This window comes from Macaca thibetana, chromosome 14 (assembly GCF_024542745.1).
Source record: "Macaca thibetana thibetana isolate TM-01 chromosome 14, ASM2454274v1, whole genome shotgun sequence".
Taxonomy (NCBI): Eukaryota; Metazoa; Chordata; class Mammalia; order Primates; family Cercopithecidae; genus Macaca; species Macaca thibetana.
Genome location: NC_065591.1, coordinates 61279476 through 61351564, shown reverse-complemented (window position 1 = coordinate 61351564; position 72089 = coordinate 61279476). Strand labels below are relative to the sequence as shown.

Here is a 72089-nt window from a genome sequence, read left to right as displayed (position 1 = left end):
TTTCTCAGACAGTGGGGACTCTCACATTCACCCAAGTGCCTAGGAAACTGTCAGATTTCTTATGAAGGGTGTGTTGCCCCATTTTTCCATTGAGGAATTTTGACTCTGTAGCTCTACTACCTCTATCCTTTATTGTTTCTTTACTTTTCACAGACCCTTAACTTTAGATTATATGGCTGCTTAGTATAAAGTTCCTCTGCTTACTCATCTCATCCTTTGGAATCCTTGCCCTGGTATATACCTAGTAGAGAAAAGTATATGAAACTGCGACTTCCCTTCTGGGAAAAGATTTGAGAAGCTGTGTGGATGTATGACTCCATGAAGACATGCCCAGAGCTTTGTTGGACAATCCTTGCTGAGAGGTCATATCCTTATCTTGCTTTACAGATTCTCACCCTCTCACTCCATGCTCAAGGCCAGAGATCCATTCTTCGTTAGCTTCTCTAGCCTGGCCTTGCTGTAGCCATAGGATCCAGAGGAGCACAGAGGTAAGGAAGATAAGAGAGGAATAGGTTGGGAAACCTAAGCTGCATGAAGCAGGAAACCTGTCTGGGATTAATATCCAGATGAGTGACAGTAGAACTAAGGCATCTTATGGAAGAAGGAATGTAGGGAAGGAAAAATGAAAGAGCATGAAGATAGAGCATGAAGCATGACAGCTGCTGCTGGAGTTGTCCCCATATTTTGCCATCTGCAAACAGCCATTAGCACAAGTTGAAAACACAAGAGTAGCCTTAGTATCTGAGTAAGGTAGGGAAAGAGCTTAGTGAGGAAGCTACAGTATTGTGCATGCTCTTCCCATCCAAAGCACCAAGTCTTCTAAGCTCTAGTTATTAATCACCCAGGTCAGAAACCATGTCCATTTCCAGAGCTGTGTTCTCTTTTATTCACATAATGCCATTTCCCCAGATCCTCCTGTCTTCATCCCCTTAGCAAACAGAGTTCCTGCTTAGTGTCAGACATTGTACAAGGGGCCCAACTCAGAGACATGTTTCATTAATCTGGTTTTGGCTGGATAAACTGATGGAGAAAAGATAAGATCCTAGTCCACAGGATGTGTCCTAGACCACCTAGTCTGTCACAGTCTGGGACCAACTATTTCTATATGTGTGTAATCCCTCTACGGAGATCAATACAGACTTAGAAATACCAGGAATAGACTGGGTACTGTAGAGCTGGACAGAGACAGGTCAGTTCAGTGTATTTCGCCTACATAATGGGTGATAAAATAGGGCTGGAGTGAGCATAGGGCCACCTGACAACAGACAATGGAGACGTTTTAGTCAGAGCTCTACCCGGATGGGTCCTGTAGCATCACTTGGTCATCTGGGTATGCACGCTGAAGAAAATAGGGATCACATTTATTCCTGTAGGGAGGCCCTCTCAGGGCCAACCTTCTTCACTGCTCCTGCCCAGAAAAGTTGAAGCAAGTGCCTGAGCCTCTGAGCGATCTGCTGAGTCTGCACTCCATAGACCACAGGATTGAGAGCCCGGGACACCATTGCGTAGAGGTTAGCCATTGGATGTGAATATGGCTGGGCACTGTGTGAGACCCAAAACAGTGAGCAAGGAAAGAGAAGAGGGCAGATGTGTAGAAGAGACCAATGACACTAGCATGGGGCCCGCGGTTACTCAGAGCCTTGTGGCAGGCACCGTGGGATGGCAGATGGCAGACAGCAGACCGCATGGAGAATGAGGGCATAGGAAGCACCTATGAGCCCTATGACCAGGGCTGGGGAGAGCAGTGTGGTGACCAGTCCATACCAGATGATGGGGCACATATCTCCACATGCCAGGCGAGACACACCCATGTGTTCACAGTAGGTGTGGGGCTGGGCCCACTGCCCACAGTAAGGCAGTTTCTCTAGCAGGATCACAGGGTGTACCATGACACAGACATCACGGGTCATAGTAGCCAGAGCTACTAGACCTACCACATGCTGGGCCAGCAACGCCCCATAGAGCAAAGGCTGGCAGTCTACGGTCACGGCCAGCAGCACTAAGCACTCAGCAATGTGGCAATGATTGCCACATGGGCAACAAAGAGTTGAGCCAAACAAGCTCCAGATGAGATCTCACTGGACAAGCCCCAAAGTACCGTCAGAGCTTTGGGCACTGTGGATGTGGCCAGAACCAAATCATCAGCTGCCAGAAGCCACAGCAGCTGGTACATGGGTGCCCAGAGTGCCTTGTCAGCAACCACCAGCCCCAGTAGAAGCCCCATTCCCTAGCAAAGCTGCCATGTAGAGCAGGCACACAGGCACAGAGCCAGGCATGCAGAGCCTCCAGTCCTGGCATCCCCAGCAGGACAAAGGACCCAGACCCAGAGATCAGCAAGTTCTGATTGAAAGCCAGCAGTGCAGGATCCAGTCCCATCTCCTACTTCCGTCTGGCTATGTCCCTGCAGGATATAAATGGGGCCTGTGAGAGGCAACCAGCAATTGTACAGAGATTTTAGATGAGTGGGGGTGAGGCTAGGGCTTAGGATGCTAAAGCATTTGCTGAACACCCTCTTTGTGTGAGGCACTTTTCTGAGGATTCAGCATATAGTGAACTATGAATTCTCTAACAGTCTATTGTGTTTGGTTACATTCCCATACAACAGATCAAAGAATTTTGTTCCTGAGAGGTTAATAAACTTACTCCGGGTCACACAGCTGGTGAACAGAAGAGCTAGGATTTGAATCTAAATTCATCTGACTAAAGGCCATATTCTTCTAGCAGCCCTCTCCTCTGGATATAATGTCCCCTCATCAGCCCAGGCAGAAGCAGACATTGGGGTATGTTTTTACTAATCACTTGTGCCAGAGGAAGGAATTCATGTTCTCTACACCGAATCTTTCCAACTACAGTGCAGTCTCTGTGTTTCCTCCACCCTAGGAAATATGTAAGCCAGAAAGAAGGAAACGTATTAATAGAATGGCTATTTTCTACTCCATTCACTGACAGATGCTCAACGTTCCTGTTTCATGATCCATTTCCAGAAGCCACTTTTTAAGCTCAGACCCCAAACTTTCCAAAACATTTCATTCCTCCCAGTCTGTCTAGTACATTTTTCCATCTGCTCATGGCTTCTGACACCTCTTTCTCCAACTCTGGTCCACAAGAGCTCTAGGCATCTGGTTGATGAAACTTAATTTGTTCTATAACCAGTATGATTATCCCTTGACTCAACTTTGTAGTTCTTCTTTCCTCTATCCTTTTTCCATGAGAAGCTATGCTGGGTTCCCCACACTGGGGCCTTTTAGAGGGTAGAGGGTGGGAGGAGGGAGGGATCAGGAAAAATAACTAATGGATACTAGGCTTAATACCTGGGTGATGAAATAATCTGTAAAACAAAAGCCTATGACACAAGTTTACCTATGTAACAAACTTACACTTGCACCCCTGAATTTTAAAAGTTAAAAAAGAAAAGAAAAAAATACATTGGGTTCTATGGAACTCAGTCTGAGAAAATCTGAGGTCCACTAAGGACATAGAAGAGAATCAGGGCTGGGCTGCAGTGGAAGGGACTGGGATTAGATACCACAGTGACAGTGCAACTGACGGTCCAGTGAAAGTGGTAACAGGGTGAGGCAAGGAAACACTTTGTTTACCTGGATTTAAGTGGATAAATAGCCTGAAAGAAAGCTCTAAGGTAGGGTGGGCTTTCCATGCTCCACTTGAGGACCAGAGTTGTCTCCTGGAACTTCGTGAGAGATAGAATCTGATATTCTAACCTGTCCTGGAGACTGAGGAACCTGGGGCAGGTGAGTAGAGACATTTAGTCTCTACTAAAATGTCTGGTCCTGTGTGAGATCTCAAGCTTCCCATGCAGCCCCCTTGGCAGCAATGCCTCCTGGAGCTTCTCTCACATCCCCACACCCTGTCTCCTTCAGAGTAGAGACAGGCAATAAAGCAGACCAGGCCAGGTGCATCAGCTCACGCCTGTAATCCCAGCACTTTGGGAGGCCAAGGCAGGCGGATCATGAGGTCGGGAGTTCGAGACCAGTCTGACCAACGTGGTGAAACCCTTCTCTACTAAAAATACACACACAAGAAATTAGTCGGGTGGGGTGGCATGCACCTGTAATCCCAGCAACTCAGGAGGCTGAGGCAGGAGAATCGCTTGAACCTAGGAGACGATGGTTGCAGTGAGCCAAGATCGCACCACTGCACCCCAGCCTGGGTGACAGAGCAAGACTCCATCTTGAAAAAAAAAAAAAAGCACACCACACTTTCTCACATGGGAGTCATATTGGCTTAGGAGCCAGAACTTCCTTCTGAAGAATGAGGCTTTGTCAAGTTGCAGAGCTTGACCCTGCCCCCCTCACAGTGGGGCCCTAACGGCTTCTCTGGACTCTGGGAACACCCTGCCAGGGCCCAACTTACCACAAGGCAGGCCCAGTCTTTACAATGCAAGAAGGGTGTCAACTCTCTCAGGATCTAGGAACGTCTCTCCCAAAACCACAGGGCACACACAACACGTACCTAAGAAGACACTTAAGAAACACAAGAAATTCTTGTACTCAAGTTATGGGCTTTTAAGGACACTTCCGCTTGGACAAGTTTCAAAGACATCTCCCCCAGATCATCCATGTCCACAACAAACATTTCTCTTTCCATTTCCTCCCATAAGCTACATAAAAGGTAGGAAGAGGAAGTTGAGGACCCCTTTGCACCCCTACCCCCCCACCTCAGCCTCTGCCCTGTATCTTGTTCTTGGAAGGAATAGCCACACCCTTCTCATCTGCCACCTGCATGTTCTGCTCTCTCGTATTCCCAGCCCCTAGCCTCATATCCTGGCCACACCAGCTCAGCTTCTTCTGCAAGCAGAGAGTTTAGCAAAGGACATGCAGAGGGAGAAGTAAAGTGGCATCTCTATTCTTCCTGAGTTTCCATGCACTGGCCTGGCTCTGAGCTGGGTGTGGCTAAGAGTTCTGGAGCATCTTTTTGGGGGTGATGCTACTGCAGAGATGTTATACTACCTTGTGCTTCTTTCTAGGATCAGGAAACCCATGTGTAAAAAGGAAAAGTTTACATAGATCTGGGGCTAGGAACCAGATTTTCTGAATGCTAGTCTGAGATTGTTTCTTCTCCCAGATTCTTAGCCTTGTTCCTCTCTTGATGCAGCTGGATAATTTAGGAATCAGAGAAACCAAGGGGTTGAGGAGGATACTTTTTATTATTTAGGTGCACCGGCCCAGTCAGATCAACATCCAAAAAGACGGAGTCCCAAACAAAGAGTCCAGTTACCTTTTAAGCATTTTGTGGGGCAGGGGGAGATCTGGGCAGGGGGAAGCATATTACAGAGGCAAAAAACAAAAACAGTTATTCACTCGAGACATGCATTACATCATTTCTTACTTTTCAAGAAAAACCATGTTTTACGACTTGAATTTATTTGCCTAGTGTCCTTGCAGCTGCACAGCTAGAGAAACAGTGTCTTGGAAGTTCTGGCTAGGGCAATCAGGCAAGAGAAAGAAATAAAGGGTATTCAGTTAGGAAAAGAAGAAGCCAAATTGTCCCTCTTTGCAGATGACATGATTATATATTTAGAAAACCCCATTGTCTCAGCCCAAAATCTCCTTAAGCTGATAAGCAACTTCAGCAAAGTCTCAGGATACAAAATCAATGTTCAAAAATCACAAGCATTCTTATACACCAGTAACAGACAAACAGAGAGCCAAATCATGAATGAACTCCCATTCACAGTAGCTTCAAAGAGAATAAAATACCTAGGAATCCAACTTACAAGGGATGTAAAGGACCTCTTCAAGGAGAACTACAAACCACTGCTCAGTGAAATAAAAGAGGACACAAACAAATGGAAGAACATACCATGCTCATGGATAGGAAGAATCAATATTGTGAAAATGGCCATACTGCCCAAGGTAATTTATAGATTCAATGCCATCCCCATTAAGCTACCAATGAGTTTCTTCACAGAATTGGAAAAAACTGCTTTAAAGTTCATATGGAACCAAAAAAGAGCCCGCATTGCCAAGACAATCCTAAGTCAAAAGAACAAAGCTGGAGGCATCATGCTACCTGACTTCAAACTATACTACAAGGCTACAGTAACCAAAACAGCATGGTACTGGTACCAAAACAGAGATCTAGACCAATGGAACAGAACAGAGTCCTCAGAAATAATACCACACATCTACAGCCATCTGATCTTTGACAAACCTGACAAAAACAAGAAATGGGGAAAGGATTCCCTATTTAATAAATGGTGCTGGGAAAATTGGCTAGCCATAAGTAGTAAGCTGAAACTGGATCCTTTCCTTACTCCTTATATGAAAATTAATTCAAGATGGATTAGAGACTTAAATGTTAGACCTAATACCATGAAAACCCTAGAAGAAAACCTAGGCAATACCATTCAGGACATAGGCATGGGCAAGGACTTCATGTCTAAAACACCAAAAGCAATGGCAACAAAAGCCAAAATTCACAAATGAGAACTAATTAAACTAAAGAGCTTCTGCACAGCAAAAGAAACTACCATCAGAGTGAACAGGCAACCTACAGAATGGGAGAAAATTTTTGCAATCTACTCATCTGACAAAGGGCTAATATCCAGAACCTACAAAGAACTCAAACAAATTTACGAGAAAAAATCAAACAACCACATCAAAAAGTGGGCAAAGGATATGAACAGACACTTCTCAAAAGAAGACATTCATACAGCCAACAGACACATGAAAAAATGCTCATCATCACTTGCCATCAGAGAAATGCAAATCAAAACCACAATGAGATACCATCTCATACCAGTTAGAATGGCAATCATTAAAAAATCAGGAAGCAACAGGTGCTGGAGAGGATATGGAGAAATAGGAACACTTTTACACTGTTGGTGGGACTGTAAACTAGTCCAACCATTGTGGAAAACAGTGTGGCGATTCCTCAAGGATCTAGAACTAGAAATACCATTTGACCCAGCCATCCCATTACTGGGTATATACCCAAAGGGTTATAAATCATGCTGCTATAAAGACACATGCACACGTATGTTTATTGCAGTACTATTCACAATAGCAAAGACTTGGAATCAACCCAAATGTCCATCAGTGACAGACTGGATTAAGAAAATGTGGCACATATACACCATGGAATACTATGCAGCCATAAAAAGGGATGAGTTTGTGTCTTTTGTAGAGACATGGATGCAGCTGGAAACCATCATTCTCAGCAAACTATCGCAAGAACAGAAAACCAAACACGGCATGTTCTCACTCATAGGTGGGAATTGAACAATGAGATCACTTGGACACAGGAATGGGAACATCACACATTGGGGCTTATTGTGGGGAGGGGACGGGGGGAGGGATAGGATTAGGAGATATACCTAACGTAAATGACAAGTTAATGGGTACAGCACACCAACATGGCACGTGTATACATATGTAACAAACATGCAAGTTATGCACATGTACCCTAGAACTTAAGGTATAATAATAAAAAATTTTTTTTTTTAAAAAGAGAAACAAGGTCTTCACAATGCCTGGGAAAGGGAAAGATAAGTCTCACTAGCCACAGAAAAACAGGCAGTTAATTTTTAATTGACTTCAGCTCTTTCTCTTCCTCAATGGGAATTGGGTTTTCTTACACACAACTGAGTTTTTGCTTACACATTTTTTAATTTCTTTTAATTTCTGTTTCATTGACAGTAGTTTTCTTCTTGCTGCAAGGAGCGGCCTGTGCCACTCACACAGACTCTAAAGCTATGTTTCATTCTGGGTTTCCATTCCTACTCTAAGGGTGTGCTTATCCTGACTTTATTCGTACACACATGCTCCTAGAGGCTTCAGTGGTGCAGAGACCTGCACAAACCAGCTTCAGACTGAGACTGTTACCATCTGCTACTTCCTCCCCCATACGGTTCCAGGCTAGAGCTCACACTGAGGTCACCACCTCCCTCATCTTTGTTCTGTTGATCCTTCTCAGGGTGACCCTGGCTCCTAGGGCCCATTCTGCTAAGAGGGGTTCACATACGCTTGAGGGACAAGGTATCCCCTCCAGGTTAGAGAAGAACATCAAGATACATATTAAGTGCAGGTGGATGCTCTGGAGAAAAAAAAAGGCATAGTATGAGTTCAAGAAATGAATTTGAACACCCTGGGTTCGGTGCACATATGCTGTGTGATATGGGGTGGATCAATTAACATTAGAACCATCGTTTAATCAGAATATGTGGTCCTTACCCTGATTTTGGAAGATAGAGGTGAAAGAGAAACATAGCAAAATACTACATTTTTTCCCATTCCTATTTATTCCCACTTCAGCACAACAGTAAAATCCAGGGCAGACTCTAAAGTCAGATTATCTAGGTTCAAGCCCTAGATCTGCCACATGTAAACTGTGTGACTTTGGACAAAATTCTCAACTTCTCTGTGCCTCAATTTCTTTATCTCTAAATTGGGTATAAAAGCAAATGCATCTGCTTTACATGGAACATCATAAGGATTAAATAAAATGACACATGTAAAACAATTACATAGGACACAACAGTGCCTGTAACACAGTAAATGTCTTACACGTTAAGTGTTATTATTATCATTAGCAGTGTTCTATTACTCCTTGAATTCACCCCTTCAAAGCCTCTTTCCACTGCATTCTTAATTCTCAGTTTCATAATCTGATAGTCTCTCTTTTATTTTCTGAGACAGTCTTGCTCTGTTGCCCAGGCTAAAGTGCAGTGGCGTGATCTTGGCTCACTGAGACCTCCGCTTCCCAGGTTCAAGCAATTCTCCTGCCTCATCCTCCCAAGTAGCTGGGATTACAGGTGCCCATCACAGGCCCAGCTAATTTTTGTATTTTTAGTAGAGGTGGGGTTTCATCACTTTGGCCAGGCTGGTCTCAAACTCCTGACCTCAAGTGATCCCCCCACCTCGGCCTCCCAAAGTGCTAGGATTATAGGCGTGAGCCACTGCTCTCGGCCTTAGTCTTTTAATATATCTTAAATTTTTTTAAGATGATTTGGGAACTGAACTAGAATATTTGGAAGCAGAATAGTCCCAACTTAAAAAAAAATGGCTGAAAGGCAAGATGAAAGATTCATATTTGATTAAAAAAAGAACTTTATTTGCCAATAGAGCCACAGGAATTAGTCTGGTTAAGACTGCTTCTAAATGAAATGAGAAATGTGATGTCATTGTCCCCAAGCCCCAGCTCTCTACATCACTGTGACCTGGGATGAGGGAGAGGTGACACCTCAGCCCCAGTTCTCAAGCTTAATTTCTACACTGGCCCTCAACTACATGCTCTCTTTTGCACTCCAAAGTTGCTCTCTGAAAAAAAGTCTGAGAAACTCATTTTCATCAGTTCAAAGAGGTTTCCTGGGGTTTTGGTACGTTTAACCTTCAGTGTTTGGCTCATTGTGGAATGAATCCAGGGGGTTAGCTGAAGAGACCTTTGCAGAAGTCCCAAACTATGTTTAGGGTGTAACTGGTCTTGGCTGAGGAATTCCTATTGCTGATGGGACAGGGGCTTCTCACTTCTCTGCTGTTGGAGGTGAGATTAAAAATGAGGAATGAGCTTCCTATCTCCATCCAATCCTGCTTCAGTCCCTACTGACTCAGCATTGCCATTCAGCTAATGGAGCACCTGGGAACTAAGGGATTCCAAGATGCTCCTTTGGAAAGGCTGAGAGAGGGTAAATATGGGTGAGAAGAATTTATGGGTCTCTTCTGTGAGCACTTCAGAGGGGATGGACTCAGTTCCAGGCGGATTGATGATCTGCTAGTCTCAGCCGTGAACTCTTAATAAGGAATTAGCAGACAGTTGAAGTTACATCTCTATGGATTTTTCTGGACCCCAGATTTACATGCCTGGCATTCTCAGGACCTGGGGAAAAGTGGAGACTGAGCAGGGAGGTCTTTGCAGAACCACTGGATGGGGCAGCAGCAAACTCAAATATACAAGTGCTTTGCTGTAAACAAACGACAAACTCAGTCACTGGAAATTGACAACTGTCATTCTTTAGTATTGTTTCTGCCTCTTAGCTGTATAAAGAGGCAAAGCAGCTTGGTGGAAGGAGTGTAGACTTTTGAATAATGCTTCACTACTGTGTTTTTTACAGGGACAAAACTCAATGTGGAAGAGCACTCTTGAGCACACTCCTTAAGTCTTCTACACTGAGTTTTTTTCCCTGTATAGTGAAGATTAGGCTATCTTCCCCCAAAAGTGATTGTAAAGATTAGTGTAACATTCATAAAGCACATACTGGGGTCCCTTGAGCTCAATAGAATTGACACAACATTATACAAGGTATGTGACTTAGAGTCAGTTGGAAGACACACTGCCTATCTGAGATGCCTGCTGGAGCCACACAGAGAAACTGTCTTTCTCTTATAGACATTATTGTTTTCACAATACCTTCCCTTCCTCAAAAGAATGCACACCCTCCCATTTAGGGCAACATAGTAGAATGTGGTAATGGCAACTCTTTCACAATCACCCATGGTTTATTTTGTTTTTAGTCCTTAGTTTGAATGGACTTTTTTGTATACAATCACAGAACACATTCACAATTTATGAAAAGCAACAACAAACATTATTATAAAGTCGTGGTCATGTGTTTTGATATTCCAGAATAGTACATTAACCCCCTCTCATATTGAGCCTTTTCCACGTGGTAATTATGGTGTGGCCCAATAAACAACAACCAGCCCACTGTTCAAATGTCATGACTTAGTTCTGGTCTTCCTCAGTAAGGAATCCAGCATTCACTCCCTCTTGTTACCAGTAGCCTCTACCCAAAACAGGTTGCCCATTTTCCAACCACATAACTTTACATATTTAGAAACTAGTTAACGATGAGGAAGTCCAACTCACAATACAAATAAAGCTCACAAAGTGTTTTCTATTGCAACTTGATGAATACACAGGCATTGCTAACGTGATAATTATTTATTAATTGTGTGATTAGAACATGACAGTGATGTGAATGAAGAGTTATTTTTTCGACTTTCATGAGGACAAACCTAACTCTCAACCTTACATAAAATTGTGAAAAATGCAATATCAACAAATGAAGTTTGTGGTTTAAGTTTGGTGTAAAAGCATGTTCTGGTGGAATACTAACAGGTACAGGTAAATACTACTTAGCAAAAGTAAAAGTGCTAGTTTGCAAAATTAAAGAACTTACACAGAATGTAAATCAAAAGGTTTTCTAGGAAAAAAAAGTCAATTAAACTGAATAATGTATTTAGTGCTTTAATAAGAATGGGATTATAACTGACTTAATGTGCTAAATACTAGATTATTCTCTTTATTGTGTGGTAACATGGAAATTGATCAGAAACAAGGAGTTGCCGTCTGATGAGGAACAATACCTATTAAGGTGAACATTTCTGTTGAGATGTTTGCACTGTGGGATGAACTTTGAGTGTTTCTGCAGAATCAGAAACCTGTTTGGTTCTTCCAGATTTTCTTACCTGGCTGTCTTTGTTATTTTTAATATTCTTAATATGTCATGTAACATGTTCTTTCATAGTAGATACGTTTTAGAGGCACATATTGAAGTTAGAAGTTTGGAAGAACAGAATTTGTATAGAACAATTAACATACTTTTATAATAATAATTTTCAATAAAATAATTGATGAACTTATATTGCATATCTGTAAAAAGTTATTACTATACACCTTGCTAATTTAATAGAATGTTTTGAATTTTATTTCCTATCCAAAAAAGTCCACACATAGGAAGTTCATGAATTCAGAATCTAATTTGTCATTAAAGAAAAAAAAAAAATGAGTTAGGCCAGGTGCAGTGGCTCATGCCTGTAATCCCAGCACTTTGGGAGGTTGAGGTGGGTGGATCACTTAAGGTCAGGAGTTTGAGACCAGCCTGGCCAACATGGTGAAACCCTGTCTGTACTAAAAATACAAAAGTTAGCCAGGTGTGGTGGTGTGCATCTGGAATCCCAGGTACTCAGGGGAATGAGACAGCCAATCTCTTGAACCTGGGAGGGGGATGTTGCAGTGAGCTGAGATTATGCCACTGCACAGCAGCCTGGGTGACAGAGCAAGACTCTGTCTCAAAATAAATAAATAAATAAATAAATAAATAAATAAGAGAAAAGAAAATAAAAAATGAATTAAATTTAACTATAAATGTATAGAATAAATTGTTGAAACTGGTCACTAATTAAGTATTGAAGATAAATTTTTAAAATATAGCCTGCTTGGCTAATTTTTTTAAAAATATAAAAATAATTGTCTTGAAAATGACAAAATTTCTCTAAAATTATTTCTTTTATTCCTATTAACAGACCTTTGGGAGACAAGTTAACCTACTACAAACATTAGAAAAGCAAAAGCTAATACAAACACACATAAAAGTAGTTTAAATATAAATTATAAATTATTGCCAGGAAGTACCACTGTCATCAGTCCAACCTGAATTAGATAAATTAACAAGCAAGATGCAAGTTCACTTGACATAATTTTAAAGGTTGACATAAATTATATTCTTTCACCTGTGTGTCTAGACTTTTAAGATGGGGCTTTCACTATTTTACTTAAAATTTTTCATTTAACTATAATTGCATAATGACAAAATTTCATAAGTCTAATATAAAATCTAAGTCCTCTATGTTAATCGCCCATATGCACACTTTCAAAGAACAATGTGTGCAATTTTGGGGAGTATTTTAATTATTTTCTATGTTTTCTTACACTGGTTATACTTATTGAAAGCTTTTTATGTCTTTTAAATATAACAGTAAAAGCGAGGCTCAAATTTTTTTGCAACTCTGTAGTGATTAATTATGATAAGCATTTTTTCATATGTTTGCTGGACACTCATATATCTTCTTTTGGGAAATGCCTGTTCATATCTTTTGCCCATTTTTAACAGAGATTTTTGGGTTTATGCTTGTTCAATTGTCAAGTTTCTTATACATTCTGGATGTTAGACTTTTGTCAGATGCATTGTTTGCAAATATTTTCTCACAGGATCTTTGTTTGCACTATTGACAGTTTATTTTACTGTGAATAATCTATTTAACATAATTAGGCCCTACTTGTCAATTTTGGATTTTGTTGCAATTGTTTTTGAGGACTTAGTCATAAATTCTTTCCCAAGGCCCATGTCCAGATGTTGTTTTCCATGTACTCTGTTAGGATTCTTGTAGTTTGAGGTCTTACATTTAAATTTTTAATTCATTTTGACTTAATTTTTGTATATAGTAAAATGTAGGGTTCCAGTTTCATTATTCTGCATATGGCTGGCCAGTTTATCCCAGCACCACTTATTAAATAGGGAGTCCTTTCCTCGTTGCTTATTTTTGTCAACTTTGTTGAAGATCAGATGACTGTAGACATGTGGCATGGTTTCTGATTTCTCTATTCTTTTCCATTCGTCTATGTGTCTGTTTTTGTACCAGTACTATACTGGTTTTGTTACTGTAGCCTTATGGTATAGTTTGAAGTAAAACAATGTGATGTCTCCAGGTTTGTTCTTTCTCCTTAGGATTGATTTGACTATTCAGACTTTTTTAGTGCCACATGAATTTCAGAAGAGTTTTTTCTAATTCTGTGAAAAATTAAATTAGTAATTTGATAGAAATGTCATCAAATCTGTACATTGCTTTGGTCAGTATGACCATTTTAACAATATTGATTCTTTCAATCCATGAGCATGGAATGTTTTTCAATTTGTTTGTATCATCTGTGCTTTCTTTCAGCAGTGTTTGTAGTTCTTTTTTTTTTTTTTTTTTTTTTTTTTGAGACAGAGTCTCACTCTGTCACCCAGGTTGGAGTGCAGTGGCGTGATCTCTGCTCACAGCAAGCTCAGCCTCCTGGGTTCACGCCATTCTCCTGCCTCAGTCTCCCAAGTAGCTGGGACTACGGGCACCTGCCACCACACCCGGCTAATTTTGTTTTTGTATTTTTAGTAGAGATGGGGTTTCACCATGTTAGCCAGGATGGTCTTGATCTCCTGACCTCATGATCTGCCCACCTCAGCATCACAAAGTGCTGGGATTATAGGTGTGAGTCACCGTGCCCAGATTTGTAGTTCTTCTTTTAGAGATCTTTCAACTCCTTCATTGGTTGTATTTCTAGGGGTGTGTGTGTGTACGTGTGTGGCTAATATAAATGGGATTGTGTTCTTGCTTTGGCTCTCAGCTTGGACATTATCGGTATATAAAAATGCTACTGATTTTTGCACATTAATTTTGTATTCTGAAACTTTAAGATGTTATTTATCAGTTCCAGGATCCTTTTGGTGTAGTCTTTGGGGTTTTCTAGATTAAAAACAAAACAAAACAAAACAAAATAAAACAAAAAACAAACATGTCATCATCAAGGAGAGATAGTTTGACTGTTTTTTTTTCTCTTTGGGTGCCTTTTTTTCTCTTGCCGAATTGTTCTGGCTAAGACTTCCAGTACTATGTTGAATAGAAGCGGTCAGAGTAGCATTCTTCTTCTTGCTCTAGATCCCCAGGAAAATGCTTCCAGCTTTTTTTCTGTTCTGCATGATATCGGCTGTGGGTTTGTCTTAGATAGCTCTGTCACTTTGAGGCATATTCCTTCAGTGCCTAGTTTCTCGACGGCTTTTGTCATGGAGGAATGTTGGATTTTGTCAAAAGCTATTTCTGCATCTATTGAGATGATTATACAATTTTTGCTTTTGATTCCATTTATGTGGTGAATCACATATGACTGATTTACATATGCTGAAGCAAACTTGCATCCCAAGAATTAAGTGTACTTGATCATGGTGAATGAAATTCTTAATGTAGTACTGGTTTTCATTTGCTAGTATTTTGTTGAGGATTTTTGCATCTATGTTAATCAGGGATATAGGCCCACATTTTTTGTTGTTGTTGTATCTTTGCCAGGTTTTGGTATCAGGGAAATGTGGCTTCATAGAGTTAGTTAGAAAGGAGTATCTTCTCCTTGAGTTTTTGGAATAGTTCCAGTTGAATAAATATCAGCTCTTCATTGTACGTCTGGTAGAATTTGGCTATAAATCCATCTGGCCTGGGCTTTTCTTGGTTGGTAGGGTTTTTTTTAAATCACTGATTCAATTTTGCAACTTGACATTTGTTGGTTCAGTGTTTCAACTACTTCCCGATTCAATCTTGAGAGATTGTGTGTTTCCCGGAAACTTATCCATTTCCTCCAGATTTTCTAGTTTGTGTGTGTGTGGAGGTGTTCATAAGAGTCTCTGAGGATCTTTTGTATTTCTATGGGATTGGTTATAATGTCACTTTTGTTTCTGGTTATGTTTATTTGACTCTCTCTTTTTTTCTTTTTAAATATAGCTAGCAGTCTATTATCCTTCCAAATAACCAAATTTTGATTTTGTTGATTCTTTGTAAGCCTCACATTATTCTTCTGAACACAGAAGCTACCTCTATTGTCATTGATATATGACATAAAGTGTACATTCAATATTTGGCCTAGATACAAGTTGCAGGTATCTGGATTAACATACGGGCAAATGAGACAGAGGGGTGAGTAGGACTAAAATCCCAGGGGCTACTGAAATAGAATAATAAATATCCAAAGAATGGTTAGATGTGGAAAGTCTAGAAAAGATGTTAGGAACTTGTTCATTGATTCTTACAATTTGTAGAATACCATATTAGATTCTGAGGATGAGAAGATAAAGTAAGGCACAGTTCCCCTATGGATAGAGTCTCTAGTATAAGAAATTGGGAATTTGCACAAAGGGAAGATACATAGGATAAGATCATTTGTGTGTTGTAAAGTCACCTACTGATTTTTAGATAATTACTATCTTTTAGTCCAAACCAGAACTTGTAATTTCATTCATGATCTAAGAATGGGACTGAAAACTTGCAACCTTCCTGACCAGAAGGAGTAATTGGCACCTACGGCAGTAAATGTGAACTTGTGGGAAGCAAAACTGAGCCTAACCTGTTTTCTACTCCTATAAACCACAAAAATGTGGGAGGGTTTTAAATGACAAACTGATGAGCTCAGGTTTAAACATAATGGGTCTGAGGTGAGAGTGACAGCAGTAATTGGTAAAGATACTAACATATTATTGTGAAGTATGTTCTTATACCTAGCTGGTTGAGGGATTTTTTTTTTTATTGTGAAGGGATGCTAAATTTTATCAAATGCTTTCTCTGCATCTGTTGAGATGATCATGTCATTTGTGTCCTTAATTCTGTTTATGTGGTGAATCACCTTTATCATTTTGTGTATGTTGAAACATCATTGCATCCCAGGAATAGAACCTACTTGGTCATTATGTTTTATCTTTTTGATGTGCTGTTGGATTCATTTTGCTATTATTTGGGTGAGGATTTTTGTGTCTATGTTCATCAGAGATATTTACCTCAAAATAATAAAGGCTATAATATGAGAAACCCATAGCCAACATCATACTGGACAGAGAAAATTTGAAAGCATTCCCTCTAAGACCTGGAACAAGACAATGATGCCAATTTTTACTACTCCTATTCAATATAGTACTGGAAGTCATAGTCAGAAAAATCAGTCAGGAGAAAGAATTTATTTCTTTCAGAAAGGAAGAAGTCAAATTATCTCGGTATGCTAACAACACGATTTTATATATAGGAAACCCCAAAATCCTGTCAAAACTCTAGATTTAATAAATGAATTCAGTAAAGTTTCAAGATACAAACCAACATACAATAATCAGTAGCATTTCTATATACCAATAACAATAAAGCAGAGAACCAAATCAAGAAGGCAATCTCACAATAACTACCAAAAATTGTGCCTAGGAATACATTTAACCAAGGAGGTTAAATATCTCTACAAGAAGAACTACAAAGTACTGATGAAAGAAATTGTAGATGACACAAGCAAATGAAAAAATAACTCATGGTCATGGATCAGAAGAATTAATGTTATTAGAATTGATGGATACACTAAAAGCCCATACTTCACCACTATGCAATATGTTGTAATAAAACTGCACTTGTACCCTTTAAATTTATACAAATAAAAAAGACACTAACATAACAGCTAATATTAGAATAGCATTTTACAATCTGCAAAGCACATTTATCCACATTTCTTAAGCCCAGTCCTGATCCTATGAGCTGAGGAAGATAACACATAAAAACTAAAGTATAGCATAACCAGCAAAAAGTTTATATAGCCATAGAAATAAATAAACATTTCTGGGGAGGAGGGTAGAAAAATAATAGCAGATGATTGAGCCAGAGATAGAGGGTGGAAGGAGGAATGATGACTGTACAGACATCAGATTCTTTTTCATTGGGGTTTCTTGGGATATTTGTCTTTCATGAGAGCCATTCATGTGTATTAGTGAAAATCATGGGTTTCAACACCTACCAGGATGAAAGGAGTGTGTACTTCTAAATTACCTCAACTCTGGCTGGGCGCGGTGGCTCACTCCTGTAATCCCAGCACTTTGGGAGGCCAAGGCGGGCGGATCACAAGGTCAGGAGATCAAGACCATCCTGGCTAACACGGTGAAACCCTATCTCTACTAAAGATACAAAAAATTAGCCTGGCGCAGTGGTGGGCGCCTGTAGTCCCAGCTACTCGGGAGGCTGAGGCAGGAGAATGGCATGAACCCTGGAGGCGGAGCTTGTAGCGGGCCGAGATCACGCCACTGATCTCCAGCCTGGGCAACAGAGCAAGACTCCATTTCAAAAAAAAAAAAATTATCTCAACTCTGTATCGATTTATTTATTATTCCTTTCATAAACTTAAAAAATATTATCTCTTGGTCAATCCATGTTCTCAGCAACATGGAAATAACCAGAAGAGAATAACAGAATACTAGAAAATCTTCTGGTATCTGTGGCCAGTTTTGCAAGTTGACACGGAAAGCAGAACTCTCATACAGTCAAATGTGTCTTAATTTTAAGTAACTAGATTTCACATTGAAGTAGACAGTATAATAGTGGTTACCAGACTGAGGAGTGGACAGGAAAAGCAAAGATATTAGTCAGTGTTTAAAGTTTCAGTTAGACTAGAGGAATATGTTCTAGTGTTCTATTGCATATCATGGTGATTACAGTTAATAATAATGCATTGAATACTTCAAAATTTCTAAAAGAATAGATGTTAAATGTTCTTACCATAAAGAAATCATAAGTATATTAGGTGATTAATAAGTTAATTAGCCTGATTTAGTCATACAATTTATTTTTGTCAATTAAAAATTTAAAAATAACTGAAATGTAAATTAATTAAAACTTTAAAACACAACTAGAGTTTATAGCAACCGTAAAAGTAGGCTCTGATCTTCCCAGATTTTTTTTCCTTCATTTGGAGTCTATTTTCATAAGCATGAGGCTGTGTTTAATGAGAATATCACTGAACGGGGGGTTAGCAGATTGTATTCTAGCTCCACATTAATAACTTCCTTGCTGTGTGTCTTGGAAAAGTTATTTGTACTTTTTGATCTTCAGTTTCCTCTTCTGAGAATGAGATTTGGATAGCTTCAGTTGCATAGGACCTGGCCCTAGCCCTGCCTATTCCTCATGTCCTATCCCTTCCCTGGATCAGTCTGCTGCAGCCACTAGGGCCTTATTTCTATCCTCAATTCATGTCAAGCTCTTTTCAGCCCTAGAGTATTTTCATTTGCTGTCCTCTCTGCCATTGTCCTTCAGGCCAATTTTAATCCATCATCGTATTCAACTTTATTTTTTTCATTTGTTATATTAATCTTTTTAAGTAGTGAACTAATGTCTTTGTTTTATTGCTTATCACTCTCCCAAGAATACAAAATCCATGGAAGAAGGCAGAGATTCCTCATAATCCCAAATGCTTAGGACAATATCTAAAATATAGAATGTCCTCAATAAATAGTTTCCAAATGAATGGATGATTTTCTTTTTTATAATTTAACTTTTGTTTTTAAGTTCTGGGGTGCACTTGCAGGTTTGTTACTTTGGTAAACTTGTGTCATGGGGGTTTGTTGCACAGATTATTTCATCACCTAGATATTAAGCCTAGTATCCATTAGTTATTTTTCCTAATCCTCTCCTTTCTCTTATCCTCTACCCTCTGATAGGCCCCAGTGTGTGTTGTTCCCTCTGTGTATCCATGTGTTCTCATCATTTAGTTCCCACTTTTAAGAACACATAGTATTTGGTTTTCTGTTCCCGTGTTAGTTTGCTAAGGATAATGCCCTCCAGCGCCACCCATGTTCCTGCAAAGGACATGATCTCATCGTTTTTTATGGCTGCATAGTATTCCGTGGTGTATATGCACCACATTTTTTTATCCAGTGTAACACTGATGGGCATTTGGGTTGATTCCATGTCTTTGCTATTGTAAATATTGATGCAATGACCATATGCATGCATATGTCTTTATAAGAGAACCATTTATATTCCTTTGTATATACCCAGTAATGGAATTGCTGGGTCAAACAGTATTTCTGTCTTTAGGTCTTTGAGGAATTGCCACACTGTCTTCTGCAACGGTTGAACTAGTTTACACTCCCACTCTCAGTGTATAAGTGTTCCTTTTTCTCCATAACCTCACCAGCATCTGGGTTTTTTTTTTTTTTCATGTTTTAGTAATAGCCAAAGAATGGATGATTTTCAAAACAGGATTTATTGGAGAAACTTTATTGTTCAAGTAGAATCTTACCTAAGTGCTTGATACACAAGCAAAAGTAGATAATATCAGGTCTGCTGTGATTGTGGAAAAATAAGACAAGAAACTTCCTTCATATAAGCCTTGAGATGCACCTTAAAGCAACCTCTCAGAATCCAGCTCTTTAGGATTGCCTTGGAAACCACTGGGATAGATCAACTCTACATTTCATAACAGTTTATGATTATGCTTCTAAGTTCCTTCTTTGATCTCAACATATAGTATTTTCTCAGTACCAATGCTTACAAAATTTGGATGCATTTTTCCATGGATGTGTTACTATATTGTAGTGTTCCCATCCTCATTCCCTCTCCTTGCTGTAAAATTGTGGCTTGCAATCAAGGAACTGCAGTATATAGAACAGAGTTCCAGAGGTCCTCTAACTAGTGTGGTTACATTTGTACTTTAGTTTCTAAATGAGCTGGATTGAAGTCTAATCTGTGTACTGTGGGAAGTCCAGTTCTTTACTCAAATCTCCAACTGTTTTCAGGGGTTATGTTCTCCCAGTACTACCTCTGCAGCTCACTTTCTCAATGTGTCTTGGGGCCTAGAGGCTACTCTCCTCTCCCAGCACTAAAGCCAGCAACCCTGCCATTCATTGATCAATATGCTAATTCACTCATTCCCTTTATAGCACTGCTGATATAACATTATTTTAGCAGGCTTGTACTGAAGGCTCTTCAATTTTTCATATTGTGTGTGTATAGGGAGGAAACATTTAAAGGGAATTACAGTGGAACATAAAAGGAAGATAATTTGAATCAAATGTTATCATTAACGTCCTAAATATCCATCTGATAATCCTCTCAGTGAGAAATTTCTCACTGATCTTTTCACTTTTATTCTCTCTTCCTCAGTGTTTCTGTTTTACTTAACACACTCACTTATAATAGCTACGAATCTCAATTTCCAAATTTTTATTTTTTTTCAATTTAGAGTAATTTCGCTCTCTGTTTTCACCTCCTTCTTCCTGATCATATTCTGTACAGCACCCTATTTCACAAGCAAAGAGGTCATCAAGGATTTTTTTTATACATAGGACCATCATTTTCATACAGATCATGCCACATTCTTGGCACATGAAAGTAACTTCAGGTAGTTCTTGCTTTAAATAGCATTTGTCATTTCACTCTTTCTACATTTCTGTACACTGTAAGCTTATCCTAGTTATTCCATTGCCCAGTAAAACATCATCCTGTACCCTTAGTAGAAAACAAAACTATAACCTTATCTCTGATCTGCTTGGTCTTCACTCCGTAAACCATGGGGTTAAGTGCAGGTGGGATAACAATGTAGAGATTGGCAAACATGATGTGGAAGGTGCGAGAGACATTGTGTCCAAAACGATGGGCAAGGATGGAGAAAAAGGCAGGCATATAAAACATGAGGATGACACAGACATGAGAACCACAAGTGCTGACGGCTTTCTGGCGGGCATCTTGGGAGGGAAGGCGAAAGACAGCACAGAGGATAAGGGCATAGGAAACAGCAATGAGAATCACATCTGAGATGACCATCATGATGGGAACACAAAAGCCATACCAGATGTTGATGGAGATATCAGCACAGGCGAGCCGGACAATGCCTATATGCTCACAGTATACGTGGGGTATGATACGTGTCCTGCAGAAAGGCAGGCGCGTCAGCAAGAATACGTCTGGCAGGATGATGCAGAACCTTCGAAAGGAGATGCCCATAGCAATCTTGATGATGGTCTTGGGAGTCAAGATGGTGGTATATCTCAAGGGAGAACAGATAGCTACATAGTGATCAAATGCCATGGCCATCAGAATGGCTGAATCCAGGACAAAGCTGTAGTGAAGGAAGAACATTTGTGTAAGGCATCCTGGGAATGTGATTTCTCGAGCCCCCAGCCAAAGATACTGAGTGTTTTAGGCACACCAGCGGTGGACAAGGTGAGGTCAGTCATGGCAGCAAGGAGAGAAAGAAGAACATGGGTTCATGAAGACTATGCTCCACCACAATGAGGTAGAGAAGGATGCAGTTTCCCACAACAGGTACAATGTAGATGACACAGAAGGGAATTCCAATCCACATGTGGAATTGCTCCAGGCCTGGGATCCCTACCAGAATGAAGGGCCCTGGATTGTAACTGCTTAGGTTGAAAATGATCATGGCAGATGCAGATGGCGTAAATCTCAGCTCCTAAAGACAGAGCGTGATTAAGGATAGTTAGAGAAACTTGAGTAACTCTCAGACTTTCAACTAATTATCATTATGGCCTCCTGAAGATAAAGTGACCATATAATTTGTCATCCAAAATAGAACCTTTTGAAATCAACAAAGGTTAAAATTAGCAATAATGGTAGCAACATGCATAAACCAAGATTATTCCAGATACAAATAGATACATTATTGGTCTACCTGAAGAGAATCTTTTCTTTCTTCTGGCCTCCCCCAGTAGTGTACACAGCTACTCCAGGAAGCCTTCCAGACTGGTTACACTCTTCATTGTACACTGTTCTCCCATACAAGTTAACAAAGTACAGAATACACTTTTTCATGGTGGATTATAGCTTATATGACCTTATGGACATCATTATTTAGGATCTGCTTGCTCTGTCATTGCCCCCAAGACAACTGTTTGCTTCTCTTAAAGCTACCTGATGACTGTGGCTCTTAGATTTGTAAGATCAACACACCTTTATTGCCATCTAAAAACCTAATTCAGTTCAGCAAACACCAGATGAGTTCCTACACTATGCTGGATAACATGTGTAAGCCAAATTTAAATTAGAAAAGTCCCTTCTAGCTGAGGCTCACTAGCCTTTCTCCTCAAAAAAAAAAAAAAAAAAAAAAAAAAAAAATTCAGTAGTTTTCCAACACTTTGTATACTACACAAGGTATTCTAATAGTGTGGACTTAGTGACACTATCAGTCAAAGTTTCTGTCCAAAAGAAGGACTGCGTTTTTGTGAACATACATCTATTAGAGAGACACATCGATCCAAGCAAGACACATACTCTCTCAAACACAGACCCTTAATATTTACATTCTCAGGCATATCCGGACCTACACTTATATTTTGTCATATATTTTGCCGCCATATATTTACCCATACATAATCTTACACAATTATAAGCCCCTTCTCCTCCCGTCTTCCCCCCACACATGTGCTGAGAATATAAACAAAACATATCATAATTAGATTTTGTCATTGTCATAGGCTTTGTAAATTCCTAAAACCTCTCCACTGGTCCTATACCTTCTTCCTTCCCTAGTAATGCCTCTACCCACCCCTCATCAAACATCCCATTTCATTTACATAGAAAGATATTTTTTATGTGTATAGATACTCCTTATGCTTATAGATACTCCTTTTGTGAGTAGAAAGACACTACATGTGTAAGTGCTACAGGTAATGAACCATATAGCAAGGCCAGGGGCTTCCAGAATCAGGACTAAAATGAGACTTGTGGTAGCCATATACGTCATACTCCTCACCTGAGAAGGCCAAGAATCATGTTTAAACTTATTCCTACCCCTGTATTTTATGTCCTTCTTGGGCCCAGCTCATAATGCTTTCCATTCCTCAGATCAGAACTTATTTTCTTCATTCTTCTTTAGGTAAAAAGGGACACATGATGCTTTCTCTTTATTTCTTAGCCTTCCTTATCTATAGGTAAAAACACCTTTCTTACAACAACTCAAACTCTCCTCTACAGTGTCTTCACATTCTAGATTCTGAGAACATAGTCCAGACTTCAGAGGGTGGGTCACAGCTCAGCCCCCCATCTACTGAGGATTCAAAGTTTTCCTGCTTAGTCCACCTTCATCTTGATTCTCTTATCCACTGGGGCCATAGAATTCACCTGTTGCTAACACTAGAAACCTGACTAGGTTGTTCAGCCTTCATGTTGAAAAATCCTCTTTTATGCCGTTCACATACTGAAACATCATGTGAAAACTCCTCTTCTATGCTACTCACATACTCAAACAACATGTGGCATCAACATACTGAAACTATATGTTAATACTTTGAATCACAGCTCTCCCATCTTGTCTGAGGTCATCCTTTACTCATACATATGTGAGGAAAGGTTTTCTTGAGTTTTTGTATTTCCATGATCTCAAATACAACAGATGTTCATGAAGTCATCCAAAAGCATTCACAAACACACATGGGTGCACAGACAGTTAACTCTCAGGGATCTCATTTAACGATCAGACAAATCCACAACATGGAAGAATCTACAACAGTCTGTTTTCCTTTTTCAAGTCAATGCCATTAAAGGGGAAAGGGGAATATCAGATAAGGAAAATCCATTTCCAGATTAAAGTACATTTAAGAGAAAAACAAATAAATGCAGTACAGTTATATATTTATTTATTTATTTATTTACTTCAGACAGAGTCTCACTCTGTCACCCAGGCTGGAGTGCTGTGGCATGATCTCAGCTCACTGCAACCTCTATCTCCCCGATTCAAGCAATTCTCCTGCCTCAGCTTCCCGAGTTGCTGGGATTACAGGCGCTCGCCACCACCCCCAGCTAATTTTTGCATTTTTAGTAGAGACGGGCTTTCAACATGTTGGCCAGGCTGATCTCGAACTCCTGACCTCAGATGATCCGCTCACCTCAGCCTCCCAAAGTGCTGGGATTATAGGCGTGAGCCACCACGCTTGGCCTGCAGTATAGTTCTTGATCGAATTCTGTTTAAACAAACCAGGTATTGAATTCAATTAATGAATAATTAGGGAAACTTAAATATGGACTAGGTATAGAGTGATATAAAGGAATTAGTGTTAATTTTATCAGTAATAATTATTGTATTATGGTAGACACACACACATACACTCAGGCATCCACAGTATGTTAGCAAAATATTGGCACAGAGCATGTGCTCTGGAGCCTCAGAAAGCTAGCTTTCACAACTTAATCATGGTTCCACAATTTACTAGCTATGTGAATCTGGGCAAGCTATTTAAACTATATGATATTTGGGTTCCTATGTTTTTAAAAGAAATTAATATTTCTAATTTTTACAATTATTATTAGGACAAAATGATACACACTAAAAAAAAATTTTTTTTTTTGAGACAGAGTCTTGCACTGTTGCCCAGGCTGGGGTGCAGTGGCACAATCTTGGCTCACTGCAACCTCCATCTCCACGGTTCAAGTGATTCTCCTGTCTCAGCCTCCCGAGTAGCTGGGAGTACAGGCGCCCACCACTATGCCGGCTAATTTTTTTGTATTTTTAGTAGAGACAGGGTTTCACTATGTTGGCCAGGCTGGTCTCAAACTCCTGACCTCGTGAACTGCCCACCTCGTCCTCCCAAAGTGCTGGGAATACAGGCGTGAGCCACCACACCCGGCCGAAAAATATTCAATATAGTACCTGAAACATAGTAAGCATATAACAAGTTTTACTTCTTTATATTAGGTTATATTTATATCATTAGTATTATCATTAACAGTCAGACCACACAGTGGAGAAGAGAACAGAAATAGCAAGATGGATAAAAATTAACAAGAGCACCCCTGGGCATACACACATACCAGCACACTTAATTCTACATTTTAGGTTAGAGTTACGGAGTCTTGTCATATGTCTTGAAACAGAAATTTCCTAACACTGCTAACTGTGGTCATATTTAATCCAACTGTATAATTATCCATCTGTTCTGATCTATTGATGCTTATTCAGTGGAGCATATACACAAGTATTGGAGATCAGGACCTCAGTTTATAAACAGGAGTTGCTCAGGGAAGAAAATTATAGTGCCCAGCCCATGGCCCCTAAGAAATAGAGCCCTGGCTTTTCACTCACTTTCTCTAAGTCTTGTCCCAATCAAAGCCCTTCAAATAGCCAATACTCACCAAATCTTGGGGATCAGGCCAAAGGGAAAGAAGAAAGAATGTGTTGACAAAACCTGCAAGAGAGCAGACACACCAACCAAAAAAAATAAATAAAAATAAGTAAGTGGCAGGAAAAGGAAGGACGTTAGAGAGGTTGATTCCCTGTCCATTTATTTTCTCTGATCACTCACTGCTCTCTGTGGGGAAAAGGCAGGTAGTCAGGGGATTAGGGACTCTGACATGCCTTCTTCTCATCCTCAAGGGAAGAAAATGAAAAAGATTCTATTAACTTTGTTAATGTCTTTGAGTAAACACTGCTTTAGGGTACTTTATTTATTTGTTTGTTTATTTGTGAGCTGATGTGTATGTGAGTGGAAAGCCGTGTGGATGTGCCTGTCATATCACCCAGGTTTCAAGTTCATGCCCTCACTTACCAGATAAAGGACTTTGGACGAGTTACTTAATTTCCATTAAAAGATGGTCATATTAGCACCTATCTCTCAAGATTTTATGAGGATTGACAAATTAAGTAGGGTACTGCTTGTGAAAATGCTTAACATATTGGCAAACTCATAGTGTAGAATAATAACCTAGGGCACCTGTTAAAATAAAAATTATATTGCCCACATGAAATAATCCTAACATTATCTTTTAAAAATTCCAGTGACTTTAGGGGTACAAGTGTTTTTTGATTACATGGCTGAATTGTATAATGGTGAAGTCTGGATTTCTAGCGTACCTGTCAACCGTATTGTGTAGTGTGTACTCAGCAGGTAATTCTTCATCCCTCACCCCTCTCCCAACCTCTCCTCTCCTGGGTCTCCAGTGTCCATTATACTACAATGTATGCCCTTGCATACCCATAACTTAGCTCCCACTTATAATTTTTAAAAAATTAAACTTCATTAAAAATTATAAAAACAATTTGAGCAAATAAAATATATTCTTATGGAAAAACTGTTAGGTCTACCTGCTGGTACTGTCAGGAATTTCTGGAAGTCCAGATATCAATTTTTACCTGAGAGGCTTTTATCCCACAATTCTGAAAGCCAAGTCAGTTTCTGTCAATGTTTGTCAAAGGTTTGCTAAATATTGTTGGATGTGTTAATTAATAAAGATCGCCAGGAGTCCACTCAGTACTCTGAATGTTCTATTATATCTGGAATAAACCAGAACTAAAGAGATTAGCATTGTATTGGCTCCCGACAGAATTTTTACCTTCTGCTGAATAAAAATTGAGGTTACTTCACTTCTCTATACTAGGATAAGGGACTGAAAAGTCACATGAACTTGTGTATTCTGTAAGAATGTCATTAATTGCATCACTTACTGCCTTTTCTAAGAGCTTTCTGAAGATATTTCTCTGTTCTTCATATCAAGAGTAGTTTGGCTTCTCTAACAATTAACTGTCTGAACTTATAGCTATCATGAATGATTTAGCTAATCATGTTTAACTCTCACACAGACTGCTAGAAAGCTTACAGCTGAATTTCTGACCCACATATAATAAGAGAACAAAAATTCATAGCAGGTGGAAAGTGTATTTTCAGCCTATTTTTTGTCTTAATTTTTAAAAATCTGTCTATTTTTCTTTTTGCCTTTTCTATTTATACTTTGTAATATGCCACATAACAATGTTTCTGAACAATGGTCCCATAAGATTACAATATCTATTATAGAGTACCTTGTCTATGTTTAGACATGTTTAGATGCACAAATACCATTGTATTACACTTCCCTGCAATATTCGGTATAGTAACATGATGTACAGTTTCGTAGCCTAGGAGCTATAGAATATATTATAGAGCCAAGGCTATATCACACAGATTTATGTAAGTATGCTCTATGAGATTTGCACAATAATAAAATCACCTAACAATACATTTATGAGACTGTAGCCTCATTGTTAAGTGGCACCTGACTATATTTTTATTTATGGTATGCAAAATACATCAAATAATTTTGGAAACAATGTATGTAGCTATTGTCACACGTTAAGAGATAGAATATAAATTCAAATACAATTCTCTGGGTCCAAAGGACATCCTTTTCTATTAAAACTATATGTTGAGAGCCATTGTAGAAATAAAAATTTAATGATACATGAAAAGGGTAGTAGCACAGGGATGGCAAAGTGGTCTTAAGGTAAAAACACCATGAATGACTCTGACATTTTGAGTCAAGTGAAAGCAGTGAGGGTTTGAACTACTGGGGTAGAGCCTGCAATCAGCTGGGGAACCCAAGAGGTTATTTAGAAAAAAAACACAGGTTTTGAGGACATATCAGATTTGAAGGGGAAAGAAGACATTGACTATCATTACTACCTGGCAAACACCTAAAAATAATTATTATTGACCGAGTGACTGAATGACTCACTATGACCAAGTTATGCATATTGGATTTGAAGAGATAATGAATCATACAGAGGTACATTTTTGGCTTGTGACTACATCTCTATGAAGATACAAACATGAAAAAAAAAATTGAGACCACTAGTGCTTCCAATTGGTCAAGTCTCAAACTCACTTCTTAGTCTGTATATGCTTTACCATTTTACTAGCCATAGGAATTTGCCTCCCTCCTTTTATTCCTTGTGGAAAACTCCACCCACCTACATCTCATTTGGCTTTCTCAAGGTTGAGTTAAACATTGAGTTTTATCATTGCCTTATCCCTTTGCTTAATATAAACACCTGCACTCTTAAGTTAATAATTTTATGATTATTTGCCATTTATTTATTTGATAAGCATTGTATGTCCCTAGTGTATGCTACATATTATACTTGATATTGTCTAGAAATTAATAGGTGTGAACAAAGTAAAAACTCAGAACCCTGCAGAATCATCAAAGAGGTAATTTACTGCCTTGCTATGGTGTATAAATAAACCACTATGATATATACATCTGAAAAACCATTGAGATTTGCCAATCATTACATTGTCTTCATTAAAAGTTTTATAATCACTTTAGAGCAATCATAAGGAATTACAAAAGTTCTTGTTTCTAGAAGTCAAAAAATATTTATTATTTCCTAGACTCAGAACTTACTTTGCTATAACTGGAATGATTGAGTAGACTTCTGCCTCAAATCACAAAGAAAGCAAAACTCAAGTTCTCGTTAATAAATTTTAGTCTGTCCTTTTTCTTGGGCATCTGAACACAGGTTCAGTCTTTGACCCAACATACACTAGGAACTTGTCCCTACCTCCAAGAGCTCAGGCACCTATCACTGGGACCCCTTGGGAAACAGCAGAAGAAGGATTCTGTTCCAGATCTGCTTGGTCTTTACTCTGTAGACAATAAGGTTGAAAGCAGGTGGGATGATTACGTAAAGGTTGGCAAACATCATATGAAAGGTATGAGGGACATTATGCCCAAAGCGATGAGCAAGGATGGAGAAGAATGCTGGTATATAGAATACGAGGATAACACAGACATGGGAACCACAGGTGCCAAGGGCCTTCTGCCGGGCATCTCGGGAGGGGAGACAAAAGACAGCATAGAGGATGAGGGTGTAGGAGACAGCAATGAGGATCACATCCGTCATCACTGTCATGATAGGAATACAAAATCCATACCAGATATTGATGGAGATATCAACACAGGCAAGCTGGGCAACACCTATGTGCTCACACTATGTGTGAGAAATGATATGTGTCCTGCAGAAGGGTAAATGATTCACAAGGAAAACACACGGGACAAAAACACAGAGACTTCGGAAACATATTCTCACAGCAATTTTGATAATGGTTTTGGGAGTCAGAATAGTAGTGTATCTCAAGGGTGAGCAGATGGCCATATAGCAGTCAAATGCCATGGCCAGCAGTATAACTGAGTCCAACACAAAGCTATAGTGCAGAAAGAATAATTGGGTGAGACAGCCAGGAAAACTGATTTTTGGGAACCAAACCAGAAGATGCTAAATGTTTTGGGGACACATACGGTGGACAATATGAGGTCAGTAATGGCCAGCATGGAAAGGAAAAAGAACATGGGTGCATGAAGACTGTGCTCCACCACAATGAGGTAGAGAAGGATACTGCTGGCCACGACAGTCACGAGATAGATAAAGCAGAACGGGATGCTGGTCCAGAAGTGGTACTGCTCAAGTCCGGGGATGCCCAAAAGGGTGAAGGGGCTTGTACCATGGTCACTCACATTGTACATGGTCATTAAGATCAATAACTTCTGTGTCCTAAAAACAAATTGTTTATAATGAACATGAGGAAATTGTATGGTAATTCTTCCTCCACCACTTCCTCGGGGCTGGTCCGTCTCTTTCCTATATTCCAGGAAAAAACCTCTCATTGATATTAAGAGCAATGTTCATCACTTGAAGAAAGACTCTCAGACCCAAAACTTCTGATACTAATCATCCAATTACTCTAGAATCTTCTTCAAACTGCATAAACTGCTATTCCCATTTTAATGACTGAGTTCTCCCTGGGTCAATGGAAGTTGCTGCTCTATAGATATGAGTATAGAGAAAAGTAGTCTAACTACTTGCAGGGATAGAAAGAAACTGAAAAATACTGGATCACAGTTGGGAAAATGAGGTAATTAATAATTACAGACTCCCACTATGTGCCAGGTTCTTGAAAAATATTATCTTATTTAGAGCTACCTTCTGAGATATGTATTTTTATCCCCCTCATTTTTTTTTTTTTTTTTTTTTTTTTTTGCAGAAGCTGAAACTGAAACGTAACCTTACCTAACAACTCACCTTTAGTAACTAGCAGAGCCAAGGTCATTAGATTCCACAGCCACTACTCTTTCACGTTGCTGTTACACCAGGTGACTGCCTCAACTCACTGTGAGATGCCAAGAATTCAGAAGAGGCATGGAAGTGTAGCAAAGGATGTAAGGAAACGGATCACTGGAACTGTAATTTGTCCCGCACACTGACCCCACCCCAATTTCAATGACTGTTCTGATATCCCAGACGCTACACAGAGAGACTTAAGGCGTGTAGACCAAAATGTTCTCTGAGATTGTGATGTTTGATGCCTCCCATATGAATGACATGAGAAAGGGTATGAGGCTCAATCTCAGTCCATCCTTAGGAATTAATGAGGGAATCTTGCTTAAGTATCAGAGAAAATTGGTTTGTGTGCTTTTTACAAACACAGAGGGGACCTCTAGTGGAAGAAAAATAGAATTTATATATTCTAAATCCTAGGTCAAGCTAAAAGCAAATAAACTTTATAACAAAAGCTAATATTTTTTGAAAAGTTTAATATACTACATGAGACCACTTTTGTAATTTTCTTAACAATTCTATGAGACAGGTAATAATATTATCCACATTTTAAGAATGCAGAGAAAAGTAATTTGTCAAAAGCCACACAAGGAGGAAACGGTAGCACTGGGAATCAGACCCATGAGTCTTTTCCTAGACTCCTCTGTATATAACCAAAATTATCTACAGACTCTGTGTGGCAAATAACACGTATAATATCTGTATAGCAAAAGATACAAAATTAACCAATATATAGAAAACAAAAATATAAAACAAGTTAACAACATAAAACCAAATACATCATTTATGCTTATAGATTGCTTGAATTCTTCTGTCAAAAAGCACAAAGGTAAAGTTTAAAAATTCAATTATATGTCACATGAGAAAGATCTAAAACAAAATGATGCAGAAAGGATAAACAAGTGTGAATAAACAGGATAAAAAGGATAGACAAGTGTGTTTCAGACAAATTTAAATGTGATGGAAGCAAGTCTAGCAAAATGGAAAGCAGAAACAGTAAAACTTAACTTAGAAAGCATTAAACAGAACAAAAGGTACTTTGCGCAGTTAAAAGGAACACTTCTTAATGAAGGTGTAAGTCATGCTATTTGTACACATCTCTTCTTAGCACTCTAGATACTGTTCCTTAGTGATAGTCAATTCATTTACCCACTTTTTAAATTTTTTATTATTTTTCATAGTTCTCTTGTAATTCCTCTTGATTGTTTAAAGACATATGTCTAGACATTAACTGCAGTTTAAAATTCTTGTGACTCATCTACTCAAAACTTTGTCTCCAATGGATGGATTTATGTGTTACTGAGGCACAATCACCTAATTCCAGGGTCATATATTTGAAGCACTGTAGTCCAAAATTGATCAACTTCATAAATCACAAATGTAGACACTGCACTTTGTATCTATTCAATCATGTGATTCAGTTATTACCAATTTGTCCTTGAAAAACCTGAAGCCCTCTAGAATGACTTTCTTACTACCATTCATTCAATGCCCAGGAGTCTTTACATTCTGCTCTGTTCAGGTTAAAATCCATGATTCATCGTTTCAGCCACTCTCTTACCAACATTTTGCTTGCCCTTGTTCCACTGACCTTCCATCACGTATGTGTGATAAAACCCCCTGCATTATTCCACCAAATAAGTACCCTAGGTCCAAAAAAATAAGGAAACAAGCAAACTTCTTAACTAGACGTATTTGTGTTTCCATAATTTCATGATAATCAATGTTAAACTTAACTGGTGAACTATCCAGTGATCCAACAGCATAAACGTGCTCAGCTCAATCTCTATGACTCATTGTTTCCTACAGTCCTCAAAGCATTCTCATCTCACTCCAACTCCCTTTCTCAACAGATAACCTTTCATTTTACTTCACAGAGAAATTAGGAACCATTAGGTATGAAATTATATAAGACCGAAACATCAGTCTTATATGGGAAAATTATTATTTTACGATTACCAAATATATGACAGTAATTTGATGAAATTCATTTTGTTATTAAAGGGAATGCTGAAAATTTTAGACTTTCATTAGAACCATTTTAATTAATATCCCCAACTTCTAGAGGAGTTTACTCAGTATCTTTAATGAATAACTAAGAATCTCATGTTTTCTGTTGGACCAGCTCTAGGCTCATGAATCACCTGGAGTTGTCCTTTGATTTTTGAAAATAAGTTGGGCAATCTGCTATTGATTACTATCACTTGAAATATTGGTTGGTGACATAAATTGGCATAGCAGCGATTATTGAGTTACATTTACCAAAGAATAGAAATATGTGCACAACAATATATGATTGTCCTTTATTCCATGTTAAAACATTTTTCTAATTTTTTTAAAGAGCCAAGGCATTTTTCCTATTCACAAAGATCAACTTGACAAATAATATCTTTGATGTGATGTCTGAAGCTTTTAAAATGGAAGAAGTTACGTGTGTGAGCTCAGACTTCAAAGACAAGCAACCGAGAAGTCTAGATCAAGATCTAGCTACCCACAGAGGATAAGATTTGAGAAGTACCCGTAGAATCCCTGTCTTCTCTATCAAGAGCACTGATTCCCCAGACCACTTACTTAGGAGCATCTCTGATCTGGAGTCCTACTTCGAGTTAAAAGACTAGAGCACCCTCTTGAATAGACTCTATTAAAAGCCTGTGTCATTCAGGAGCCCCTGGATGCTGGCATTTTCATCATGCATGGTTCTGTGAATTAGATAATTACAGCTGCAAAATGTCACTGGGGAAGACTCAGAGAGCAAGGTACAGAGGTGGGCATTATTCCTGGGAAAGGGCACAAGAAGGCTGAAAGTTGGAGAAATCTTACAGGGGACCTGTGGGGAAATTCAGATTCAGAGACTTGAAATCCTAGGTAAAGGTTACACTCTAAAATAAAGTTACTTACTTTACCTCCTGCCAACTTGGCTAGCCCACAATCTAGGTGGTCACAGTAACTTCTATGTGTCTGTATGTCCAAGTTCACCAGAATTGTTCTGCTTACTACCTGTGCAATCTAGCTCACACACTTCCATCCCTTCCTTCAACCACAGATGGGAGACTCCCACGGTGCTACAGGCAGGATGAGCCTGAGAGCGTTTATGGCTCCTAAGAAAGTCCCAACGGAGTGACCTCTGGGACTTGTTGCCTGCCCCTGTCTTCAGCTAAACAGCACACAGGGACAAGTGAGCAAAGAAGACAACAGTAAACTTCTTTTCTGTTTAACTGGCAGTAACATCTTGAGTGTCTGTGTACTGAGCAGTGAGCCCCATAGAGGTGCCTAGCATGCAATATTAAAGGAAGCACTTGAAACCCTGAGAGTGAGTCCTTTGTTCCTTAAATGTTGCACTCTAGGCATTTCCCCTAATTCCAGCCCTGGAGGAAGCATTATTTAATTCTTCCCTCTTAGCATGTATCATCATCTCTGCCTGGACTACAGGGAAATTCTCAAATTCATTCTACTGTTTCTAAAACTTCATTTCAATTGCATCTTACTGCATTCCAATAGCAAGTCTACACAGAAGCCGGAATGCACTTTTCAATATGTCAATTTCATTCTGTCACACTCTCAAGTAAAATCCTCCATCAGCCCCCTCCCTCCCTTAGTCTTCAGGATAAGATTCAAGTTCTGAATCAGGAAGTACAAGCCTTGTTTACTTCTCCAAACAAATCTGACCTTCCGCTTCTTTTCTCTCAGTTTCAGCATATCTAGGGTGCTGTCCATACCAGGGTACATACAATTCCCCAAATCTCACAATATTCTCACTTAATCCTTCACATTTGAAATAATGTCTTCTCTGCCTACCATATTCCTATTCCTGTCATTTGCCTTGAGAATTTCTCTTTTTCCTTCAAAACACAGCTCCAGTACAAGGTTCTTGACCATCTTGCCCTCTTTCCTAATTACATATTAACTTCTCTGTGCCCACACAGATCTTTGTGCTTTTTGAGGTTACGTATTATTTGTCACTCTGCAGTGGAATTGCCTCCTTCTGTGTGTATTTCCCTAGTAATCCGTGATCTCCTTGAGGACAGTTAAAAAAAAAAAAAAAAGCCTTAGTCATATCTGCATCCACAGTGCTTGTTACACAGTAGAATAAAATATAAAATTAAATTAAAACTTAAAAAAAGGTCACTATGTAATGTACTAAACAATGTGCAAATTGCATTGCATATAACATTGCAATCAATCATCCAACCTGTGAGGTAGCATAGATCTTCATACACGCATGAGGAAACTGAATCTTGGAGTGGTTAAATAATTTTTCCAATTTCATCCACAGAGAACTGATGGAGTTGGTGTATGGCAGCCAGGAGTCTCTGGCCTTCAAGTCTTTTCTCGTAACCATCTATACTGTCCTGTAGACTGCCTCAACAAATGGTGGGTGGACAAATGCATACATACAAGAATAGCAAACTGGGACAGAGCAAGACTCTGTCTCAAAAATAATTTTTTTTTTAAGTTAAATGTGAAACAGCAAAAACCTCATCCTTTGTCTACAGCCAAGTCTTCCTATCACCAGCCTTCTTTCTTTTCCCACCGGGGACCACTTAGCTATAGTGAGGTGTCCTCCTGTAGCTTTTCCCTATCAGTTGTGTGTCACCTGCACTGGATGGAGAATGACAAGACACTATTCAGCTGCTCTATCTGCACTGCTCCTATACCAAGTGGTGTGACTGACTGATGCCTCTTTGCACTTCCCATCCTTCAGAAATCCCTGTGAGGATTTTCAAAGAAATTTTACCTTGCTCCAGAACCATGGAAACTCTTTCTTCTCAGTTGTCTGTACAGACTTTTGGCATCTTTTAGGGTATAGAGAAATTACTTTTGTGTTTGTCCTGTGTTGGGGATGTTTACATTAATTTTGCCAAAAACTTGGGATGCTTGGCTAACAGCAAGCCTTGGAAATTGAATTTACAACTACATAGATATTGAGAGAACTCCAGAGAGATTTACCTAACTTCAGAAGTGTGGAGACATTTCTGGGTTGTGAAGCTTGTGAGAATGGTCTTATTTTTTTCTGGAATATTTATACCCTGTTAATGTCTAAGGAAACATTCTGAGAAGGAGGGAGGTGTGTGTGTAGGGGTGGGTCTAGGGAATAGTCTTTCTGGCTTTTGTAAGCAAAGAAAATACATATTTCTTCATTCTTTGCTTATAATGCAAATATAGCAAGCTATCGTACATTTGACCTGGCCTGCATTGCATTGTCTCAGGAGTAAGAATCAGCTGTGGGGGACCATACAGTTATTATTTTCTTTTTAAGTGAATAATAACAATGTCTCTGGTCCAGAATAATTTGTGTGTTCCTTCAAGATGAAATTGATAAAATGAATCTTTAAAACACAATATAATTCAGTGCAAACTTCTAATGTAAATGATCTTCAACTTTCACATAATGCAACCCTGTATATTTTGAGTGACCATTGTCTCTATGCTAATTCCTATCTCTTCTTCCCACTCTCCTTTCTTCTTTACTCCCTATAGTAATACAAAGCTATATACTTAAAAAGTTATATCTAAATCACAATAAAATAATGTGTTATCATACTACTCTCAAAAATACGATCAAGTTTAGGAATATGAAAGGTCATTGGGGTAAAACTAACCAAGGGGACATAAAAATCAGAGTTCAAAAGAAAAGAGCCAGTGAAGTGGTTGAAGCTCAAGTGCAGCCTTACAAGGCCTGCAGTCATGGCCTGAGCCACACTCAGACTTGTGAATTGGGCTTCAAGAGGACTATGGCCAGTGGTAAGCTGATGAATGCTTAACAGCCAATTTTTAGGGCTTGCTTGTAGAGTGGCTGATTGAGAAAATGTAGATATTTCCACTATAGCTGACTTCAAACTACCAATTTGATGTTGACCTGCTTGCAAAATTCCTGAAAGTTAACATGACTCTCATGAGCCAGTGGGAGCAGCCTCTAGCACATGACTCTTGTGATTTTAGTTAGACCTGACACACTGGGATTAGAATGATGTAACTCAAAAAGGATGTGACAGTGAAGTCTCTGGGCTACAGAAATCCTGACTCATTCTGAGGTAGAATAGTGAGTAGGTAAGAACAAAAATTTTGGAATGAAGTTGACTTATTGTCTATATATCATCATATATTTCTTGCATAATAATGAGCATCTTGTTTAACTTTTATTAAGGTAAGATTCACATGACATACAATTCTCCACTTTAAAGTATGTAATTTAGTAGCTTTTAGTACATTTCTAATGTTGTGTAAACATCACCAAAGTCTAATTTCAGACCTTTTTATCACCCCAAAAAGAAACCCCATATTCACTAACTAGTCACTGTCCACTTCCTTTTCCTCCATTAACATAGTTCCTGTCTCTACAAATTTATCTCTTCTAGACATTTAATGTAAATGAAATTACACAATATGTCAGCCATTTGTGTCTGGTGTCTTTCACTTAAAATATTTTCAAAATTCATTCATATTTCAACATGTATTGAAACTTTATTCGTTTTTGTGGCTGAATATATTTTATTGTATAGTTATACCACATTTATCAGTTGATATACATTTTATTTATTTTTACTTCTATTTTTGCTACTATGAATAATGGTTTTATAAGCAACCATTTACAAGTTTTTATTTGAACACCTGTCTCAGTTCTCTTGGGTATATACCTAGGAGTAGAATTTCTAGGTCAAATGGTAATTCTACATTTAACTTTTTGAGGAACACCCAAACTGTTTTCCACAGAGGCTGCACCATTTTACATTCCCACTACCAATCTATCAGGGTTCTAATTTCTCCATGTCCTCACTTGTTATTTTCCTTTTCAAATATATATGTGTATATATACATATATATATGAAAAATATATATAATCACTGTCCTAGTGGATGTGAAGTAGGACAAAGTATTTTATGCAAAAGGGTTTTATGCAAAAGGGTTACAAAATCGTTTCCCCTTCTCCTCCTTGTTACCCAAGTTCAAGCTAAGCTTCATTTTCCAGAGGGAATAGCATGTATAAAGGTCCAAGTGGAAAGAAAACACACTTTGTTTGAAAAACTAAAAGAAATATGGTATGATTGTAACATAAGGGCATGTAAAAGTAAGAGAAAAGAAGGAGGTTGGGGCTAGTGGACACCAAAAAATGACTGGTTGGCATCGTCATACCATAAAAGGCTTTGAAAACATACATGTTAGGAAATTTGGATTTTATTCAAAGGAAATAGATCTACTGTTGAATTATTTAAAGTAGAAGAGTGAGTTGATCTAGGTTTGAGTTTAGTAAGACCATGATATTTTCTGAGTAGCAAATGGCTGGGAGAGAAAAAAAGATTGGAGGTAACAAATTCCTAAATTACCGTATTGAAAAGCTTGGGAGGGAGGGACAATGGTGATCACATTTTAATGTGAAGTGTGTGGAAAAATTCAAAGCATATTTAGAAGACATCATAAATAATAAACATATGTTTAAATAATTAAAGAATTAAAGAAATTAAATGATATAAGAAAAACAGATGTTGACATGGAAAACTAGTTAAATTTTGTACTGTTTAATAAGAGAGAATTCAAGATGATTTGTGGATCATGAAGCAAGTAAGGAGAGAAGATGGTAATTTTTATTTGAACATGTTGATTTTGAAGTTTCAGTGGGAAACCTGAGTAGACATCAAATAGGAAGTTGGCTTTATGGGGCAGATAAGGAATTTGATGTAGAGCTTTAGACCTGGGAATTTTCAGCATAAAGATGGTTACTGAATTTATGAGCTTGCTATATCTTAAACAGACTGAGCCTTACAAGCCTATAAATTAGTTTTTTTCTTTATTTGAAAAAGAGAAAATTGAAACAAGATGAAAGGACTAAAAGAAGGGTAAAAGTTTCTGCATTTATTTATAATTTGAAATAAGCAATGCTTCATTTTAGGCCATAGAATGAGTGCTTCCCATATTTATGTTTTTGATGGTAGAAAATTAGAATGTTTCCATTTGATGCCTATTATTTTCTTGCAACTTGAATAATCCTTATCTCTCTTATCTCCTAATTCCTTTAATTGCACTAATGAGTTTCTCCAACAGCGCTGAAATCTTAAAATTCATAAAAATTGGATCTCTTATTGGAAGACTTTCTGCTAGTAATTTACATAAGAATTCTTTTAAATTTTTCATAGCCCATTTCTCCATATTCTCATCCTCATATCACTGCATCCCTTTAAGAAAGAATAAAAGTATGACCTTGTTTCCAATCTGCTTTGTTTTTATTCCATAATTATGGAATTGAGTACAAGAGGGATTGCTCTATAGAGGCCCAAAAACATGATGTAAAAAGTGCAAGAGATATTTTGGCAAAAGTAATGAGTAAGGGCAGAAAGCACGGTTGGTGTGTAAAATATGAGAATGACACTGACATGAGAACCACAGGTACTTAGGGCCTTCAGAAGGGCATCATTGGATGGAAGGTGGAAAACAGCATGAAGGGTGAGGGTGTAGGAAATATCAGTGAGGGTCAGATCTGAGATAATAGTCATTACCAATATAGTAAAGTCATACCAGATATTGATGGAGATATCAGCACAGGAAAGCAGGGCCACACCTATGTGCTCACATTACGTGTTAGAACTAATGTGTGTTCTGCAGAAGGGCAAACACTTCCCCAGGAAATCAATGGGCAAAGTGTTATTAAACCTCCAGTCAATGCTCACCACAATCTTGCCAAGTGTCTGAGGTGTCAAGTCACTGGTATATCTCAAAGGGAAACCAATGGTCATGTAATGATCAAATGCCACACCCAACAAGATGGCCAAGTCCAGAAAAAAAGTTGAAGTGAAGTAGACCAAAATAAAACCTGGTGAAGCATCCAGGAAATATTATTTCCTGAGCCTTCTACTAGAGTATCCCTAATGTTTTGGGGAAATGCGTGATGTATAATATGAGGTTTACAGAGACCAGTATAGAGAGGAAGAAAAACACGGGTTCATGGAGGTTGTGTTCCATGGTGGTAAGGTACAGAAGGATGCCATTCCCTGCAAGGGAGACAAGGTAACTGGTAAAGGAGAGAATTTCCATCCAGATGCAGAACTGCTCCAGCCCTGGGATCCCCAACAGAATGAAGAGTCCTGGATTAAAGGTACTTAAATTCAATGTGGCCATCATGGTGATTGCCATTCGCTGAGGACAGAATGTCACATTTGATTCTGAGACTGACTGGCCTTGAATCCATTTAAGTCTCTTTTATAACTTGAATCCCTTTGCCTTCATCATGTAACAAACACTAAGAAAAACACAATCTATCTCTTGTAATAATTTATCTTTTATCAAAGGCTTTACATCATTTATCAAAGGCTGACAAAAGGTATTAATTAAACCCACAATTTCCTGCCTATAGCCATTACCATAACCACCTTGTTAGTATATCAGGACCATGTCCCACCAGACCCATAACCTGAGATAATACTGGCCCTTTGTTGTCAACTAAAATTCCAGGACTGTTTTTCTCTCATCAACGAATTCAGTCTGAGATTTCTCAAGGATGTAATCGGAGGGTTGACTATGACTCTTCCTCCTCCTTCAAACCCGATGTTTTATTTTCCTACTTCTGTGATTTTTCTTTTGGAACCCTTCTTTTATCTGCCTACTCCATTTCTTCACCACTGCCTCACCTGAACCTATCCTGATTATTAATTGGAGCTGTAGAATGAGAATGCTGATTCTTATTCTGGTTGTGTCAATATTTTGCAAACCTTTACCTAATTGTGCTACCTTATTTGTCCCTGAAAACAGGAAACTATCAAGTCACTCATAATCTTGTGTAAAAGCACATAACTATTCCCTTTATGCCTACAGAATACATTTTACTTCCTTGCTCAGCAGGCATATATCTTTCCTGTATTATATGGGTTCTACCGATATGAATGTGTCTAAAATTCTCCCCTAAAGCGTACTTATATAGGACTTCATATATTCTCCATCATTCTTACATCTCACTGCTTATATTTTACTCCAAAAGTGCAATCTTACCTTCTCTCAATGTCTACATTCTACCCATTATTTATGATTCTTGAAAGTGCTAACGTCCTCTGAAAACCTTCTCCAGGATTACTTAATCACATTTTGAAAAGGACTGACATATCTGTGGGAATCCAGAAGTTCACGTGCTTGTGAAGAGCTGTGAGGAGGCCCTATTCTCTCACTTCTTGCTGACCTTAATACACTGCAAAAGCAGGAAGTGGAGGCAAAGAAAGGGTCGTCAACTGCACTGCTAAGTGTTTAATGTGTGCCTCAAAATGCCAATGAAGCCCTTCAGCAACCTGGGAGATTTATTGTTCACAAATATTTAAGAAAATCTCTGTCCGCTCATTAGCTGACCACTAAGATAACTGAGTAGAAAATTCGGTGGCTGTACATGACAAACAATAAAACCTTTACAGAAATAGTACCAAAAGTATCACTTAAAAAAGAAAAACTTACAATAATTAACAACAACAGCAAATCTTGGGAATGGAGGAGAATCTACTTTCCAGGGTTATCACTTTATATTATTTAAATTTTCCAGTTTTAACAAAAAAAAAATTATGAGACATTCAAAGATATAAGACATATGACCTATACACAGGAAAAAAAAAAGTCAACAAAATCTGTCCTTGAGAAAACCCAGATGTTTTTATACAAAGACTAAATGAGCTGGTTTAAATATATTCAAAAAGCTAAAGGAAATCATGACTATACAACTAAAGGAAAATATGAGAAAAACATCACACTAAATATTAAATGTCAACAAACAGAATTTATAAAAAGAAACCAAACAGACATTCTGGTGTTAAAAATTGTAAAAACTGAAGGGTGGATGGCAAGATGGCCGAATAGTAACAGCTCTGGTTTGCAGCTCCCAGCGAGATCAATGTAGAAGGCAGGTGATTTCTGCATTTCTAACTGAGGCACCCGGCTCATCTCATTGGAACTGGTTAGACAGTGGGTGCATCCCACAGAGGGAAAACCGAAGCAGGGTAGGGCGTCACCTCATCCAGGAAGCACAAGGAGTTGATGAACTCCCTCCCCTAGCCAAGGGAAGCTGTGAGGGACTGTGCCGTGAGGAACAATGCATTTCACCCCAGATACTATGCTTTTCCCACAGTTTTCACAACCCGCAGACCAGGAGATTCCCTTGGGTACCTACACCACCAGGGCCCCGGGTTTCTAGCACAAAACTGGGTGGCCAGTTGGGCAGACACTGAGCTAGCTGCAGGAAGATATGAAATGATATGAACAGACACTTCTCAAAAGAAGACATGCAGCCAACACACATATGAAAAAAAGCTCATCAACCCTGGTCATTAGAGAAATGCAAATCAAAACCACAATGAGATACCATCCCACGCCAGTTAGAATGGTGATCATTAAAAAGGAAACAACAGATGCTGGAGAGGATGTGGAGAAATAGGAATGCTTTTACACTGTTGGTGGGAGTGTAAATTTGTTCAACCACTGTGCAAGACAATGTGGCACTTCCTCAAGGATCTAGAACCAGAAATACCATTTGACCCAGCAATCCCATTACTGAGTATAACCCCAAAGGATTATGAATCATGCTGCTATAAAGACACATGCACACGTATGTTTGTTGCAGCACCGTTCACAATAGCAAAGACTTGGAACTGACCCAAATGCCCATCAATGAGAGACTGGATAAAGAAATTGTGACACATATACACCATGGAATACTATGCAGCCATATAAAAGGATGAGTTCAAGTCCTTTGCAGGAACATGGATGAAGCTGGAAACCATCATTCTGAGCAAACTAACACAGGAACAGAAAGTGAGACACCACATGTTTTCACTCATAAGTGGGAGTTGAACAGTGAGAACACATGGACACAGGGAGGGAAACATCACAAACCAGGGCCTGTTGCGGGGTTGGGGGCTACGGGAAAGACAACATTAGGAGAAATACTTAATGTAGATGATGGGTTGACGGGTGCAGCAAACCACCATGGCACGTCTATACCTATGTAACACACCTGTACGTTCTGCACATGTATCCTAGAACTTCAAGTATAATGACAAAAAAAAAAAAAAAAAGGAAATGCTTAAACAAAACAAAATTACATGACAAGAAAAAATATGTATGTTTCAAGGTGACTATAATTTTTTGTTTTTAATTATAGGTCGAGCACTGTGGCTCATGCCTGTAATCCCAGCACTTTGAGAGGCTGAGGGGGGCAGATTGCCTGAGTTCAGGAGTTCGTAACCAGCCTTGGCAACACGGTGAGACCCCGTCTTTACTTAAATACAAAAAATTAGCGTGGTGTGGCTTTGTGTGCCTGTAGTCCCAGCTACTCAGGAGGCTGAGGCAGAAGAATTGCTTGAACCCAGGAGGTGGAGGTTGCAGTGAGTCAAGATCATGCCACTGCACTTCAGCCTAGGTGACAGAGTGAGACTCCGTATGCAAAAAAAAAAAAAAAAAAATTACAAAAACTAAAATTAAAAATTCACTAAAGGAATTCAAAGGCAGATTTAAGCAATCAAGAGAAAGAATCTGCAAACAAAGATAAGCTTATTTAGGTTATCCAGTATGAAGAATTGAAAGAAAAAGACTAAATATAAACAGAGACTCAGAAACATTTGGGACATACCCAAGTATACCACCATATTCATAGTGAGAGTCCTAGAAAGGGGGGACAAGAGACAAAGATGTAGAAAGAATATTGGAAAACTAATGGCAAAAAACTTCCTAAATTTGATTTTTTTTAATATGACTCTACACATTCAAGAAGCTCAAAGAACTCCACGTAGGATAAACTAAGATATCCATATCATAATAATGAAAATATTGAAAGCCAAAATCAAAAAGAAAATCATGAAAGCATCAAGAGAAAAGTGAGTTTGTTCCAAAACTTCTGAGCACATTTTCTTTAGAATAATTTTTATATGAAAATGCTCTCAAATAGTTCCTATTCTTCCTAAAATATTTATCTTAATTGCCTTAGTACCAGAGCTGGCACATAGTAAGTACTCAGGCATGGCAGTATTCACTTTCCATCTCAAAGAAGTAAAGCATTTACATAAAATGTGTCACTTCTTTGGTAAAAAATAAAAAACATAGACTAAAAAAAGTTGATAGCCTCATAATTCTTTGACTTTTGCTAGTTTGGTGGGAATATATATTCTATTTCTAGTGAGGTTGAAAATTTTTCCAAACATAGCTGTTTTATTATCATTTTTATTATATTTTATAATTTCTACTTATTTCCAGTCTTTTTAAAGACATTTATTCAGCATCACAATCAGACTATTACATTGAGAATTCAACAGCATGGGTGCAAAAAAAAATTAAAAATCTACATTATAACCCTGTGTTGGAATGCTTTACACTTTCCACAGAACAGAAACTACAACAACCTGTTATACAATTAGTCATAAATACAGTCCTTGAGTTTTTTTGCCCGTAAACATGAGTACTTGTCTAAAACATGTCTTCTTTGTAGCAGGTAGGCCCTGCCACCACTGTGCTTGGCTGAGTTCACAAATCTGTTGTAACCTGTAGCTTCCCTGTCGCTTCTCTCGCTCTCCTCTTCTGCTAAGCTTTGTTTCCTAATCAAAATCTTCTGCCACTGCCATAGCTACTGCTGCTGCTGGAACCACCATAGCCACTTTGGTTTCGTGGTTTGGCAAAGTATTGGCCTCCACCACCATAGGGGCCAGAGCTTCTGCCTCCAAAATTTCCTCCCTTCATGGGTCTGAAATTTGAAGACTGATTGTTGTAATTCCCGAAATCATTGTAACTTCCACCACCTCCCAAATTGCTTTCATCATTACCAAATCCATTATAGCCATCCCCACTGCCACCATATCCACCACCACCATGGCTGCCAACAAAGCCACCATAACCACTGAAGTTTTCTCCATGACCAAAGTTGTCATTCCCACCAAAACCACCTCCATGACCACCAACAAAGCTTCCAGAACCACTTCAACCTCTTTGGCTGGCTGAAGCACTAGCTACCTCTTGCTTTCACAGGGCTTTCCTAACTTCACCGTTGTGGCCATTCACAGGATGGTATTTTTGAATGACAATCATATCCACAGAGTCATGGTCATCAAAGGTTACAAAGGCAAAGCCCCTTTTCTTGCCACTGCCTCAGTCAGTCGTGATTTCAATCACTTCAATTTTTCCATACTGTTCAAAATAATCTCTTAGGTGATGTTCTTCAGTGTCTTCTTTAATGCCACCAACAAATATCTTTTTCACAGTTAAGTGGGTCTTTGAGAATCTTCTCTTGAGACAGCTCTCTTTGGTTCCACAGTTCTTACATCCACCTTGTGTAGCCTTGCATTCATGACTGCATCCACCTCCTCCACAGCGGCACATGTAACAAACCCAAAGCCCCCAGAGCGCTTGGTGTTTGGGTCTTTCGTTACCACACAATCCATGAGTGTTCCCCATTGCTCAAAACGGCTCCTTCCTCAGTCTCTCATTGGTTGTTTCAAAGTTCAACTCTCCAATGAAGAGCTTCCTCAGCTGTTCGGGCTCTTTAGGAGACTCTGACTTAGACATCAGGGCAGGGAGAAGAGAGACTTTAACGATGCTTCTTCGGTGGCATCCACGGGCAGAAAGGCATTTCCATTTTTTTTTTTTATTTTTTTTTTTTAGACAGAGTTTCACTCTTGTTGCCCAGGCTGGATTGCGATGGCATGATCTCCGCTCACCGCAACCTCTGCCTCCCGGGTTCAAGCCATTCTCCTGCCTCAGCCTCCCAAGTAGCTGGGATTACAGGCACCCATAACCACGCCTGGCTAATTTTGTATTTTTAGTAGAGAGGGAGTTTCTCCATGTTGGTCAGGCTGGTCTCGAACTCCCGACCTCAGGTGATCCACCTGCCTTGGCCTCCCAAAGTGCTGGGATTACAGGAGGCATTTCCATTATTCTTATACCTATTAGTAAATCAGCAACACCTTATTTAAAAGAGAGAGAGGAAAGAGAGAAGTGACTCATTATGTGCAAGGTATCCTGAATAAGATTAATGCTTATTCAGGTAGGGGGATGACATATTTAAAATGCTGAAAGAAAATAAATTGCCAGCAAGAACTCCATATCTGGCAAAATTATCGTTCAAATAGAAGATAATCTTCAAAGAAGACACTCAACAAACTAGTATAGAATGAAACTCTCAGAACCTGGTAAAGGTCATCTATGAAAAATTCACAGCTCAAATAGAAGAAAATAAAAGGCACCAAGAATTAAAAGTTGTAAGTAAGATTATCTCTAATCACAGATGGCATGATCTTATACATAGAAAGTGCTGGCCAGGCGCGGTGGCTCACGCCTGTAATCCCAGCACTTTGGGAGGCTGAGGCAGGCAGATCACGAGGTCAGGAGATCGAGACCATCCTGGCTAACACGGTGAAATCCCGTCTTTACTAAAAATACAAAAAATTAGCTGGGCGTGGTGGCGGGCACCTGTAGTTCCAGCTACTCAGGAGTCTGAGGCAGGAGAATGGTGTGAACCTGGGAGGTGGGAGGTGGTGTTTGCAGTGAACCGAGATTGTGCCACTGCACTCCAGCCTGGGCAACAGAGCGAGACTCCATCTCAAAAAAAAAAAAAAAAAAAAAAAACAGAAAGTGCTAAATGAGACACTTAAAAAACACTATTAGAACTAATAAATGAGTCCAAAATGTTGCAGATCAATATATAATAATCAAAGTCAATATACAAAACAAAGAGCAAAAATTATAAAACTACAAGAAAACATAAGGGGAGAACATTGTGACCTTGGATTTGGCAAAGTATCCTTAGATATGACACCAAAAACATGAGCAACAAAAGAAAATATAGATAAATTGTACTTCATCAAAATTAAAAAATAAATTGTTCTTCAAGGGACACCACTAAGAAAGTGAAAAAAATGACACTCAGAATGAAAAAAAAATTGCCAATCATATATTTGAGAAGGGTCATATATCTAGAATTAATAAGCAACCTTTGCCATCTTTGCAATTCTATAATAAAAAGTCAAATATCGCAAATAAGCAAAAAATGTTCATAGATATTTCTCAAAGCAGGTATGAAAATGGCAATGAACCCATAAGCAAATAATCAAAGAAATGCAAATCAAAACCACAATGAGAGATCACCTCACACTTACTAAGATATCTAGATTTAAAGTTTCAGGTAACAGCAAGTGTTGGCGAGGATGTGGAGAAATTATAATCCTCATACACCATTGGTGGAAAAGCAAAATGGTACAACCACTTTGAAAAACAGTCTAGCATTTCTCAAACAATTAAACTCAATTAGAGTTAACATATAATCCAGCAATTCCACTTCTAGATATAAATCCAGGAGAAATAAAGACTTATCCACACAGAAACTGGCACACAAATGTTTTATGGCATCACAATTTATAATAGCACCCCCCAAATGAAAATAAACCAAATGTTCATCAATCCAAGGGTGGATAAATAAAATGCATTATATCCATGCAATCAGATATTTGGCCATACAAAAGAATGAAGTATTGACACATGCTACAAAATAGGTGAACATTGAAAACAGTTGCTGAGAAAGAAACTACATTGAAAGATCACAATTTTGTGATTTGATTTATATGAAATGTCCAGAATAGGAAAATCTGTAAAGACAGACAATGGATTAGTGGTTTCCGAAGGCCAATGCGGAGGGAAATATGTGGTGTGACTGCTAATGAGCAGGGAGATTCTCCTTGGGGTATAAAAAATGTTCTGGAATTAGTAGTAATAGTTGAAAAACCTAGTGAATAAGCCAGAAGCCACTGAATTTTACACTTTAAAAAAGTAAATTTTATGGTGAGTGAATTATATCTCAATTAAAAAAAAAAAGAAAGAAAGAAAAACTAAGTTAAGCCTGGCCCAGAAAAAGAAGTCATCTTAATTTTGAAAGGTTCTGAGACAGATTGATACAATTTATTGTACCCTGAATATTAGTCTTTACTATTTCTGTCATGGTACTAGTGTTATTATTTTCTTCTTACCCCTTAATCTATATTCTTGAAAGCATTGCTATTGTCATTTATTTCATCCTTAAAGTCCTTTTACATTCATTGTTTCAATTAAGCAGTCACAATAACCTTACATACTCTCTCTCGTACTAACTACAATTTGATACTCTGTAAAGCCTCCCCTAGCTATACCAGATGAATTATTTATCTGGATTCTGGACTCACAGCAAGTTGTACTCACTGCTGTATTGCAATTAATGATAACTGTTCATGGTAAGGAGACATGATTTCTTCATCTATTGACCTCAAATGCTGACCGAAGGAAGGGATCAATCAGGCATTGTCAAATGTTTGAGTGAGCAAGGCAGGGGTATAATCCCTGTACATCCCTCCCTTTAGAATAATATATGAATGTAATAGATGTTTAGGGGCAGTAGAGGGGTAAAGGAAAAGCTCTAAGGTAAAAAAGAAACCTGGGTTTTCAGACAGACACAAAGAAGGTGATAAATTTAAAAACCCTAAGAGAAAAAGACTTTACGAAGGACACTAGGAAGAGAGAAAAAAAGGTGGAATTGAAGACATGGAAAACAACTAGTATTGGAACAGTAAATGCAAAAACAAGTTTAATGAACACTCTCAGGCCAAGAGCCTCTGAGTTGTTGCTGAGCCCTTCCCTTCTTCAGATATGAAGAGTGTCTATCAATAATCTCTTCCATCTGGCTCTATACCAAAGCGTATACCATGTGGCTTGGATCCTTGTGTTGAATGGGAGAGCGAAATGGGCCCTGATGGCAGGGGAGGAAATTAGAGCTGAGAAAGGGAAAGATATACAGAGGCAGGAGAATCCCTGCTCCCAGAGGACAGGAGGGAATAAATACTGTATGAGACAAGACCTGAGATTTGATTCTATATGTTAAGGAAGCCAGCGCTGTGTATGAATTGTGGAATTGAGAAGCTGTGAATCTGAGCAGGTGACATCAGGGAGGTAAGTCTGGGTCAGATATTTTTAGGATGAAGAGGAAGTATTGATACGGAGGAATAGGATGAGAAATTGGCAATGTTCAAAGAGGGACAGAGAGAATAATGGGCAAGGGTAGCTGGAATGAATTGTGTTTTCCTGAGGGGTGGAGTGGAAGAAGGGCAGTTTGGAGGGTCACTTTCTAGGTAAGGTTGGAGAGACTGGAAGAGTAAATAATCCTTGGATCTCAAGGAGGATGCAAGAATCATAAATTACAGATAGATTATATCCTCGGACATTGAGGAACAGTGGAAACGAAACTACAGCATATGGGAGATCATGCATAAGGGATAAATGGGTCAAGTTCCTGGACAGAAGAGTCAGGTAAAGGATTTAAAAACAGGTGGTAGAAATGTACTAAAATAGTAGAAGGGATAATTTCTCCCATTAAAAAAAAAAAAAGGAAGATAATTAGAGTTATGAAGGAGGATTGCCAGAGTACAGAGAAAAGAAAATAAAGGAATGTTTGCTTGATGGTCTAGATTTCTCTGTTATTGCAGAGATCAGCCCATCTGCTGTACTGGGTCTTGGAGGAGAGGAAGGAAGAGAAGGTTTGGAACCAACATTCATATTTTGGGAACCTGATAAGGCATAAGTCAACAGATGACAAAAAAATTCTAATAGAAACTGCCTAGATTTGTAATAGATCATATATATGAATTTATCAAACAAAAATATACTGCCTAAGAATGAAAACCAGGAATATGAGCCAGGATAAGGAATTGTTAGTGACTGGGGGCATTAAATGTGGTCAGTATTATTCAAGTTTCTAACCAAGGAACTCAGACTTGCAGAGTTGAAGCCTAAAGCCAAGCGAAAGTAAATAAAATCTGCTTCCATTCTTACAGTTAATGTATTTAATTTTGTGTTTAACTTTGAATAGTCTATCTCTGACCTGATTCTACTCTAAAAGATGTAAATTTCCGTGGTGGCCGAGAGATGTTTAATTGGAAAAGATACATTAGAAAAGACAAGAGATTCCAAAGATAACTGAAGGAGGCACTCATGGACAAGGGGATTAAGTATACATGGAGTGGAAGGCTTTTTTAAAAAGAGCTGCCAGATAGACACTTAAAGTAGAGTTGCTCAGTTTTGAGGTGTGAAGACTTTAGTGGATGCCTGAATTGGAATGAAAACAAAAATTACTGGGATGGAGAACAGGGAGACACCAGATGGACACAGGCTGCCTTGGAGGTTCATTATTTAGGAGGAGAACTGAAGTCAAGTTGGAGAAGAAAGGTGTTTGCAAGCACTGATTTCACCAACAAAGGAGGGAACATGTAGCAGAGGATGAACATGATGAATGATGGGTGCTGTGGAAAGAATGAGCAAAACGGTGGCACCAACTACAGACACGAAGAGAACATGAGAACAGAAGATCCATGATAAGAAACCTGTGATTTTTGTGGTGCTGGTGGTTGTCAGTGTAAACTTACATGGCTGAGTGAGTGGGAACTTACCTACTCTGCCTTCTTTTGAACATTCATTAAGTGTAAATTCTAACTCAGTCATAGCAAATGAGGCATAGTCCTGTCTCACAGAGAGCTCACAATATAGTGGGACTGAAAATATTTTAGTACAGTAAGTATAGAGAGGGAGAAAGGGAGATGGCTGCAGGGGAATGCAATAGTACAGAGAAAGTTGCTGATCCAGCCATTTGGAGGGATGAGAAAAATCTTTCTGGATGAGAAATATAGACTGGCTATATTAAAGAGGAGGATGGAAGTAGAAGAAGCGGAATGCATAAAAGACCACAGGAAAAAAAGAGTAGTTTCAGGGGCATACATGCTTTCCAGTATGAGTAGAGAAAAGAGAAAGAAGGGAGGGAGAGAGAGACAGTGTTTGTGTGTGTTAGTTGCATGAATCTTTCAGGCAATGGGAGTTATTATCCATAATCAAGATAGTGCATATGCAAAATTATCTTTTGTGAACATTGTTTAATTGTGAGGAATGGTTTAGAGTCTAGAACTGCAGACTAAGAGACCAGTTGGGAGGTCTTTTGATAAGTGGATCTAGAGGCTGGAAAGCAACATAATGACAACGTAAATTTGGGAGATATTAGCACATCAAGGCTAAGTGGAGCCAAGGTAGTAGACAAAATTGGCCAGAGAGAGGAAAGAGTGAGAAGAGGATGGCTACAGACCATTAAGAAAAACAAACAGGAGGGGGGCGGAGCAAGATGGCCAAATAGGAACAGCTCCAGTCTCCAACTCCCAGCACGAGTGACACAGAAGACCGGTGATTTCTGCATTTTCAACTGAGGTACTGGGTTCATCTCACTAGGGAGTGCCGGACAATCGGTGCTGGTCAGCTGCTGCAGCCCGACCAGTGAGAGCTGAAGCAGGGCAAGGCATCACCTCACCTAGGAAGCGCAAGGGGGAAGGGAATCCATTTTCCTAGCCAGGGGAACTGAGACACACAACACCTAGAAAATCGGGTAACTCCCACCCCAATACTCCACTTTAAGCAAATGGGCACACCAGGAGATTATATCCCACACCTGGCCGGGAGGGTCACATGCCCACGGAGCCTCCCTCATTGCTAGCACAGCAGTCTGCGATCTAACTGCAAGGCAGCAGCAAGGCTGGGGGAGGGGCACCCGCCATTGCTGAGGGTTAAGTAGGTAAACAAAGCCGCTGGGAAGCTCGAACTGGGTGGAGCTCACAGCAGCTCAAGGAAACCTGCCTGTCTCTGTAGACTCCACCTCTGGGGACAGGGCACAGCTAAACAACAACAAAAGCAGCAGAAACCTCTGCAGACGCAAACGACTCTGTCTGACAGCTTTGAAGAGAGCAGTGGATCTCCCAACACGGAGGTTGAGATCTGAGAAGGGACAGACTGCCTGTTCAAGTGGGTCTCTGACCCCTGAGTAGCCTAACTGGGAGACATCTCCCACTAGGGGCAGTCTGACACCCCACACTTCACAGGGTGGAGTACACCCCTGAGAGGAAGTTTCCAAAGCAAGAATCAGACAGGTACACTCGCTGTTCAGAAATATTCTATCTTCCGCAGCCTCTGCTGCTGATACCCAGGCAAACAGGGTCTGGAGTGGACCTCAAGCAATCTCCAACAGACCTCCAGCTGAGGGTCCTGACTGTTAGAAGGAAAACTATCAAACAGGAAGGACACCTACACCAAAACCCCATCAGTACGTCACCATCATCATCAAAGACCAGAGGCAGATAAAACCACAAAGATGGGGAAAAAGCAGGGCAGAAAAGCTGGAAATTCAAAAAATAAGAGCGCATCTCCCCTGGCAAAGGAGCGCAGCTCATCGCCAGCAACGGATCAAAGCTGGACGGAGAATGACTTTGACAAGATGAGAGAAGAAGGCTTCAGTCCATCAAACTTCTCAGAGCTAAAGGAGGAATTATGTACCCAGCACAAAGAAACTAAAAATCTTGAAAAAAAAGTGAAAGAATTGATAGCTAGAGTAATTAATGCAGAGAAGGTAATAAACGAAATGAAAGAGATGAAAAACATGACACAAGAAATACGTGACAAATGCACAAGCTTCAGTAACCAACTCGATCAACTGGAAGAAAGAGTATCAGCGATTGAGGATCAAATGAACAAAATGAAGCGAGAAGAGAAACCAAAAGAAAAAAGAAGAAAAAGAAATGAACAAAGCCTGCGAGAAGTATGGGATTATGTAAAAAGACCAAATCTACATCTGATTGGGGTGCCTGAAAGTGAGGGGGAAAATGGAAGCAAATTGGAAAACACTCTTCAGGATATCATCCAGGAGAACTTCCCCAACCTAGTAGGGCAGGCCAACATTCAAATTCAGGAAATACAGAGAACGCCACAAAGATACTCCTCGAGAAGAGCAACTCCAAGACACATAATTGCCAGAGTCACCAAAGTTGAAATGAAGGAAAAAATCTTAAAGGCAGCCAGAGAGAAAGGTCGGGTTACCCACAAAGGGAAGCCCATCAGACTAACAGCAGATCTCTCGGCAGAAACTCTACAAGCCAGAAGAGAGTGGGGGCCAATATTCAACATTCTTAAAGAAAAGAATTTTAAACCCAGAATTTCATATCCAGCCAAACTAAGTTTCATAAGTGAAGGAGAAATAAAATCCTTTACAGATAAGCAAATGCTTAGAGATTTTGTCACCACTAGGCCTGCCTTACAAGAGGCCCTGAAGGAAGCACTAAACATGGAAAGGAACAACTGGTACCAGCCATTGCAAAAACATGCTAAACTGTAAAGACCATCGAGGCTAGGAAGAAACTGCATCAACTAACGAGCAAAATAACCAGTTAATATCATAATGGCAGGATCAAGTTCACACATAACAATATTAACCTTAAATGTGAAAGGACTAAATGCTCCAATTAAAAGACACAGACTGGCAAACTGGATAAAGAGTCAAGACCCATCAGTCTGCTGTATTCAGGAGACCCATCTCACATACAGAGACACACATAGGCTCAAAATAAATGGATGGAGGAAGATTTACCAAGCAAATGGAGAACAAAAAAAAAGCAGGGGTTGTAATACTAGTCTCTGATAAAATAGACTATAAACCATCAAAGATCAAAAGAGACAAAGAAGGCCATTACATAATGGTAAAAGGATCAATTCAACAGGAAGAGCTAACTATCCTAAATATATATGCACCCAATACAGGAGCACTCAAATTCATAAAGCAAGTCCTTAGAGACTGACAAAGAGACTTAGACTCCCATACAATAATAATGGGAGACTTCAACACTCCACTGTCAACATTAGACAGATCAACGAGACAGAAAGTTAACAAGGATATCCAGGAATTGAACTCATCTCTGCAGCAAGCAGACCTAATAGACATCTATAGAACTCTCCACCCCAAATCAACAGAATATACATTCTTCCAGCACCACATCATACTTACTCCAAAATTGACCACAAAATTGGAAGTAAAGCACTCCTCAGCAAATGTACAAGAACAGAAATTATAACAAACTGTCTCTCAGACCACAGTGCAATCAAACTAGAACTCAGGACTAAGAAACTCAATCCAAACCGCTCAATTACATGGAAACTGAACAACCTGCTCCTGAATGACTACTGGGTACATAACGAAACGAAGGCAGAAATAAAGATGTTCTTTGAAACCAATGAGAACAAAGATACAACATACCAGAATCTCTGGGACACATTTAAAGCAGTGTGTAGAGGGTAATTTATAGCACTAAATGCCCACAAGAGAAAGCTGGAAAGATCTAAAGTTGACACTCTAACATCACAATGAAAAGAACTAGAGAAGCCAGAGCAAACACATTTGAAAGCTAGCAGAAGGCAAGAAATAACTAAGATCAGAGCAGAACTGAAGGAGATAGAGACACAAAAAACCCTCCAGAAAATCAATGAATCCAGCAGTTGGTTTTTTTAAAAGATCAACAAAATTGACAGACCGCTAGCAAGACTAATAAAGAAGAAAAGAGAGAAGAATCAAATAGATGCAATAAAAAATGATAAAGGGGGTATCACCACCGACCCCACAGAAATACAAACTACCATCAGAGAATACTATAAACACCTCTACACAAATAAACTAGAAAATCTGGAAGAAATGGATAATTTCCTGGACACTTACACTCTTCCAAGACTAAACCAGGAAGAAGCTGAATCCCTGAATAGACCAATAGCAGGCTCTGAAATTGAGGCAATAATTAATAGCCTACCAACCAAAAAAAGTCCAGGACCAGATGGATTCACAGCTGAATTCTACCAGAGGTACAAAGAGGAGCTGGTACCATTCCTTCTGAAACTATTCCAATCAATAGAAAAAGAGGGAATCCTCCCTAACTCATTTCATGAGGCCAACATCATCCTGATACCAAAGCCTGGCAGAGACACAACAAAAAAAGAGAATTTTAGACCAATATCCCTGATGAACATCGATGCAAAAATCCTCAATAAAATACTGGCAAACCGGAATCAGCAGCACATCAAAAAGCTTATCCACCATGATCAAGTGGGCTTCATCCCTGGGATGCAAGGTTGGTTCAACATTTGCAAATCAATAAACATAATCCAGCATATAAACAGAACCAAAGACAAGAACCACATGATTATCTCAATAGATGCAGAAAAGGCTTTTGACAAAATTCAACAGCCCTTCATGCTAAAAACGCTCAATAAATTCGGTATTGATGGAACGTACCTCAAAATCATAAGAGCTATTTATGACAAACCCACAGCCAATATCATACTGAATGGGCAAAAACTGGAAAAATTCCCTTTGAAAACTGGCACAAGACAGGGATGCCCTCTCTCACCACTCCTATTTAACATAGTGTTGGAAGTTCTGGCTAGGGCAATCAGGCAAGAGAAAGAAATCAAGGGTATTCAGTTAGGAAAAGAAGAAGTCAAATTGTCCCTCTTTGCAGATGACATGATTGTATATTTAGAAAACCCCACTGTCTCAGCCCAAAATCTCCTTAAGCTGATAAGCAACTTCAGCAAAGTCTCAGGATACAAAATTAATGTGCAAAAATCACAAGCATTGTTACACACCAGTAACAGACAAACAGAGAGCCAAATCAGGAATGAACTTCCATTCACAATTGCTTCAAAGAGAATAAAATACCTAGGAATCCAACTTACAAGGGATGTAAAGGACCTCTTGAAGGAGAACTACAAACCACTGCTCAGTGAAATAAAAGAGGACACAAACAAATGGAAGAACATACCATGCTCATGGATAGGAAGAATCAATATCGTGAAAATGGCCATACTACTCAAGGTTATTTATAGATTCAATGCCATCCCCATCAAGCTACCAATGAACTTCTTCACAGAATTGGAAAAAACTGCTTTAAAGTTCATATGGAACCAAAAAAGAGCCCGCATCGCCAAGACAATCACAAGTCAAAAGAACAAAGCTGGAGGCATCATGCTACCTGACTTCAAACTATACTACAAGGCTACAGTAACCAAAACAGCATGGTACTGGTACCAAAACAGAGATCTAGACCAATGGAACAGAACAGAGTCCTCAGAAATAATACCACACATCTACAGCCATCTGATCTTTGACAAACCTGAGAGAAACAAGAAATGGGGAAAGGATTCCCTATTTAATAAATGGTGCTGGGAAAATTGGCTAGCCATAAGTAGAAAGCTGAAACTGGATCCTTTCCTTACTCCTTATACAAAAATTAATTCAAGATGGATTAGAGACTTAAATGTTAGACCTAATACCATAAAAATCCTAGAAGAAAACCTAGGTACTACCATTCAGGACATAGGCATGGGCAAAGACTTCATGTCTAAAGCACCAAAAGCAATGGCAGCAAAAGCCAAAATTTGACAAATGGGATCTCATTAAACTAAAGAGCTTCTGCACAGCAAAAGAAACTACCATCAGAGTGAACAGGCAACCTACAGAATGTGAGAAAATTTTTGCAATATACTCATCTGACAAAGGGCTAATATCCAGAACCTACAAAGAACTCAAACAAATTTACAAGAAAAAAACAAACAACCACATCAAAAAGTAGGCAAAGGATATGAGCAGACATTTCTCAAAAGAAGACATTCATACAGCCAACAGACACATTAAAAAATGTTCATCATCACTGGCCATCAGAGAAAAGCAAATCAAAACCACAATGAGATACCATCTCACACCAGTTAGAATGGCAATCGTTAAAAAGTCAGGAAACAACAGGTGCTGGAGAGGATGTGGAGAAATAGGATCATTTTTACACTGTTGGTGGGATTGTAAACTAGTTCAACCATTATGGAAAACAGTGTGGCGATTCCTCAAGGGTCTAGAACTAGATGTACCATATGACCCAGCCATTCCATTACTGAGTATATACCCAAAGAATTATAAATCATGCTGTTATAAAGACACATGCACACATATGTTTATTGCAGCACTATTCACAATAGCAAAGACTTGGAATCAACCCAAATGTCCATCAGTGACAGACTGGATTAAGAAAATGTGGCACATATACACCATGGAATACATGCAGCCATAAAAAAGGATGAGCTTGTGTCCTTTGTAGGGACATGGATGCAGCTGGAAACCATCATTCTTAGCAAACTATCACAAGAACAGAAAACCAAACACTGCATGTTCTCACTCATAGGTGGGAACTGAACAATGAGATCACTTGGACTCGGGAAGGGGAACATCACACACCGGGGCCTATCATGGGGAGGGGGGAGGGGGGAAGGATTGCATTGGGCGTTATACCTGATGTAAATGACGAGTTGATGGGTGCTGACGAGTTGATGGGTGCAGCACACCAACATGGCACAAGTATGCATATGTAACAAACCTGCACGTTATGCACATGTAACCTAGAACTTAAAGTATAATAATAATAGTAAATAAATTAAAAAAAAAAAAACAGTAAACAATTCTGCAGGGAGAGAGATGATTTAATGAGAGCAGGATCAGACCAGGGTACAAGAGAAGAAACGGTGGAAGGTAGAGAAATCAAAGTCAAAAGTGGTCTTTCATGGAAGAATGATTTTTAAAGGAAAGAAGAGAGACAAAACTGTAATTTAAAAGAGAGTTTAGTAGAATAAAATGTTTTTATTATAGTTGTTCTTAATTTTTTGCTTGTCTTCAGGTTAAAAACATTTGAATGTTCTTTAATAAAGATCCAGGAAATTAGGAGAAGCTGAAGATAAAGAGAGAGAATAATTGATGAAACAAAGTCCCTGAAGTGGTAGGAAAGAAAGGAAATTCAGAGAATAGGTGGGGAAATTATTATTGACGCTATAGCTACATACATTCATACACACATAAATACATGTATATACATGCATACATACATATGTACATATATGAATGCATGCATGCAAGTATGCATATGTATGTTTGTCTGTGTATAAGGTTGTTTTTAAAAGAATCTAATAAGTTAAATATTCATACATGAGGCCCTAGGTTCATTTCCCAGCACCTCCCAAAAATTACTCAAGAAACTTTTCTTATATTTAGGTAAAGTAAAATACATTACAGCTATGACAAAGGAAACATTGGAAAATAGAAAAGATATTAGCACCTCTTTCGTTGGGACTGGAGGATATGAGGGGAGGATGGATGCAGAGATAAATAAATTTACAGGAAGGGAATAATATGAGGGATATGTTCCTGATAGTCTTGAAATGTGAGTTACAAAAGAGAAACATTCAGTGGAGAGAGAAAAACAGAATTTGGGCAGTGATAAAAGTCGTATAGGCCAGGCATGGTGGCTCATGCCTGTAATCCCAGCACTTTGGGAGGCCAAGGCGGGTGGATCACTTGAGATCAGGAGTTCAAGATCAGCCTGACCAACATGGTGAAACCCCATCTCTACTAAAAATACAAAAAAAATTACCCGGGCATGGTGGTGGGCACCTGTAATCCCAGTTATTCGGGAGCCTGAGACAGGAGACTCACTTGAACCCAGGATGCGGAGCTTGCAGTGAGCCAAGATCACATAATTGCACTCCAGCCTGGGCGACAGAGCGAGACTCCATCTCAATAAAAAAAAAAAAAAAAAAAAAAGTCATATATTCATTGTGAGAATAGTTTAATAGGACTGAGGAGGAATCACGTGTCCTAATATGTACTAAAGACTACTTATGTGATTGTGTCATTTTTTTCACAACCTGACTATGTAAGCTGAGGATAACACTAGTTAGATTTATTTGAAGTCTGAGAATTTACAGATACAGCAGAAACCAATGGGTACTAAAAAGAAATGATCCTGGCGGAAATGATAGACATCTAGAGTAGATAGGGAAGAAAGCTCAATAAGTTCTTACGTCAGTGGTTCACAAACTTCAGCATGAATCAGAATCATCTAGAGAGCTTGCCAAAACACAGATTGTTATCCCAACTCTAGGTTTTCTCATCCGTAGGTTTGTGGTAGGGCCAAAGAATTTACAAGTTCACTGATGATGCTGTGGAGACCAAGCTTCAGAAACGTTGTCCTACACCTACCTTTCTGCTCTGGATGATAGTGCCACATTTCACAGTCACAGAGGTGACTCAGGAAGTCACACGCAATTTAATAAGCCTTCCATGGAGAAAATTTAGCTTAATATACCAACAAAACAACAATTATGCTCATTTTAAAAATTAGAAAATTGTTACTCAGAGAAGTGACTTGTCCAAGATCATGCAGCCAATAGTTAACAGGGCAGAACTCTGACCCAGGTTTTTTCACACTCTCTCCTGTGTTCTTTCTAAATGCCATAGCTACCTTAACTGCCTTCATCTGTGCCTAGGGGAAAAGGGATATAGGGTTGACAGTACCTACCACCCCCAATCCTACTCTTTCATATAATCTGCTAAGCAAATTGTTGCTTAGTCCTCTTGTTGTAGGACTGCAGTCCTCTCTGCAGGGCCTGGGGCTTTTGCAGAGCTCATTACAGTTCACATGCCCAAAGAGATTGTAGAGATTGGTTTTGATGTTCTACCTATCCCTGTTCTTTTCAGGACCTATGGTACTGTGCTGAGTCTGGCAATGTTTTTGAGCCCTTTAGTTTCCTGAATTTTTTTTTTCTGTTTTCTTTTTCCTTTTTTCTTTTTTTTTTTTTTTTTTTTTTTGGATTTTTAGCAGAGATGGGGTTTCACCATCTTAGCCAGGCTGGTCTTGAACTCCTGACCTCATGATCCACCCGCCTCGGCCTCCCAAAGTGCTAGGATTACAGGCGTGAGCTGCTGCGCCTGGCCTAGTTTCCTGAAATTCTTAAAGTTGTGTGGAGGGCTTCTGAGTAGGAACACAGAGCCTGTCTGTGGGCAGGTCCTGTAACTGTGCAGAGCCCATGTGTAATTATTTAGAGAGAATATGGCTGTGTGCAGAGCCTGTGTGTGATTATCTGTAGAGATATGTCTGTGTGCAGAGGCCATAACTGTCATCAGGCCTCTAACTATATGCAGACCTTGTGGCTGTTTGTTTTTATGGACACTCTGCTAATGCGTTCAAAAATCTGAAGCTCTTTTTTCCCTATGGCACAGTTGAGGACTCTGCATAAAATCATGGCCCTTTTTTCTGTTAACAGCATAGCTGCTGTGAACAACTCTGACACTCGCATAGCAGGCTGCTTCCTTACTGGCATCCCTGGGCTGGAGCACCTACACATCTGGCTATCCATCCCCTGCTGCATCATGTACATTGCCGCCCTGGCAGGCAATGGCATCCTAATTTGTGTCATCCTCTCCCAGGCAATCCTGTATGAGCCCATGTACATATTCTTATCCCTGCTGGCCAGTGCTGATGTTTTGCTCTCTACCACCACCATGCCTAAGGCCCTGGCCAATTTGTGGCTAGGTTATAGCCACGTTTCCTTTGATGGCTGCCTCACTCAGATGTTCTTCATTCACTTCCTCTTTGTGGCTGACTCTGTTGTCCTGGCGGCCATGGCCTTTGATCGCTACGTGGCCATCTGCTCCCCGCTGAGATATGTCACGATCCTCACAAGCAAGGTCATTGGGAAGATTGCCGCTGCCGTCCTGAGCTGCAGGTTCATCGTTATGTTTCCATCCATCTTTCTCCTCAAGCGCCTGCACTATTGCCGGATCAACATCATTGCACACACATTTTGTGAGCACATGGGCATTGCCCACCTCTCCTGTTCTGATATCTCCATCAATGTCTCGTATGGGTTGGCAGCTGCTCTTCTCTCCACAGGCCTGGACATCATCCTTATTACTGTTTCCTACATCCACATCCTCCAAGCAGTCTTCCACCTCCCTTCTCAAGATGCCCGCTCCAAGGCCCTGAGTACCTGTGGATCCCATGTCTGTGTCATCCTACTCTTCTATGTCCCTGCCATTTTTTCTGTCTTTGCCTATAGGTTTGGTGGGAGAAGCATCCCACGCTATGTCCATATTCTCCTGGCCAACCTCTACGTTGTCATTCCTCCTATGCTCAATCCCATTATTTATGGAGTGAGGACCAAGCAAATACTGGAAGGGGCTAAGCAGATGTTTTCAAATCTTGCCAAAGGATCTAAATAAAGGCTTTCAACTTAGTCTCAACCCTTTTCTATATCTATCAATTGTCCCGTATTTAGCCCATTCTTGCCTCTACATTTTCCAATTATCCCTGTGTTATTCTCATCGATCTTTCAATTTATTTAAATATGTCATCTATTCAAACCCACCTCTGATTTCTTTTATTGGAAATCTCTAGCAAAATCTATCTAATCCTCTTACCCTTACTATTGAAATGCAATCTGATTTCCCATCACCTCAAGAAAAACTAGCTAATTAGGGGAAATGTAAAAACCAAATTTACAGTCTAACTGAAACCTTTCTCTAACTGCTTACATTGGCTTCCTAATTTGTTCTTAATCACTTCTATATAATTTTGACATTTGCCAGTTCAACATCTTTCTCATGATGGGAACCCCTGAGAACTGTCATGTCTAAGAGTTTATAGTCTCATGGGATGATATTTTTCTTACCAGTTGCACAAATTCACGATCACATACATGTATATACCCATGTTCGGAGATACTAACACAGCAGCAGCATAAATAGGTGGACATATCCATTTATCAACTTTTATCAAATAATTCTGAACTAACCATTACCTGTTCTGGATGAAGTTTTCCCTGAAATGTAGACAATTGTATAGGACTCCTATCCATCCAAATATGCTTTGTATTTAAAAGTTATATTCATCATTAAAATTAGAAATAAAAATACCTGCTCATATCTAATATCTATGGATGTATGTATTATTTAATAGTTAAAGAAATATAAACGTCTATATGTTATTTAATAACTTACTCAATAATAACTATTAACATCAGGAATTAGCCTAGGCTGATGTTCTCTAAGATTGAGAAGAGGAACTCAACCTGAATTTTAGCCCAAGACCAAACTATTCTTGAAAACATAGTTCACATCTCAACCCTGCCCACTCCTATACTCAGCCCACAGTGAAAGAGCCATCATTTGAGATTCTGCCCCACTTTTCATCTAAATCACTGTTTTGTTGGATCATTAGTATATTGCTTCTTGTTTTATTAGAAAACTCATGTTTGTGTCTTAATTCCCTGTCTAGAGTGTACACTTCTTGAGAAAGAAAAGATTATTTTGAAGGCTTTTTATCATATTGCCCCAAAGCATGAGAACCCTCTCCTGGCAAATATGTAATATGAGTATATCTGTATAAAATTCTTCTTTAAAAAAATGTAACATCACTTTTTTGCTCTAGACTCATTCTTCTTTGCAGGAGTTCTTCCTCCTGGGAGACACTGGAACTCAATGTCACATAGAGGAGAGAATTGTGCTAGGTGCCAGGAGATATGGATTTAAAAGTAAGATGTACTACTTGTTCAATAAGCTTGAGAGTTTGCATAATATTCATGAACTTAATTTTCTGCTCAACTTTGAAGATGAGAATAATATAACATTACATATCAATTGCATAATAAGCATTCAATGAATGTTCAGTTCATTTCCACCTTTTTGTTTCCACATAGCTCTCTGCATCCTCAAGACAATGATAATAAAAGTTAGAGAGAGGAGCCATTAGCATCCTTATTATGTGGAAGAGAAAACTGTAAGAAGTAGTGATCAAGTTTTGAGTTCTAGATCTTTTTGAAATTGACTGTGTTGGAAATGACTGTTCCATTTACTAACTGTATGAGTCTGGGCAAGTTACTTTACTTCTCTGTATCTCAACTTTCTTCTTCTTTTGTTTTTTGAGACAAAGCCTCGCTTTGTTGCCCAGGCTGGAGTGTAGTGGCCTGATGTCAGCTCACTGCAACCTCCACCTCAAAGGTTTCAGCGATTCTTGCGCTTCAGCCTCCCCAGTAGCTGGGGATGCACTACCACACCGGGCTAATTTACATATTTTTAGTAGAAGTGGGGTTTTGCCATGTTGCCTAGGCTGGTCTCGAACTCCTGACCTCAGGTGATCTGTCTGCTTCGGCCTCCCGAAGTGCTGGGATTACAGACCTGAGCTCTCACACCCAGCAACTTTCTCATCTTTAAAACGGAAATAATAATAGTAACTTTCTCTTAATGATTTAATGAGAAATAAATATATAACCATCTTAAATCAGCACTTTCCATATAAATAAGTGCTCTACAAAGGATAGCTTTATTTGTATTATTGTTTCAATTATTATTAATGAATGGCTCATCCAACACTCAGAATGGTTGTCCTGAGACCTAACCAGATTGTGTATCATACTCAAATTTTGTTTCTACAAGGAGGAATAGGAAAAAGAAGACAAGAATAAAACAGAAAAATATTTTAATCTAATATTTACAATAACTAAATTCAATCAAATATAATTCTAACAAGTCAAAATTAAATGTATTTTTAAAAGAATTGCAGAGATTTCTTTAAATACAACTATGCCACTGAAGACACATAAACTTGACCGCTGTTTTACAGACACACCAAGCTCATTTCCTTCTTAGGCTTTTGTGCTTGTTATTTTGTTTCCTGAAACATCCTTTCCCTGTATCTTTACATGACTCATTCCCACCTTTTCTTCATTTCCCTGTTTATATGTCTTTTCCACAGGAATTTCTCTATGATTTTCTAATAAGAAATATACCTCCCTTTCTTTCATGGGGAAAAAAAAAAAAAAAAAAACATCATAAGCAAAGAGACAAAAGTCAATGACAAATTGAAATCTTTTCAAGTTATATTATAGATAAAATGCTTGCTTTTTCTAATACATAAAAGTTCCTCAAAATGTAGAGGAAAAAAATGATCAAAAGCCTGATAAACATAAAGAACAGATACATCATTAGAATATGCTTTGCTTATTATTAATAAGAGAAAATACATTAAAAACTATACCAAGGTACCATTTCCCACCTGTCAGATTAGTAAAAGTTAAAAGGATTAACCCTGTGCTGGCTATAATGTTAGAAAACAGAGCCTCTCATACTTTGCTTATGGATAGACCATACAACAGAATTTTTAAACATCTAACAAAATGTGTATGAATTTATTATTTGATCCAGAAATCACATTTACAGGAGTTACATTTCATATATGCCTCCTTATGACAAAATGATGTGTACAAGGTTAGTCATTATGATAACATTTTTGTAACACAAAAATATTTGAAACAACCTAAACAGAGTCTGAATTCCTAGGTTTCAAATCCACACCCTATGCTTACTAAAGTATAAAACCTTAACTTTTACCAAGTTACAAAAAGGCGTTATAATCACACAGGTGGGTTAGATTGTAGTCACCATATTCAGTACATACTACCTAATTATTTGTCACGGGCAATTTGGTAATTATCCTCTTTAAGTCTCAGTTATCTTCTCTGTAAAAAAAGAGTAATAATACCTGCTTCAGGGGTTGTTTTGTTTATTAATGAGATTAGCTAGATATAAGAAAATAAATAACTGGTATATTAATGGATACTTTATTGCTATCAAAATTTTTACTAATATAAAATAGCTAGAATATACTTTATTTCAGGTATATTTGTGTGCACCTCTGGTAGAACTGTATTTCCACTAGCTGAATGCCTAAAAGTGGAATATCTAGATCATAGATCATACATATTTAAAATTTTGATAAATAGTGCCAAATTGTCTGTAAATATTAGCTAGGTAAATTCATAGCAAATGAACAGTACCACTTGTGATATTATCACATTGTTTTTTTACTTTGAATTTTAAAAAAAGCTATCTTTTAATAATTCATATCTATATTTTATCTTCTTTGAATTATCTTTCTCCGTTTTTCTCTCGTTTTCTTGATCTGATTTTAAGATTTGATATATAAATTATATTAATCCTTTACAAAATAAAAAATATAGCAGAATACATGCAAAACATAGAAGCTTATACCAAAAATATATTTTCCAATTTGCTTTTCAATAGATAAGTCAACAAGTAGTTTCAAGGGAAATTTTTAATTTTTGTGTTTGCCAGTCTCTATATTTATAAAATTAGTTTCATTATGTTTCTCTTTATTTCAAGATTAAGATTTTCTTCTATAGCTTCTTTTGTTATTATAGTTTCATTGCAAAATTAACACATTCTCTTAGTATAAAATAAAAAGTGAAAAACATAATTGCCTGATGCTATCTCCACAAAGGTAATCTGTACTTATTTAGAATCAAAAGAAGAATCTGTCATTTTTTTTTATGTAAGAAGCAGTTTCATGTAAGAGATACCATAAAAGGGCCTCGTCTTATAGATTGAAGGTTGAGACCCTGAGTGAGAGATTAAATAAGGGAGATTTGACTTAGAGGGTGTAACTAAATTTACAGAAAAAAATATCTAGGGATTTGAGACATTTCTTTTCACTGAGTCCTTAACACTCTCCCAAGTCTCCGTCTGAATCTTCCCCTAACATCATCTAGAGAGTTATTCGCAGTCATTCCTGAGAATGCTCAAATGAATGAAGGCATAGGGGAAGAAAAACCTTTTTTCTACCCTCCTAGGTTCTCCAGCCAGGTCCCTGAAAATTAGACTGACAATAGACAGATTAACAAGAGAAAAACAAACACATTTATTAATATGTGCATTAACATGGGAGAAATCTATTGATAACTAACTCAAAGGGGTGGTTAGAACATTGGTTTACATAGCATCTTAACAAAAGAACAATAGATTTTTAAAAGGTGACCAAAAAAGTTTTAGGCTTCTAAGGGTAGCAAACTGTAGGAAAGTAAAAATGTGGTGGAAACTAATGGAGGATAAGGGCTAATCAGTAAGGTTTGTATAGACTCTTTCTCAGTGCCATATTGTCTCTGGTGATAGGTTGTTATTCTCTTTCTGGTAATAACAGAGAAGTATAAGTCAAGGGTAGGGGGTCACTGTCACAAGAGGAATTTGTGTTTAGCTTTTGGGCAGCTAGGAGGAGGGTAGAGAGCTCATCCTGTGTCTGCTTTTTCTCAATTACCTTCAGGTTAAAAGAATTCTTCTTTTTTTATTTAGTTTTTATTTCATAATCATAAACTTAACTCAAATCTGCAATCCAGTTAGGCATGGGAGGGAACAAGGAAAACAGGGAACCCAAAGGGAACTGCAGCGAGAGCATAAAGATTCTAGGATACTGCGAGCAAATGGGGTGGAGGGGTGCTCTCCTGAGTTACAGAAGGAATGAATGATCTGGTGGTTAAGATAAAACACAAGTCAAACTTATTTGAGTTGCCCACAGTCAGCAACGGTGATCTTCTTGCTGGTCTTGCCATTCCTGGACCCAAAGTGCTCCATGGCCTCCACAATATTCATGCTTTCTTTCACTTTGCCAAAAACCACATGTTTGCGTCCAACCACTCAGTCTCGGCAGTGCAGATGAAAAACTGGGAACTGTTTGTGTTGGGTCCAGCATTTGCCATGGGCAAGATGCCAGGACCTGTATGCTTTAGGATGAAGTTCTCATCTTCAAATTTCTCCCCATAGATGGACTTGCCACCAGTGCCATTATGGCGTGTGAAGTCACCACCCTGACACATAAACCCTGGAATAATTCTATGAAAGCGGGAACCCTTATAACCAAATACTTTCTCTCTAGTGCTCAGAGCATGAAAATTTCCTGCTGTCTTTGGAACCTTGTCTGCAAATAGCTTGAAGGAGACGTGGCCCAAGGGCTCGCCGTCAACAGCAATGTCAAAGAACACACGGTGGGGTTGACCATGGCTAATAGTACAGGGTTTTCCTCCACGGCAGCCTCTGCAAAGCAGGCAGCTTAAAAGAATTCTTATGCCGCAGTGGTACGTTTTGGAGTAGCATATTATAAACCTATCCCAGTTCATTTGGGCTGTTATAACAAAATATCAGAAACTAGATAACTTATAAACAACAGAAATTTACTTCTCATATCTGGAGGCTGGGAAGTACAAAACAAGGTGCCAGCAGATTCAGCATCTGGTAAAAGCCTACTTTCTGATTAATAGATGGTGCCTTCTAGCTGTGTCTTCACATGGAGAAAGGGACGAAAAGGTTTCTCTTGGGCCTCTTTTATAAGGGCACTAATTCATTCATGAGGGCTCTAGCCTCATGACCTAGTCACCTCCCAAAGTCTCCACCTCATAATACTATTGCAATGGTGATGAGGTTTAAACATATAAATTTTGGGGGGAAAGGGTGCAGCACAAACTGTTAGACCATAGTAGAATCCCTTCGACGTCTTTACCATTTCAATTGGATGAATGTTTTAAAATATATATATATATTTTTTTTTAATGGAGTTTTGCTCTTACTGCCCAGGCTGGAGTGCAATGGCGCCATCTTTGCTCACTGCAACCTCCGTCTCCCAGGTTCAAGCAATTCTTCTGCCTCAGCCTCCCAAGTAGCTGGGATTACAGGCGCCAGCCACCACTCCTGGTTCATTGTATTTTTAGTAGAGATGGGGTTTCACCATGTTGGCCAGGTTGGTCTCGAACTCCTGACTTCAGGTGATCCACCCCCCCCCCCCCCAGCTTCCCAAAGTGCTGAGATTACAGGCATGAGCCTCCATGACCGGCCAGTTGAAGTTTTTCAAAACTCACCATCCTCAATCCCCTTATTATTTTAATTTTTAACCCCAAACAAGACCATATGAAGATCTTTTTGGGTTTTTTTTTTTTTTTTTTTTTTGAGTTTCCAGGTGTCACAACCTACATGGTCACCTTCTTTCTTTCTTTATACTAATTTTATTAATGAGAATTTTTTTAAAAAGCACTTGTTTACATGTCTATGTTCACATCAATTGTGATTAGAATTAAACAATCCTAGAGTGTATGTTCCATGTTAGCAAACTTTTGATAACTCCTTCTACCTGCCCACAGAATTTTTTTTTTTTTTTTTTTTTTTTTTTTTTTTGAGATGGAGTGTCGCTTTGTTTCCCAACCTGGAGTGCAGTGGCGCGATCTCATCTCACTGCGATCTCCGCCTCCTGGGTTCAAGTGATTCTCCTGCCTCAGCCTCCCGTGTAGCTGGAATTACAGGCACATGTCACCATGCCTGGCTAATTTTTTTATATTTTTAGTAGAGATGGGGTTTCACCATGTTGGCCAGGCTGGTCTTGAGCTGCTGACCTTAGATGATCCACCCACCTTGGCCTCCCAAAGTGCTGGGATTACAGAGGTGAGTCAGGGCACCTGGCCCCCTGCCACACATTTTTATCATACCCATCTCAGACAACTGAAGTTTTTCTTTTCCTCAAAAATCCAAGCTGAGAGGTTATAATAAATACAGTGGAGTATATTTGTTTGTATTCCAAACTGGTCAAATAGTCACTGTAGATGGAATCTTAGAAGAAAAATTATGAAAGATTTTAAAATAAAAAAATGCTTACTCATCTGGTGTACTCTTCTGAGTTTTCTTAGCTTTTTATTGTCTTTGAGCTTAATACAATTTATTATGTAAATTATATTGAGCTGAAAATCATGCAAGTGATTTTGCCCATAGAAATGCAAATTGTCTCAAAGAGACATGTATATGATGATTCTATTGTGGATGTTGACTTGTTTTCCTCTCTTTGTAAATTCATTGCAAGTCTTTCTGATCGCCTATGTTTATGTGTGTTTTTAAATTCTCCTTTGGGTTGGTTACACCATCTTGCTGATTCTCTCCTTAATTAACTAAATAAATCTTCGGCATGTGTTCATTTTATATGTCTATAAACTCTCATTTTTTTTAAAAAAGTCTTTTAACAGAAATCAAGCGAAAATAAAAAAGACAAATTAGTGGACTATAGGAATGGTCTACTTGCTTCTGTACAAGATAGTGACAGTAAAGATGGAGAGAAATAAATCAAATGGACAAAACTTCTTCAAAAGGATAAATTAAAAGGGCAAAAATTGAATGTTGGGATGAGGAAGAGGAAAGAATGTACGAGTTCATTGTTTCTGAGGAACAAAAAAGGCGAGTTGTACCATTCATCAAGATAAGTAATAAAGGAGAATAAACAAATTGGTGGGCAAATAAACACTACTACTATATACTGTTACTGAGCAATCAATGGGCTTGCCTCTTGACATACATACAAGCCAATACCATGGCACCTTTTGAGAAAAGCAAAGCTTTATTGCAAGTAGACTGGCAAGGAGACAGAAGAAATGATTAATGAGGTATGATCTGATTGGATCTTGCAATGAGGTGATGCTGGGAGGCATCATCTGATTGGATCCTGCCTTGGGGTGTTGCAAGGGCTCGATCTGATTAGATCCTGAATTCTGCCACGTGATGTCCCTTCTTAATTCAGTCCCTACTCCTCAGTCTGAGCACTTGAGTTCCACCTGTGGTTGCATGCTTGGTTTATCTGGGCATGTTCAGGCTATGTGACCTTTAGCCCAGGGGGCTATGGCAATTGAAAAACAGCTCACAACTTTGACACATAAAAGTTGAACCAGATTAGTCCACTGAGGTTACAACATCTTGTTTTTGTTCTACCTGTGAGTTATTCACATGGACTCTGAAGCCCAAAAGAGGTCTGATCTGTAGTTAATGTTCGGACTTTGTCAGCTAGCAAAGTGGATGGGATTATCTAGGAAGGGGATTTAGAGAAGATGAGATAATAGTTAACAAACAAAAAGCTATATTTAAGTGACTAGTTTGATTTTCTTCAAATTGACTAGAATGTGAATATACGCATAGCAAAATTCATGTTTTATTCATCGGTATTACTCCAGAGCCCTGCCAAATGCTTGGTACTTCATTATAGTTAATAATGCTACCTTTCACTGATTGACGATCTATTGTGTTTCAGGAACTGTCCTAAGTACTCCACATATATTTGCATATTTAGTCTTCACAATAACTCTATGCAGTAGGTATTTTACAGATAGGGAAACTGAGGCCCAACAGAGGTTAAGTAACTTGCCCCAAATCATACAGATGGTAAGTAAATGAGCTAGGATTTGAATCTTGGCAAAACTGGTTCCAGAGTCTATCATCTTAAATACCATCTTAAATACTGTGCTATGTGACATATATAGTTTAATATGTGTCTGCTGAAAAGAAAGAACAAAATAAATTTTTAAAAAGAAGGAAGGAAGAAAGAGAATATAAAATATCAAAGGAAAGATGGGGCCAGGCATGGTGGCTCACACCTGTAATCCCAGCACTTTGGGAGACTGAGGTGGGCAAATCGCTTGAGTCCAGAAGTTTGAGACCAGCCTGGGCAACATAGTGAAATCCTGTCTCTACAAAATACACAAAAATTTACCTGGCATGGTGGTGTGTGCTGTTAGTCTCAACTACTTGACAGGCTGAAGTGGGAGGATCACTTGAGCCCGAGAGTTTGTGGCTGAAGTGAGCTGAGATCGTGCTACTACATGCCAGCCTGGGCAACAGAGTGAGACTGTCTCAGAAAAAAAAAAAAAAAAAAGAGGAAAGAAAAAGCATACATTAATTGGGTCCATGTTTGATGATCAGAAGCATCTGAAAACAAAATTGGTGGCTTGTTTCTACTATATCCCTAAGTCTCTAGAACAAGAAATGTTTCTCACTGAAATTTGTTTTTATTTGGTTTTACTGAAGTTCTTCCTCTAATCAGATGTTAACAATTATCTTTCAGAAAATCCAGTTAGATCTATCCTGAATTCTCAAGCATAAACTACCCTGAGTCTTAATCTTGGCCTTGCAGTATCTACTTTTTCCTTTTCTTTTGTTCCCGTCAGTTCCCAGCTGGTAGTAATGAGTTAAGGAGGGTTTTCCATGAGAGGGGCAGAAACATTTCTGACCACAAGAATCATCTGACACTGCTTTCAAACAAGTTGTACTGAAAAAATATACTAGAGATTTTGTCACAGGAAGTCTGTCTCCTGTGAATATATAAGAGATTTCCTCAAAGAAAATATATTCGAGTATATTAGAGATTTACTCACAGAAAATCTGTCTCCTGAGTTTGTATTTTTTGTCACTATTTGGCTGTGAGAATGTTCTGTGACCCTTGTCATGGTCCTTTTTGCTTTTCCTGAAACCTCTTTCCTATCAAATGTTGATATCCACTTATTGCTCTTAAGAAATCTTGATACCTTAACCTGTGCACTAAACAATATTCCTGGCATATACTGAGTATTTAACATATTGAGTATTGTTATAATAACAGGCTGGATCCGTTAATGCCACCCTGAGTCTAGAACTGCAGCAGTGGGTCTTGAGTCTAGAACTGCAAGTACTCTGAGTATTCAGGAACTTGGGGCTGCCAGCAAATCTGTGCCCTCATTACCTTCAAACCTGTCCTACTGGATGCATCATATCACCCCACCAAGCCTCTGAATCCACATACTTGGTTCCCTTTTAACACTAACAGTAATACTAATACTAGTAATACTAATAATAGTAATACTAATAACACTAATACCCACTGTATTGGGTATACCACTTGTTTTTTCAATCTATTTAACACTTGTTGAACAGTTGGGTTGATTCCATTTTTTAATATGAGTAAAACTACTATGAACTTTTCTGTACAAATCTTTGCATGGATATGTTTTCATTTTTCTTGAGTAGATTCCTACGAGTGGATTTGATGGATCATATGGTAAATTTATATCTAACTTTTGAGACCCCTGGAATTATTGCCAAGTACCTTCATTTCTTCTCAACCATCAGAATGCCCAATCTCCCTGTTCAAGATGAGAAATTAGTTACAGAGAAAATAAAAACTGCCTTGGTTAGCAAACAAAAAGGAAAAACTCTGCACACTGAGAAATAGTCTTTTATTCTGTTTTTTGTTTTCTTTTTTGTTTTGAGACTGGTTATCACTGTGTCACCCAGGCTGGAGTGCAGTAGCAGGATCATGGCTCACCGCAGCCTGGACCTTCCAGGCTCAAGTGATCCTCTCCCACCTTTCAGCCTCCCAAGTAGCTGGGACTACAGGCACGTACCACCATGCCTGGCAATTTTCTTTTTTTTTAGACAGGGTTTTACTACGTTGCCGAAGTTGGCCTCAAAATCCTGGATTCAAGCTATCCTTCTACCTTGGCCTCCCAAAATGCTGGGACTACAAGCGAGCCACCACGCCCAGCCAACATCCTTTTTGTTAACTGAGCCTACTAGCCCCAGAAATGTAGCCCTATGCTGACAAGACTATGGAGCCTATAAGTTACTTCCATTTATATCGTCTCTTAGAAAATGGCCCGAGAAGAGACTCTGGGTTGGGCCTCTCCATCCCTTTTCCAATACTTCTAACCCTCTGGGTGTCAATCATACCATTTTGTATTCCAAGGGACTTAAATGTGGGCTGGGCCAGTGGCAGGGTGGTGACCATACTGGGCAGTTTGGGTGGGGCCAGGAGAATTTCAGAACATAAGCAGGCTTTGACCTGAAGCGTCATCCATGGGCAATATGGAGGCAGCCATACCTAAAACCGTTGTGAAGAAAGCTACACAAAGGATGATCTGAAATGTCCTTCGTATGGCTTCTTAAACCTGCGGACATGAGGTACTCACTGAAATAGTGACACATGTCCGCACTTATGAGATTCTAATGACCTTTCATTCGCCTAAGGACTGTTGAGAGAAATCTCTTGATACTTAACCCAGCTCTCTCCCTATTGCCCAATCCTTCATCCAGACTTTTATCTGGATACCCCAGTCCCTTCTTTCTCTATACCTCCCTCCCCAGTCCACCTTCTAAGGCAAGGTGACACTCATCTAATCAGTCTCCTTAGGAGGAACTTTGACATTCTTTTTCTTCTCAGAGTTTCTGTGCTATTGAAACTCTGTAGTTAGAGTTCTGAGGCTCTATAAGCTTTACATGTATTCATAAGACCTAAATAAAAACAAAGATTGTTTTCTAGCTATATAGGTCAAAATTACAGATACACACACACAGCTTTATACATACATACATGTAATTTTAAATTGATGAATTTTAATGATCGTTTGGCAAAACATGCCATTATGCAAAGGGGCTTTTACTCACTCGTATAATTTTGTTTCTATTTAGACATTTACATTAATATGTTTATATGGAGTACAGGTGTATTATCAGTGTAATTAAACTCTGATATGATATTGGAAAGCTACAGTACACTGCAGACAATTTACAAGGGTCATCTCTGGCCTGGTGTTCTCAAAAGCCTCCGGATTTGCCATTCATC

At 38.9% G+C, this 72089-nt stretch overlaps 2 protein-coding genes and 3 pseudogenes across 2 annotated transcripts; 1 reads left to right on the top strand and 4 right to left on the bottom strand.

The window, feature by feature from the left end:
- Positions 1-20771: 20771 nt before the first annotated feature.
- Positions 20772-25444, bottom strand: LOC126935152 (olfactory receptor 52H1). Its single transcript, XM_050756350.1, is given in 4 exon segments — positions 20772-21460; positions 21463-21516; positions 21519-24253; positions 25422-25444. Coding segments are annotated over 3 exon segments (942 nt in total). The 5' UTR covers positions 21718-24253; positions 25422-25444.
- Positions 25445-25491: 47 nt separating this feature from the next.
- Positions 25492-30918, bottom strand: LOC126935101 (olfactory receptor 52H1-like; annotated as a pseudogene).
- A 97-nt stretch (positions 30919-31015) lies between these two features.
- On the bottom strand, positions 31016-45675 carry LOC126935131 (heterogeneous nuclear ribonucleoprotein A1-like; annotated as a pseudogene).
- Positions 45676-59059: 13384 nt separating this feature from the next.
- LOC126935107 (olfactory receptor 52B6) lies at positions 59060-60070 on the top strand. Its single transcript, XM_050756311.1, has one exon. The coding sequence runs from the start codon at positions 59060-59062 to the stop codon at positions 60068-60070; it is 1011 nt and encodes a 336-aa protein (XP_050612268.1).
- A 2944-nt stretch (positions 60071-63014) lies between these two features.
- On the bottom strand, positions 63015-66202 carry LOC126935235 (peptidyl-prolyl cis-trans isomerase A-like; annotated as a pseudogene).
- Between the last annotated feature and the right edge of the window lie 5887 nt (positions 66203-72089).

What these genes read in the sequence shown, in the direction of transcription:
- LOC126935107 (XM_050756311.1), top strand. Translation starts at nt 59,060, where the DNA reads ATGGCACAGTTGAGGACTCTGCATAAAATCATGGCCCTTTTTTCTGTT.